Source organism: Myiozetetes cayanensis, unplaced genomic scaffold, assembly GCF_022539395.1.
Source record: "Myiozetetes cayanensis isolate MyiCay16 unplaced genomic scaffold, myiCay2020 scf17, whole genome shotgun sequence".
In the NCBI taxonomy this organism is placed as follows: domain Eukaryota; kingdom Metazoa; phylum Chordata; class Aves; order Passeriformes; family Tyrannidae; genus Myiozetetes; species Myiozetetes cayanensis.
The window spans coordinates 8,697,005-8,757,952 of record NW_026087378.1 but is presented as its reverse complement, the minus strand read 5'-3'; the positions used below and the strand labels follow the sequence as shown (position 1 = coordinate 8,757,952).

Below are 60,948 nucleotides of genomic sequence, written 5' to 3'. Positions count from 1 at the left end.
TCCAGAGGTGGTAAAAGTCTACCTCTTAGGACCAGACACAGAGTTAATTCATAAAATTATATATACAGAATTCTATGATTCTATATACATACAGTCAAAGGCTACACAGCACCCAGCCAGCCAAACCCAGAGATCACAAGAACAGTTGCACCTGGCTTTAAAAATTAAGAAAGGAGTTGTACTAAGTAACACAGAGGTGTGAGTTTGGTTATATTCAAATTTTATTAGGCAGCAGCTGATAAATGGTGCTATGTCTGTCCCCATTCCCACAGTAGCTCATTTCTTTTTTCACCTGGAAAGATAATTTCTAGTTTAAAGATATTATTTTGCTGTTTTGCTCATACCTGAAACATCAGACATGGAAATATTTTATGCTATTTATTTTAAATGAGTTCAATATTATTTTAAGCAAACACAACCCTTTTTACATTTGATCTTTGTCTGAAAATGTAAACTACATTCTGCTAAGCACCACTACCTGTGATACAAATGTCTGAACTGGGAGAGAGAATGGGACAAAACTTCCATGCCCCAGGCTGCCCCACTGCAGAAAAGATGCACAGGGATGCCCCTGGTCCATGTTCTGAAGGAAACTTTGTTTTTTGTTTTTGTTTTTTTTTTCTGATGTTTATTTTGGATCAAAGGACTTTGTTCTCATCCACCTGCAGATGAGCTGGCCGGCTGACAAAGCTGCTCTTCCCACTCCATACACCCTACTTTGTAATGAGGATATTGATCCACAGGATGAACAGGGATCAGTTCAGCACTGCAGCTGCTCCCTGAGCCTGGGCACCCCTGACTAAGGTCTAATTGGCACAGTCACAACGATCCCCTCCAAAGTGGCCACACGTTTTCCATTGGAGTCACTCTAACCGCCCACAAATCTGCTTCATTATCATTGTCTTGATTACAATCACTGGTTGCTCTGAAGAGATGTGAACAACCTGAACAGGAACATGATCCCTCAACTCAAAGCTGACTATTTCACCAGCCAAACCCACCTGAAAAGGACACCATGAGGAATACTCATCCTACTCATCCGAAAGCCTTCCAGAGAGGACTGAGCAGCACTGTAACCCTCCAGCACAACAGGAGAACACTGACTACAGGTTTAGTTTTCCTTCCCCCCCCATCTACCACCCCTGGAACCAGCTTTCCTCCCACCACAATTTTGCATAGATTGAACCAGTCTGAGTCTTGCCATCTGTTCCAGCTATTGGGTCTGAAGATGATTATTCTAAGTAAGTGTAAAGGTTTCAGAACAGGAACCAGAGCGATCTTTCCTACCCAGCCGCTGAAGCCTGCCTTGATTACTTTGATGTAACAACACTTGAAAGCTCCTATTCTTTGAAACTAATTTAAACACATTGAATTGTTGAAAGATTAAAAACCGCAGTCAGCTAATTACACTCACTCTCATCTCTTATTCAGCAAATGAATCACTTTTCATTACCACTTAGCTGAAGTACATGAATTTCTGCCTAATTAGAAATGTTGTAGATGGAGCATTAGCAAGGCTGGAGCGGGTCAGGATATCTTGCCTGCTTCATTTTTAATTCCTAACAGTAGAGCCAGATAGGAAAGGCTTCAGATAAGAAGTCATTAAACAATTTTAAATTATTTATAAAAATTACTTTGCCCAAATTATAATTATTTTTTTTCCCCAAATGCTCTCATAAACGTCAAATGGAATGAAAGGAAAAGCAGCCCAACATTGATTTTAATGAACATTTTAATGTTATGTATAACAGAACATTATGAATACAATGGAAACAAAGTTTTATCAATTTAATAATAAAAAAGAAATTCAACATAAGAAAAGGGAGGCAATAAATTTCATACCTATAGTATAGTGCTTATTCTTAACAATATTCCCAGCTTGTGAATAGAACAATGTCTTTGTGTTCCAGATTCTAAAATCTTGATTCATGTGAACTTAAATGCAGAATTACAGAAGGAAAAACAAAAACCCCAAAAACCTTAATTCATTCTTTTGCTTTCAGTAAATCAGTAAAATCTTTGACTGCTACAGGTCTCCTTTATTAATATATATATAATTTTTTTTTACTCCTCTATTGGATTCCACAGCTGCTAATGCCATATTTACACAAAAGAATCACCAGGTGTTGTATAAAAGCCAAGATCCAATGCCATTGGATTAGGCTGGGTTATCGATTTCCATCACTGAAGTGTGATTCACCTGCTGCTGATGCCTTAATCCAGTGGCTCCATAGGGACATTGGTGCTACAAAGGACACCAAGTGCCACTGGAAAAGAACTCCAAGAAAGAGCATTTTCTGGAGTTTTCTGAAAGGAAACCTTCCAGCAGTCTTGAATATAGATTCTCTCAGACTTCCATGGGATATCAGATATAACATTAGAAGCATGTTAAGACCCCAAAAATCTGTTGATTACCAAATTGCTGAGAGAGAATTCTTACAATAAAAATTTGGGTAATACAGCAGCGTGGCTGGAACATTAGCAAAAGTATATATACATTCCAGGTCCCTTTGAACTAGCCATAGTCACTTATGTAAGCCATTTTTGGACAAAAATATATATTCTTATAAAAAACTGATCATAGTACTTGAGTGACTTCACAATTGTGGACTCAGTGGTAGTAAAAGGAATGATCCAATTATGACAAAGCGATCAGGGAGAGGGGGAAAAGAAAGTCAAAGCTCTTCAAGAAAAAAGAAAAGTATAAAATTAGATTCAAACATTTTTACCCAGTCCCCAATCCAGTCTTCCATCAAGTCTCCAAGTTAAAATTGGTTCTTCTACATAGGAAAGGTTTTTTGATGGTCCTAATACAAATTATTTTGTAAAATCATCCAACACATTCCTCAGAAGAATCTTTCACCTCTCCAGAATTTGAACACTAGTTATTTCAACACTTAGAAAATAGCTTTTGGTTCTTTATGTAGACACTTTAACTGATAAAGAAAAAAAAAGTATTAATCAGTGTTTTCCGTCCCTTCCTCGGCTATATTTGTGCAGCTAAAAATCCTTCATTCAGCCTGCCCATTTATTTTATTTTAATTTCATTTTATTTATCTATCTTACAATCTTTATTTGCTAAAATTGGCAAAATTTGCAAAGGCATCTTGCTTGGGTTGTACAGTCCCAGGAGTCAGAGAGGTCATAGCCATATTGGATACCCCCATTCCTATTGTGGCCGTCAAACCCATTCCTGTAGCTGGCACTCCCATGTTCATGTTCATTCCCATCATTCCCTGGTTCATCATCGGTGTGGGTCCCATGGCAGTCATTCCCATCGTACCTGGCATCACATTGGGCATTCCCATCCCCACGGGCATGGGCCCTCCTCCCATCAGTGGGCTGCTCTGGGGTCGCACAGGCATCATGTTGGGCTGAGGACTGAGGTTCACGGCTGCAAAGTTTTGAGTCATGACATTCATGGGTTGTTGCATATCTGCAGAAAAGGGGAAGCACACAAAAGCCACTGATCAGATCTGATGGCACTGAAGGTGCTCAGGTGTTTTAAGAAACTTATGTGGAATTGCTGTGAGCATGGATACACGACGGCCAAACCCACAGCTACTTCCTGAGTTGGACATCAGGAAGAATTTCTTCACTGAAAAGGTTGTCAGGCATTGGAAGGGGCTACCCAGGGAGGTGGTGGAGTCCCCATCCCTGCAGGCTGTTCAAAAACAAGTGGACATGGCACTCAGTGCCATGGTCTAGTTGTCAAGGCCGTGGTTGGTTAAAGGTTGGACTTGATGATCTTAGAGGTCTTTTCCAACCTTAATGATTCTGTGATTTTATTTTTCTTGCTTTCTTATTTTCTGTGTGAAGACTCAGAAAAATTCTATAAAAATTTTAAATATCATTTTTTACCAATACATGCTGCTCTGCATATTCTACAGGAGTTCTAAGGATTAGGAAGCCTGAAATCAAGATACAGCAGTGGTGCAAGCTCTACAGTAGAACCTGTACAGATACAGCCTCCTGGCACTGCAATGTCCATGTGAAAAAACATCACTTCTGTCACAACACTGCAGTATTTTCAGGAAACAGTGTAACTAAAGGTAGAAAAACAGCAGGACAGAACACTTGGATCTCATGGCCAGCCTACTGAACACAGACAGGGCTCAGTGTGCACACAAAACACTGCAATGATCACTTACTCTGTTGCTGCATCATGGTATTAAGCGATGGCTGTTGGGGTTTTGAAGGCTGCATCCCAGGTACTAAATTGTCCAAACTGATATTTACACTGGGATCTGACCAAGTTGAGGGTAGAGTTTTGCTTGCATTTTTCTGGACCATCTCTGTCCTCGCATTATAAGGAGAGTTAGACTTCGACATCATCGTGTTCATGGTTAGCAGAGGCTAAAAAAAGACAAGTTTTTTGGGATTCACTTGAAAGAATTTACCAGCAGGAAACTGAGCTAAACAAGAAATGTTCATTTATCCACAGAAGACAATAAAGAAACCCCAAAACAGGCTGGAAACCTGTAACATGCTATGGAGAGTGGCTTTAAAATATCAACCTTAACTTCTCCAAAAAGCAGCAACACTTCCTAGATCAACGAAGACCATCTCTGAGAACACTGGCTTATAAAAGGACTTTTCTTCTTAGTAGGCTATTTAAACATTTTTGGACAAAACTTTCTTACAATATGCTGATCGCACATCTGAATGACCAGGTCTAGTGAATTCCAGAAGAGAGAATTTTCAATTCTGTGACCAAGGAGAAGGCAAAAGATTAATCCAGGTAGGTCGTCAGCAAACAGTACCAAGAGCAGCATACCTGTGACCTGGAGATGGGTAAACTGACACCCACAGCACTGGCATTCATCATGGTGAAATTCAAGTTTTGGGTGGAGGTCATGGTTGTCTGAGATGGACCCATCAAATCAAAAAGATCTGCAGAATTTGAAGCAGCTGGAGGCTGGCCCAAAGCTGGCTGTGGGCTACTGAACAGCTCTAGAGCTGGCTGCTGTGCAGTGGTGCTGAAGAGCTCTCCAGGCGAAGCACTGGGACAAGGAGAAGCTTGGTTGAAGGCACTCCAGTCACCAAAGTCTCCATTTCCAGTTGATGCTGTACCTGAAGGAAAGGCAACAGTGTGGGAGGAAGGAAGAGAGAGAGAAAGGCAGAACACTTAGAGAAAGGCACTGAGCAAATGCCATATTCCATGAACTGAAACAAATGAGAGCTGATCTGTGTCCGTCCAGATTAACATCTGCAGGTAGAACCTCCATCTGGACATCATTCCCTCTCATGAATATTCCAACAATTTTAACAAGGTAGGAAAGGAAATATGAAACACCCATACACAAAGTAGAGGGATGTTTGATAACATGTCACCTGTGGATGCAAGACAACCAGGGACAGGTTTTCTTCAGCTGAAGTAGAACTGCAAGATAACTTAGGGGTACACTGGAGGCTACAGTCAAAACAACACCTAGAACTTTGATAACATTTATCAACTTTTTATCTCAGCATTCTGGTATTTGCTGAGAGAGCAGCTGTCAGGAACAAGCCACTTGATAAAGCAAATTCTATCATGATAAAAAACAGACACTAAAATTTGGTTGTATACAACTAGTAAGCTCTTTGTATAAAACTATGCTGAGAGGAATAAAAAACAGAACTTTGAAAGCAGGTTGTCAGGGAATGCTTATTTGAGATAAGGAATAAGCACTTCCCATCCCATGAAATGCTCATGTAAAACACATTAGGTTTTCTAAATTTGATTCCTGAACTAAATGCCTTGGCTTGAAGGAGAATTTCAATCTTGGATCTAGCATTTCTCTCAACAGCATCTTTGCTGAATTCTTAGTTCATCACTTAAACATTGTTTCAGTTCAATATACGAAGTGTTTGAAGACCAGCATTTAAATAAAACCACAGAACTGAGAGCTCTCTCTGTATCCCACTGTGAGGACAGATCCAACAGTATGAGCTGTTTACAGACACCTGCAAGAGCACCTATTTCAGCATCACAGATGTTGAGACACAAACCAGTGAACTGAGAGCATGTCATAACCTTTGAGTCAAACAGGAGGAGATGTTACCTCCCTTAAAAACACATGTTTCTGTATTAACAAGAAAAGCGTTGCTTCACAAGAGCGATGGGGGAAGAAAAGCTTAAAAACAACATCTCCAGGACATGCTGGACAGCTCTCATGGCACACTGGCCAGGTCAGCTTTTTATTATCTCAGTGATACACTTTTGATACTTCAGCAGTCACAAGCAACATCGTTGCCATAAGCAATGAAGTTTAAGTGCTAATGAACATTTAAATCATCTGTTGAATTTCTTTAGCTCAGTGAATGAAGACTCAAACACACAGAGCTGGGATAGATTAACCTAGTGCCAGTTTCCATTTCCAGCTCTATCCAATGGGTGGTTCCATAAGGGTCACCCATAGTCATTTTCTGCATCAGTATTCCACCCACTCACTGCAGCAGCCTGTCACACCTCACGTAAATATTTATCAACACACACCTTGAACCTTTGGTCATCTCCATCTTTACCAACACATTACAATTTAAACAACAGTAGGAGAGTAAATTTGTTCACAAAATCCGAGTATTGCCAACAACTTCAGTGCATGAAGTGGGCTAATATTCATTAGCTTAGGGCCTTACTGGAACATTTGCTTTGATCTTCCTCACAAAGAGGGGCCTATATTAGAATGTTTCAATTAGTATTACATATTAAAAATTAAAATCTACTTTAAATATTCTTGATAGATAAGTAAATGCTGAGTGTGCTGCTTCTATGTTCAGACCTGTGCACTGAGCACCAATAATGGAAGTGGGGGTAAAAGGGAGAAGGTTTTGCCCCTTCAGTAGGACTTCAAAGATGATTAATCAAGAAGGAAAAGATTTCTAGAGGGGTTTACACTGTTCAGGAATGATTAATCATTTCACAGGACTCCTTGTCCCTTGCATAATGGTGATTGGAATAGATTAATCATGTTAATGCAGATAAAGGATTGTATCAATTTAGACTGTATTAACACAGGAGTTATTTGCATAGTAGGCGGCTTTGTGTTTGCAAAACAACTTGGGTTTGACTAAGAAAACCTGCAAAAAAATTAGAGCAGTTCTTTCCTACCAAGCAAATTAAAGGTGTGTGAACTAATCTATGCCCAGCACAGCTTTCCTAACACAGCAAAATAAAGGAAGAGATATAAACACACTGACTAAAAGCTGGCTTACAGGTAGATTTGCTGATCAACCTCTTTGCTATTAGTTTCTCATTTTGTACTTAATCCTACACTGCCTGAGAATCCCCAGTCACAAACACTCCTGCCCCAATTAACTTCACAGAAGACAGCCAGCCAGCTCTCTCCACTCCCTCTTTGTCTGCAGCCCTCTTCTGTCTGAGTAGCACTGCAGGCTCCCAGAAACATTCCACAAAAGGGAAGTTGATTGCTTTAGGTGGCTCCCCAGCATATTTTATTTTTTTCCAGTCCAATTTTAAGGGAAACCTTTTTCAGATGGTGGTCATGTCTATGTAACAGCTTGTATGTTTGCATGCAAAGTGACTGCACATGCACTGACCCAGCCCTGTGGATACTGGAGACACAAGCTGTGCCAGGCAGTGGGTGCTTTCCTTACTCCTGTAGCACTTGTGGTCCAGTGACACACACGGTTTACCAGGCAAAGGGAGGTGACTTTCAATTATGCCACGTGGCATCTCTTCCCCTCTTCTGACCCTTAAATCAATCTGTAAATTAATCCTACCTTGTGGTGATGGGAAACTTGCTGAAGCAGCAGGTGAACTAAAATCAGCAAATCCTCCAAATGGGTCAGATGGTCCACCTAGAAACAGAAGGAAGCCAAAAGCTTTTACAGGACTGTGCAAAAGATCCATTGAAACAACTGCATGTGGGATTTATGAAGAAAAGCTGTTCTGTACTTGACATGATGAATGTATTGATTCTGTTCCCTAAGTCAGCTCTGTTTTCCTGTTCATCCTTATACTGTATTTATACAACCCTGAGCAACAATAAACTGGATTATTTCCAACTACCTCGCAGATCCTGCACTTTGTTTTCCTAGGGAAGAACTAAAATATGCAAGTCTTTGTCACCTCTAAAAATAAATGTAGAGATATTAAAAAGATTAACAAGCTTTTAACTAGGGAGCGATGCTACTAGTTTGGCAGTTTGTAAAATTAAAACTTTGAGAGCATTATATAAAAAAGCCAAACATTTCTATTGTATAAAAGTTAATTTGTTATGCTTCTTATGAAAAATTACGTGTCACCTTATATTTAGTTTTTGTGTTACTTAAAGCATGAATGATTCTGCAATGTTCTTGAATTGGGATTTCAAGGACAGAGCTTTCATTTGTGTTCATTTTTTTATAAGTTTGCTCCCTTTCTACAAGAAGAACATTAAGTTTTCCAACTAGACATTTGTATACAGCATATAAATTATTAACTTCTGAATACAGCAGAGTAACAATTTTTCACTTAAAAGATACAGCAAAGGTATAAAATCAGAAGATTTAAACACCATAGTGTAAAACTGCTTTTTAAAAATAAACTGAAAAAAGTTTTAAAAAGAAAGTCACTCAGTTATTGTTGGTATTGCTTTTAAGCAGGGATTCCTGACCTGAGGAAGCCAAGAAGTTGACCTTATTTGTTTGTCCTCCAAGATTTCACCTCCAAGCAGTCCCACCCTTAGAAGAAGCTGCAGCAGTTCAGTTATTTTGCTTTTAGTGTTATGCCTACATTATATAGGTTACATCACAGCTGCTTAGCCTGCAGTGCTTAGGAACCAGCCAGGTGGGACTGGAACATCTGTGCTGCACTCAAACACCACCAGGGACAGCTTCCAACATCTGGTGCCATTTCGGAATTGTCTTATCGCTGCAAGACATTCTGCCCCATCTGCTACTCTCAACTGGGTTAATTAAACTAGAACCATCTCCTTTTTAATAAATGGTCAGCAGTAATAAAAGGAACCATTCACTTCCTAATACACGTGTACTTGTATTTCTTTATAATGTTATTCTACTGTAGACGTTGCCAGGAAGGCGACCGTTCTTCCAAGGGGAAATGTTCTTCTTGCTGAGGGTGTAGTATCAGATATAAAACATGAGCAGGGAATGCAAGGATGTTCTTTGAATTTTCACAAATACAGCATTACTGAAACCCTTCAACCACCTTTCAAGAGGGAGAAGATTTCACACAAAGTTAAAGAATTTCTTCAACAAATTCTGAAGTGATCTAATAAGCATCTTACCTATGTTTATATACAAGTTTTAGTCTGACTGAAACCTGAGAATGAAAAGGGGCTGGTAAAATATTAAAATATTAAGCTAAAAAAGCCTGTTCTGATCCTGTTTACTCTGCCTACTGCAATAAACATTTTCAAATCATTTTTTTCATCACCTATGTGCTTCCAGAGTTCACAACAGGTTAGTGGTTTGAGAGTTTATATGCCAAGTGAGCAACATAGATGACATACTCCTGACCACATGCTGAAAAAAAAATTAAAAAAATTCATGCTCTCATGCTATACCCATTATCCTTGGGCTGCCTGACTAAGTGTCTAGGGATTAATTTAATTTTAAAAACAGAATAAGGTTCAAACCCAAAATAACCCCTTAACATTTTCCGTCAAGTCAACTTTTCTTCTACCTCCACTGCCTGTTTTCAAATAAAATCGAGTTTCCAGATGACAGAGATTAAGCTGGATGCAGTAACTCTCTAAAGAAAGGTATCACAAGCTAAGCTTAAAGAACCTCAGTTCCAGTAACACCAAAGTTATTTCCAGCAGGTCTAACCATGGATTCTTTGCCTTCTCCTTTATGGCAACAAACCAACCCCCTTCACACACAAATTGTGTTGCTTCACTAATGTGTAACACTGAGCCCAACCAACGTTTTCCACATCTCTGCACCTGAAAACACACAGATAAGCAAATCCTGAGTTCCCTGAATTCACATCACTTCCCTGCCAGTTCCTTCACAGGACAGATCAAAGGCTGCATTTGACCCTTTCCCTGTGTCTTGCCTGACACTGGGAATGTTCCCACACCCTGTGCTGCAAGGAGCAGTGGTCATAACAAGTGACCTGCACGTGAAGGACAGTGCTAATCTTCTCAACATGAGCTGGCCTCAAAGATTCCCATGCGAGATCTGTCACTACAAATGAACCCTTTCCATCTGCCTGCTCAGGTCAGCAGAGGTTATTTAGCAGGACCAGCTGGTAATATGCCTCTTCTCAGCACCACTTCTAAATGCTGCTTTGGGAAAGAAGAAAAAAGGTAAAGAAAAAAAGGCTTACTACAGCAAAGAGCCAAACTGCTGAAAGATTTAAATACACTGTAATACGGAAGCTGCCATAGCTCTGTTTGAAATACAGGCAGGTTCACTTTGAAGGGGAAACATCTATTCTCAATGTGATTTTATTTTTATAAAAGTAAAAACATACACACGCATGTACATAAATAAAAAAAGGCTCCAATCCCTTCTGCCATAAGAACTGGATCGAAGTTGTTTCAGTATTGATTTTGGGGTAGTGGTTCTGCTCCAGGGTCTTAAAATTTCACGGGACTGTGGGAACTTCAATGTATAATGAACGTCTTTGTACATGAAGTTAATAAAGTAGGAAACAGCACAAAGTAAGTTGTTCCTTAAATTTAAGCATTTGTGCACAAAAACAAGGCACATGGAATGATTTTTATTTCTTAACCATCAGGAATTAGTATGTTTCAGAACAGACAAGAAACCTTTGTCTCCTTTCCCAAAAATAAGCATGAACAAAGTTTTAAAGATCTACTCAAAATAAGGACTAGGACAGATGTCTGATACTAAATAACTATGACGATTTCCCTCCCCTCCAGTAGAGTTTTGATATATTTTATAGTGCATTGAATACTTACAGATGTAGCATTTTGGTAGGATAGTGATGAAAGGAAGGTGTCTCTGAGTGGTCACAGTACTGTGCTCCTGTATTATAATATAAAATCAGGAGTTCCCCCTACAATAACCCCAGAATTGGTGTAACTTCAGCTAGAAGTGAGTAAGAGCAGTCTTTACAAATGCCTGAATGCAGCCACATGGTCACACACGTGGCCTCCAGCCCCTCTGGACTGTCATTTTTTGGTACAGCCTCTGTGATTTTACCTTGCCCTTAAAACAAGGAGACAGCAGACACTGAGGTCAGCCTAAGACACAAACATACACTTCTACAAACCATGCCAACAAGAACCCATATATCATGACACACTGCTTATTTGTAAAGGGGTGAAGTTCTGTGAAAGGTTCCTACCTGTGAAAAGGCACATGCTCATATTTTACTTGTTAATCAAAATGATCTTTAAACAAAAAAATTCTACCCCCAGTTAAGCCTCTCCCAACTGTGCCAGCAGACCACAAGTACACAAAGCCCTTTTTCTATTCCATGTCACAACCAAACCCCTTACTACAAAGAACTGGTAAGCACAATAACAGGCCTTTAAATTTAAAGTCTTAGGTTCTGAAAAGCAAACCACCAGTGCCCTGAACGCTTCTACCAATCCTGTATGCAATGCACTAAAATTTAACACACCTCTAAAAAGAAACTGCATTTTTAGAGCTTAAGGGTAAGTCCATATGAAGGTCAACATGCACATGCACAGAGTGAAGGGATGTGTTTTAAATACAGTAATTTTATTTTTAGGTAGTAAATTCTTTTTGATATTAGGGTTTGGATGAACTAAGTGCCAAGAGAAAAGATAAAGAAACAAGTTTGCCGTATACTTGAGCTGAAAGCTTCTGTGAAGATCATCCATCTCCAGCTGCCCAGCCTTTGCACTGCACTACGAGAAATGCCTGAATGTGAGTGAATTGCACTTGCTTTTAGAGTTAATTATAAATAACTGCATTACATACACAGTTTCTGACAGACTGATCTGGCAGTTAAATCTTTGTGCTGCTCACATTTATTAGTCCCATGCAATAGCACATGCAGTACCTTGCTACAAGAGGTTCTAGGCAGTTCTAAACTGGTTTTGAGTATTCATTTGTCCATTTATCTACTACTCTCTCTATACAGCAACAACTGAGGTCATCCTCAGAATTGGTTCCAAACATGCATTACTGAAATAAAACCAAAATGTGCCTACCTGTGGCTGGCTGGCTGGTTCCATCAAACAGGTCAACCAGGTCATTACATGACTTGCTGCCAGAGGGTACAGCAGCCTGAAGAAGAAATTACACAACAGATCTCATGATGTCATCAATCAAATGACACTGAGAAGTTTCCTTTTACTTTGAAGAGATGACAGATTTGTCTTTGAAGCCAACAATCAGTGGAACGTGGCTAAATGTAAAATCAAATACTGGAAAAACTCATGACTCAGGTTTGGGGTTTTTTATTGTAACTGAAGAATTTGGTGACTTTTCAATAAGTGTGCATGTTCAGTGAATCCTTTACACTTCAGGTCAAGATTTTCTCTTCACTCTTCTGAAGAGTGAAACACAGTAATGGTTATATCTAAAATATTCTACATCTTAAATCAATCACACAGATTAAACTGTTCCACAGACTTTGAAAACCCCAACTAAACATTTTTGATAAAATAATTCCCCAAACTAGAAATCATCTGAAGTCAGAAGAAAGCAGTTTCCAAAATCATGTTTTATTTTGCCTTCCTGCTGTCTCACCTTTGTTGTAGGCTGTGCAGGATGAGCAGCATTCTGTTCTGGGCTTGCTTTATCTCCTGTATAATGTGCTGCTGCTCCCAAGTCAATGGTTTTTGAAGGATTTGCTGAGCGTTTCTGTCTGATGGTTGTAATTTCTGTAGCTTGTGCAATATGAATGTGTTTCGTTGTCACAGTCTCCTCTTCGTCTTTAAATTCAGCTTTGGGAGATTTGCCTCTTCTTGATTTTTCCTCATCACTGTCACTAGAAAAACAAAAGTGATAGCACAGCATTCATGATGAACTTCTCAGTTCCTTGAGAGGACATTTGGCTTAAGCCACAAGCAGTTTTAGTTACTGCAGTTTTTTGTAGCAACAGTTCATAATAAAAATACTGCTTCTTCCTACATTTGAGAAAGGAAATGCTTCCCCCTTACATAACCCATCACATCACACAGCACCGCACCTGTTCTACAGATGTGACGAAGAAAAACAGGTTATTTTGTTAAACATGAACTGCAAGTCCACGGCAGAGGATAATAGGAAATCAGTGTTTAAATCCAGTACATGGAATTACCTTTTGACAGGAACTCCTCCACACATTATGTAACACTTCAGCAACAAAAAGTCAAGTTGGCAGGTCTGTTCAGTACTTACACCAAGAGACAGAAAGCAATGAACCAAATAGAGGCACTATCTTTCAGGTTTCAACAGCTCCATTGGTGTTTCAGTTCATTTCCTTTTCCAGAGAAACAGGCTTTTATATTCTTTAAAATGTTGTGGGAAATTACAGAATTATGCAATGCAATGATACTATTCATTTTCTATCAGAGCACACACAGTTATTCTTAAAATGTAAAAGAACAACAATGTCATCCTTTTAGGCAAAAACTTTAAATGCCACTGCATGCTATTTGTTTAATCTGTTACATTTTCCACTTTTATATTTTAAGTCTTTCACAAACAAACCAACTGGCCCCAGCCAACAGCCTGTTACAATCAAGATTTGTACACAGCAGGGAGAACTGCTATAAAGAACGCTTAAATACATTGAAACATTTGGAATAGTAATTCCCTTAGCAACAGAGTTGAAAGTGGAAGGGTTTTATATTTTAATAATGCATTAGAATACTAAAACTGCAAGATTTAAGAAAGGCTGTCCCTTTGTCAGTGGGAATGTGACAGTAACTGCAATATACTCTGGAGGGGAGCCTTTGTTCTCTGCTAACAATGGTGGGCTTTTTTGGAACACGTTGCCTGCTCACCACTGGGGATACCTCAGTTCAGTAACATCACTGAACACAAATGCTCCCTCCCTTTTTCAATTTTTTATTTTTAAAAAGACAAATATCACAGCTGCTGGCCAATCAGCAACTCCTGGGATTGGCTGGAGCACCCCTTACACAGACAAGGGAGCTCAGATGGCACCACCATAACCTTATTCTTCCAAGGCACTTCAACCCTGACATGTGACTGCAGTCCCACTGTCCCAGTTGTGGAGTTGTGCAGGTACCCACCTGTGTGCACAAACACAGAAGGGACCACTCACCACGTTTCCATTTGCAACATCAAGATTTTAACACAAGCCCCCAGAGAAGACAGGTCTGCACATTAGATGGTGCACATGGCACATCCATCCGAAAAGCCTCGGAGGAGTGTGGATGATGCTGCCTTTCAGATGTGTGCTTAAAGCCTCCAAGGGTAGGACAACATGAAGTAAGGCTTAGTCTCTTAAAACCTGCTGCAATATGTTTCTTGTCCTCACTACAGAGTCCACCAAGTCCACACACACATTCCCTGGGTTGAGGAAATGATTGACAATTGAAGTCTGATAGATACAGAACTGCTCTAGATCAATCTCAATAAACCAAGGATGAAAAAGTGAGTCTTTGGTGATCTAAGGCAAAATAAAGGACTAAAAGCTTCTGAGAAAAGAAATCAAGCATATATCCCAGAAAGGAGAATAAATATTAAAAGACTCAATTTTCTATGACAACCTCTACTGCTTCCAAACCCTCTCAGGAGACCCACTTTTTATTTTTCTTTCATGGTCACATTAACAAAAAAAAAAAAAATTACAGATTAATGTTCACTTTAAGTGTGTTTACTGTGCTCAGTAAAACTGCAGTGCTTCATATGAGAATTACAGAATTTACTTAAAAACAAAAATTCTAGCTAGCAGTGTACCAAATAATTAAAAAGACTTCTGAAAAGAAAGTACATGGTTACAATTTCTAGGAATCAAAGTATGGGCACAATTGTTTTCTTTGTCTGAAGTTTTTTGTGGTGTGGGGTTTCTTTTGAACATACTTTGAAGGCAACAAAAATAGTTTACTGAGACTTAAGCAGACTTAGCTTCTCCAGAGTTCGCTGTGTAGAGCAGTTCCACTAAAATTTACTGTAGACTCAACAGCCTGTACCACAGTTCTTAGCTCTTTGTTGAAGTTTTTCATTACTTTAAGCATTTTTTTCACCCCATCTACACAAAGTACTGGCTTTGCAAGTAAAGTCAGAAATCCAGAAGTTTGGCCAAATTCTTCTGGTACATAAGGACATGTCTTCCAAATTCCATTAACCACAGCGAAGATGCCCAAGTCCCATTCTTTGTGCTTCAAGGCCCTTATTGGCTTTACAGTACTCAAGTAATAATGTTTATAAAGTTATTAAGATAGAAACAATAGAACATAACAGCACATTTGCCAGTTGAGTGAGTATCACCATTTAGTCACTTTTCCAAGTGAAATGGCAACTTAATTGTTATTATATAGCAGCAGGCTATGAATAAGCCAGTACATTTTTTTTTTAAAAATTGCTGAAGTGTGAAAACACAGAAATGCCACTGATTTTGTGAGGCATTTACAAAAGTATGTTGTTATTCTGAGCTGAAGTTACATGATAATTAAAATTTCATGTTTCCTTCAGTTACAATATTTAGATACAGTATTTTGCTAATACAGCACCCACTAAGGTTTCTATTTACAGTATCCTTAAGTATAAATACAGACAGTCTATAACCTTGAGTTCAATCTTCTTGGATCCTTTGATGGCTTCTGTGGAAAGAAGCCCCTTCATTTGAACACTGATAAAATAGCTTCCATGGTATCTAATCACCATGCCAAGAGGAGCCAAAAGGAAATTCCAGGATAGGAGCTGAAGCAACCATACTGCTGCAACCTGGATTCCTTCTCAGGACAGGATAATGTGCAATCACCTAACTGGCTTTGCTTATGCATGTCCCAAAAAAACCTCCTTATATTTTGAGTCTTTTTATAAATTTCAAGACAAATTCCCCAACTGACATATATTAAAAAATAGAAGAAAAATAAAACGGAAGGGACAAGGGTTACAAGCGCAAAACAAAAATGAAAAATGTAATATTAGCCAGGGAAAAAGATCAGTGTTACTTGGGATAGAGATGTACAGTGAAGAAGTCATCAAAATAAGCTGCTTTTGATAAAGACTGGACTTCAGAAAGGCCTGCCTAGACCACTGAAAAGTACAAGAATTTATCCAATGTAAGAGACCAGGAGCCATTCAGAAATAAAGCAAAGGAAATAAGATTAAAAAAATGTGAGCTTTGCAGACATCATGGGACAAGTTGCTTTTGAAAGGTAAGAACAGAAAAGCACACAGCAATACACCATTGTTACATTTGAAATTGTTTACTTTCCTTCTGATCCCTTCTCTTTGTAGTCCATTGATAGTAAGTTCTAAGAGGAAACCCTGATGTGTGCAAAGAATACCAGTTTTATGATTTATTAATGCCCCAGCAAGAAGACCATGCCAGCTTTTCCCCCAGAAATGCTACCATTACAATTATTTCTCGTTTCTGTGCAAAATTGCCTTTTTTTTGCAACACAGACACGTGTGCATGTGTATTTTTATATTCACATATGCCCATATGTATGTATGTGTGTGACTGTATCTGAAGATATTCCCGTAAAAAATATTAATCAAATCTCAGTGTAAATTTGAATTTTAAGTTGTTTCCCAAAAGGGAATTATTTCAATATACTTGAGCACTTTCTCTACAGCAATTTCAGATTCTGTTAAGTACGAACTTGATCTCCAGATAATTAAATTCAATGCACCTGTTGAAGTGTGATGTATGTAAAAGTTCTTTCTGGAGGCAAAGTAGGGTAGGTTTTCTTCCTTATTGAAAAGATTTAATGACCAGATGTAAAATGCAAGAATTTTCTTGAAAAGGTTCAAATGAAATTGACTTTTTTTAGCAAGTCACCTGCAGCTTGTTCTTCCTGGGATCAGCTCAGGGAGGCAGACCCGTGTCAAGTTAAGTCTAAGCAATTTTCATCTTCCTCTTCCTTGGCACTTCAGCATTCAGAGCAAGTGTAGCATTAAGTGGCAGCCTTTGGTACACTGGCACAAGACCACAGAATTGCTGAGACAAGGAAAAGCTTACGAAATTTCAGCCAAATTCCCTGCTTTGCCAGCAGCTTTCTAAGCTGGGGCAATAATGGAAAGCAGCCAAGTGCAGTTAACTACTGCCAGAGCTACACTATTCCCTAAGGCCAGGAAGACCTGCACAAGAAGCCCAGGAAACAGGTACTGAACCCAAACATACTTCCATATGGACAAAAGGAATGGCAGAGTATCATAAGGAATATTCAGCCATGTCAAACAGCTCTATAATAGTGATTTCAAAGATAAATTTGTGTTAAAATAACTCCAGTTAGTACCTGCACCTCTCTGGAGAGTCTTCTCTATCTTTCCTTCGGAACTTGCTGATGGTATCATCAATCGTGCTGCCAATTTTGTCAGTCAGCTCACCTAACTTATCACTGAATGGGAAAGCTGGCTTTTTATCCCATTCTTCATCCCATTTGGACTTGGGCTCAGGATCGTATCTTTCACCTGTGTAAGACAAAAGATAAGAAATAATATATACAAGATTAATATTACACAAGAAAAAAATGCCTGTGGTCTTTCAGGAATCCCTCTCAAGCCCCCCTGCCCCACATACATAAAGCCTTACAAGTTTTCAAAGCAATCTGAAAGCTCCCACCGTGCTGAATCAACACTATTACAGCAAGGCACAGCATGCAATGCCAATCATTAAGTGGTAGAAATGCAGATTCAAAGACTTTTGTTTATGAGAATGACACAATCCTAATGCACAGAACATCAGGATCTTGTTGGACTCTGCTGGAGAAGCACAAGCAGCACCATCAACCCTGGCTGCATAAGCAGCTGATTAGAAAGGGGACATTCCAGTTCTGGAACAGTCACTTAATGCAGAATATTCCACTCCTGGCCAAGCTGTGTGCTCAGAGGTGTTATCACTGGTTTTTTTTATACACTGACATTCAGGAATACAGAAAAGCACAGTAAGAAAATATTCAAAGACATGTTCAATGCATGGTAACTTTCTGTTTGCTTTTCCATACTTAGCAGTTAAAGGAACCTTTTAAAGAGATGGGAAAGGAGAAAAAAAGGAGGCAGTAAAGCAATTCACCTTTTCACCAGCCACTGACTATCCTGAACATCTTTACTGAACACTATTATCAAGAAATCAAAAACTTTTTTTCTAATCAAGTACTGAAGACCTCCATACTGGTATCTTAGATTCCAAACAGCTGCCACTTTTACTTGAACTAAGCACATAAGTACAAGGAAGGTTGAAACACTTAAGTGTGGGTTAGTTATACATACACAGCTAACCTGAGTTTAATTCAAAAGGAAAAGACCCCAACATTTTAACAAAGACTTAACCATCAGAAGCACAGCACATTTTAACTTGTGTTGTGATCTCCTCAGACCTTCTGCCCAAAATACACATGTATAAAGCAAAGAAAACAGCTCAGTTTCTAGATGACATTTTTAGAGAAACATTTTACATTCCAGGCCATCACACACACGAAACCAGACACTTCTTGTACATTTTTCACTAGTGTTTCGCATTTTTAAAATTTTTTTTCTCAAGGAGAATGAAATTGAGTAGCAGAATGGAAGAACAGTGAAAAAAAATCATTCCTGCAAGTTACACAGAAATGACATTGCAGCTCAGCTGATGTTCAAGATGTATTCAATTAAGCCATTTTTAATAAATAGAAAATTATGGATTCCAGCACTACAAGGTGCAAAATTTAAGTTACACCTGTCTGATAATTTTGTATCATAGAGGATTTATTTGCTTAGTAAAGACAAAGAGTGCAAGTCTCCAATGATAGTTGTTCAGATCAATCGAAGTTTTTCAGTAGAGAATCTGTTACAAATCCGTGAGATACTCAGTGAGATCTTTATCACTGGAAAAGGAGACACTGCTAAGAAATGTACTGCTGTTAAATTTTGCAGGAGAATAAAATGGCCTTATTTCAGTTTATGCCAGGCTCTCAAGCACTTTAATGCAGATTCCTTTAGAAGGGTTTCCTTATGCAGTAGGAATTTTAAAATTAAAGAAGAAACCAACTCAGAGCTCAGTATCTTCAGGACAAAATGAACTAAGGCAACATGTGAATATACAAGCATTTATGTTTAAATATCTAGAATAATTTTGATTAGAAATCTCACCTGGGAAAAGGTTTGTTTTCTGCTGGTAGAAAGATTCTTTTGGGCTTTTTTTTTTTTTTCCATTTTTTACTTTACTCAACAAATGAAGGAATAATTAAAAATATCATAAAAATTAAATACAACACAAAGAAACTAGTCCTTCAAATTGAACAGCCTGAGTGATAACTAAGGAGCATATGGAGAAAGGCTTCTACCCAGCATACAAGGGTAGATCATGACTCTTTACAGAGCAAGTCAAAAGATAAGCTCAGGGAAAGAACAGAGGGACATGTACTCAAAGCACAAATACAGTGACTCATAAGTATTTCCTAAAAAGAGAATCACTGGAATTCCAAGCAGGTAGCAAAAGCCTAAAGGAATATAATAAAACAAGATATATCCTGCTACGGAGATAAAGATTTTCAACCACTCTTCATATGACAAAAAAAGGAGAACAGAGAAATAATCTGTCAAAACCAGAAGGGAGTAAATCTAAGCTTAAGTCTCCCAGTGAAGAAAAGTAAAAAAACTACACAGACAGCACCAGAGAGGGACAGGTGAAGTTTTAAGTCCTGCACAGTTACTGCTCAGCTCTTACACCAAACCCTTCTCAAAGAACTCCCCGATTCCAGCAACCCAGAGCCTTGTGCCATTGGGAATTTGGTACTCATCCCTTAATAAAAGTAGTCAAGGATTTACTTAGGCTAAGGAAAACACTGACTGACAGCTGGATCATGGATGGCATGCTGGGATATATCAGATGTAAAAGCCAGTTCAAGCTCAGATCCCTGCTACAAAATATGACAGGGACTAGGGAGCAAGGAGAAAGCAAGGTACTTAGTGCCTATATTTAAAGCCAGATCTGACAGACTCCAGAAAATCCACAGATGTTTTTCAAGTATTACTTGGAAAACCAAAATGTTTAGTGGCATCTATCTACCTATGCTGTGCCACCCAAACAGGATCACTACCCAGAAAGCCCTAACCCAAATTAATTAGTGGTGTTAAAGGAGGTTGGCAGAAGGAGGCAAAGCAAGTCTTGTGCCATGGTGGGTGCAAAGCATCATCACTTTCATTTTTCTAATTAAAAGACTGACTAAGAAACCCTAACTTACAAGGGCATTTCTTTATCTACTTCTGCTACAGCAGCATTCATTTCACAAGGAGACTGTGCCTATGGATAAAAACAAGACAGCTAAGTTGGAATTCAGCCAATGCATTAATGCTATTTGTGTAAATTTCTAATTAGTTATGACCAGAAAAGACTAACTTACGCTTTTCAAAGTAATTCATTTAAATTTATATGGGGGGAAATATCCAAGATTTCTTCTATAATAGTAACACTGACAGTTAAAGAAATATAAAGAAAAAGCATAAACAGGAGCATATTAGAAATTCCTTTAGTTACTCAGGTGATCTAAGCCAAGTGAGGATTGCCAACCCTTGGCCAAGGGAGCCCAGTACTCACTGTATCTGAACCCTACGACGTTCTCTGCGGAAACCCCAATGTATTTGTCTTTGTTCTTCTTCGCTTTCTTCCTCTCTTCCCGAAGCCGATCATCATCTTGAGCAAATTCAACCATTTCTTTTACCTTCTGGCGGATATTTATCCCCTGGTCTTTGCCATTCTCATCTGTACAGGTAATGCAGGATAGAGATGATGGATGGAAGATAGAGGAAAAAAGGAAAAAATAAGAGGCAGCAATACTGAACATCAAAATGATAAGAAAACTTGAATTACGAACAGAGCAATCAAAGATTTTATGGTTACTGAGGTCCACTGCATCTGTTTAAAAGGGACCAAACACTTTAACACCAATTTTCATCCTTAGATAAATGAGTTTTCACTGAATGGAGTACTTAGAAACACCTAACTGCTGCTGAAACACTGGACAGATTAATAAAGACTGAGACAGAACTTATATTCTCCACTTGAACAATTTTAACCCCTCAAAACATCCCCCTTTCCCCCTCAATCTTTTTAGCACAGCTTTGGGCAAGTTTCATTGCAAGAACTGTCTCATTGTAAAACTGGTTTTGTGAAAAACTGCATTCAGTTGGGAAGGAGTATAAGCTAAATGTGCTCCTTTCCAGCCTTTTTTCACATTCAAAACACACACTGGCCTTGCTGCCTTTGCACTGTAAATATTATTTGGTGGGAGGAAAAAAAAAACCCAGCTTCAAACAGATGTGTGTGTTTTGGAGCTCTAACCTTTTCTTCCCATATGATTAAAGCTATTCCTTTACGGACACCACAGGGGACCAGTCTCTAGTGCATATTTTAATATAAACCCGAACACTCATGTTGTGTTGGTTCTGTTGTTATTAGCCAGTCTTTTCTGCAAGTTCTTGTCTTCACTAATTAATACTCTAGGGCCCCACGTCTTGGATTCTGCACTCTTCACACAACTGGCAACAGTCACATTTTAATTAGACTGGGGAAGCTTCTAAGCTGGTTCAGGTGACTGACAACTCCAACTACTGTTTTAATTTGCTTATAAGATTTTTCTATTGCTCACCTACAAAGTGGTAATTTTCCAGGGATCGCAAATCATAAATGTGTTCTCTGGCACTTGTAACAACACGCTCTGATCCATTCCTTATGAGGTAAGCTAGGAGCAGCAAAGACTATAAAAATACAAAGCACCTTATGATTGCATGAACAAAAGCTCTATCTTTTTTTTTTTTTAAATAGGCAATAGAAACCCAAACCTACCCCCTCCCCAAATTAGTAAGTAATAAGACTTTCCCTTTTAAAATAAATGCTCATTATATGGTTCACAAAGAAAAAAACATGTTTTCCTCACATGAACCTTTTACTCTTTAGACTATCAAAACTGTATTTGTGAAACTCTAACTTGTTACTACTAAATCACAAGTTGTTACCTTTATCAGCTACTGCTTATTGAAAGAGAAAGCAGTAACAATTTAAGAGAAAAAGTTAACCCTGCAAAACAAAGCATTTTCTTTTGCCTCTTTTGATCACAATTTTCCAGTGGTTTTCACTGAGAAGTAACTCCTACAGGAATTTAAGAAGCCTTCTGCAGGATTCCATGGATACACAGAACTGCATTTCAGGACAATTTTAAGTAAGTGGCAAAACAAATGAAGTTTAAATAATACCTTCATTTCAATTCTATATATTAAGGATTTCTATCTAGAAAAAAAAAAAATGTACCTTATCTGAAGTAGTGCCTTTATCAGTTAAAACTATCATTACATTTCATCCAATCCAAACCTGATAAGAAATTCCAAGAAGTCTTTATAACATTAAGTAGCTATGTGTGATAACATTAAATATTAATTTCTATTGTACTTCAGGGAAAACAATTACTATGACTACAAAATATCAAGCACCTGTGAAAAGCACAAACCATGCTTTAGAATTAATTGTGTCTTGCTACAATCCTGGCATCAACAAAAACAGAATATAAGCTAGTCTGTTACATCAAACCTGAAAAATGAGGTTATATTTGCATAATTCAGTGAACACTGAACACCACTTCAAGTTCAGCATGATACAATCTCAAGCAAAAAGTTTCTATACCACGTTAATTCACCAAAGACAAGAAAAATGCAAATGACTCTTGCTCTTTTATGTCCTAATTGTGTTTTGGAAAAGTGTTATAAGATCTGCAAGGAAATTCAGTCCACTCAAAGTTAAACTACAATTTTTAAAGAATTACGAATTGCCAGAAAATTAAGATTAATTTGCATTTTATTGCAGATAGCCTTGAGTTCCTTCTAAAATGTTTTCCTGGTAGCACAGTAACTTACCTCCTTCTCACAGAGCTCTGTAACAACTCCTTTGGGTAGATTCAAACTGCAAATGCTACTCCAGCACTTGAATATCAGCAAAATGTAACTGCTCTGTTATGTTCATTAAGTAGGATCTTAAACACTCTTCTAAACCCAGAAATATTTGTGGGTTTTTTTCACATACAGCATTTGAAAGACACCTTTGACTTCACTAACAGAATTATAAAAGACAGTTAGGAAAGAAATTACAGGTTACTGGTGGAATCAGTGCTGTCGGAGCATCTAAACAAGGCACCGCACGGTACGAGCACCAAGATGAAGTCTCAAGACATACACACCTTATAAACCCTCCTCCAGTTCTTTTTATTATCTTTCAGCATTCGAGTCCAAAGCATGTTCATGAGTTCTGGGAACTGCTCATACATAAACGTAGCCCTAAAGAATCAAACAAAAGGAGTAAATGTTCTCCGTGGTTTGCCACAACCGCTTGTTCACACTCGGGGCTGGCAGTAGATGGCAGCGTGATCTAAGCCCAGGCACATCGGGTGACATTACAAGGGGAAAAAAAAATAGCTATCCCCGGTTTTACTTTATTTATGTTCCAGGACTACAAAAGAAAAAAACCAGAAATTCTAAAAGTCTGAGGTAGTAAAATAACCTTCACTAATTTGTAACGAAAATAATGCTGAATACGAATACCCTCATAACCACTGCGACTAGTCAAATTAATTTTAACAGTCAAAAAAGCTCAAGGAAGAATTTGACATGTTTTGCTCTGTTTGGAAAAGTCACAGAAAAGCACTTTGAAAATAAACACTCCAAAAAAGTCAGATATATTGAAATAATTTTGAGGCTACATAAAAGGAAGATCAAGAATTTAAAAAATAGTTAAGCTTCATTTTTTTACAGTTTTCAATACATTCTAAGATTATGCATTAAAAAAATAAAACTTGATTTACAGCAACTTTTCATTATTATCAGCCTGCATACAGCAGAGTTGATTTAGCAGCAAATTTCACATTCTTATATAAAATGCACCTTTCTTTTCTTCATCACTGAGTCAAATTATCACTTACTTGGCAATCTCTCCCATGAGTTGCCCTGAAGGTCCCCATGGATCATCATTGGTTGCTTCTCGAACCTTAGACTCTATTTCTGAATAATTCATAACCACATTGGTGCTGCAAAGGAAAAAAAAAATTCACACACATGAAGATTAGCATCAAAACTGAGAAACACATGAAAACTTAATAATGACACTGGTGCGTATCTCACTTAATGAGATACCTCTACAGAGCGGGAGAGAAAACAGCTTTAGTGCACAAGTTACCCTGAGGACACCATACCACACATTTAAGTTATCTTTAGGAAGGTTTTACTATTCTATTAGTCTTCAAGAATACAGATGAGAAACTAGGGATTACATTACAGCTGGATTTAGTCCAGTAAAAATGGCTTTTGGTCAAATTAAAATCCAAACCAAACCACTAGAGTCAAAGTTTCTGCAACTAGATATGGTTTGCAACGGTGCAGAGTTATTTGCAAGATGCTTTATAACTCAATCAGGAGTAGTTTGGGCTTTTTTTGAATGAGTGCTACAAGGGACACTCAAGAATATCAGTACCAAACAGGTGCTGGTGAAAAACTAACAAATAATAAAATCACAGTGAAGACTGAAGTAAGGGAGAGGAGGTTCACTAGAAGGTCTATTTCCTAGCTTCAATTTATTTAATTAAGGCAAAACAGCAAAAGAAAAGCTGCAGAACACTCAATTACAGTGAGGCAAATACTGTAAGGAGCTCAGGTTGTCTCTACAACAGGTCACAGAAAAGTCTCACTTGGAAAAAAGGAAGCAATTTTTCCATGCTGTTTACATTAAAATAGTAAATATGGGGTCTGGGGTTTTTTTAATTAATCTCTCAAAGGGGTAACCTGTAAGATCAGTAACCTCCTTTGTGCCTCAAAAGCATCCAGCTATATTTGATAAAACAACAAATTTCCTTATATATTTTAAGAGAGTGAACAGGCCCAAAGCCTCATTCATACAGAGAATGTTTGAAAACGAGCTCTCTGGTTCTGGAGCAAGAGTCCACAACAGGAATGAAACCACCACTGAAAGCAGACCTGGTGGCCTCTGCTGTCCCTACATACTTGGAATGTATTTGAAATAACATGTTTACACCTATCATGGTAGAAGTTTGCAAGTAAAGGTACATCACACAACTGGTTTCAGAAGCTAAAAACACCCCTGTAAGGTGATGACTTTCAACACAAACCACCCCATGAAGTCAAATGAATTAAACTCTAGAAAAGTTCTAATGATTTATAATGCAATGTGGAGAAGGCACTTGCTGCTTAAAAACCTCTTCTGAACCTGAAATATCTAAAAGAAGAAAAAACAACAAACATCAAGATGCTCAATAGTCATCCCTCTGTACATGTAGAAGTTGGCACAAAGCAGCATTCAAGCAATTCCTGTTCAATTTTATTTGGCATAAGGATAGCAAAGATCCTGGAACTGGGAGTTATAAACAGCAGAAACAAGAACGAGATCCCCTTAAGTCTGAAAGGGGACACAGAAGGTAATTGTTAAAACAGAATAAAATTCCTGGACTTATCCTGGATTCTCAGCATGAGAATTCCTGCTGTCAGATCCTGATGTATGATTTTATTCAACTTTGTGTCTAAAGAGAGCATAAGCTACATGACTGAATAAATAATCAGCAAGCTAACAGAGCCTATCTATATTAAAAAAAAAGCATGTAGGAACACAGCAGCAGTTTGGAACACCAGCAATTAAGGTTTTACAAATCCATTTATGCCAAACACATCTCAAGCTTCTGTTTCTGATATTTTCTTCACCAGATGTAAAATCGTGAACTAATACCATCTTTATTTCCCTTATGCATGGAAAAAAAACACAGCCCCAAAGCTACAGGCTTCAGGATTTGCAGCTTCCAGCACACTGGTTCCCTTGTCCAAAGCAAGGAAAGGCAGGGAGCTGAATGGAAAGGTTCTGTTTGTTTTTATAATCCCTCCTCAAGCGTTTGTTCGAGAGACTTGACGGAGGATTGGGAGGGGGAAGCACAAAACGAAGCATTTCCTTAATTTCTCAGAGCAAAGACTTTACGAGTGGAAAATGCATGAAAAGATGCAAACCTGCAGTAAGAAAGTAAATGGCAGCGTTAGCTGTGGAAGAGCTCAGAGCACATGGCTAAAGCAGCAGTGGGGCTGGAAGGGGGAGACGGAAGGAAAACAAGGGAAATTAAATAATGCCAAAAGAAAGAAGGTGCAGTTAAGCCTCTCTGAGTACAGGATCATGCTCTGTTTCTAAACTCCTCCTGCAGAAGAGTTATTGTTCTCAGCAACAAGGAGAAAGCTCTTTTATAAACGCCAAGCTGAGATCTAATGGCACAAAACGTTCCAAACCAAAGCATCTTTAAGCTGCATTTAATTCAGCAACAAAAGTAAACTTCAAGGAAAAAAAAAATCCACCACTGTTGTATAGTTTGGCATCATTCCAGGTCACTTAAAAATAACCATTTCTAAAAAGGTGGAAATACAGTTTTATTCTTCCTTTCCCATGTTTTCTATGGCCCTCATTCCATGCCCTACCCATGATTCCTGTGACCTTTGCAACAAAAAAATAATTTACGTCCAGATGTGAAGGGAAAAAGTGACTAGCTTGATTGCCAAGACTTCCTGTGATTGATATAAATTTAATATCCGAGGATACTTCCCGACACCAGGGGGGGCTCTCTGATTAGTTTATCCTGGGCAGCTTCCAGGGAATCGTGCTGGATTGCATGGACACGGTCTGCTCTGTAAACAAACCGACCACAACAGTCAAGGCTGACAGAAAGTAACTTCGCAGTCGGTGTTTAGAACAACCTTGTTATCTGCCAGACAAACTGGATTCACCCCAAATCGTTAACTGAAACCCTTGTGACAAGAACATTTACAGAAACTTTTGACATGGACAAAGACATTGAACTGGAAAGTGTATCGTGAAAGTTACATCCAAAATAAAGGCACAGCAATAACGGAGTAGACAAACACCACAAACTGTTGCATTCTTCTGTGTCTTACATTTATTTTAAGTTTAATAAATCAGACAAGTGTCAACAGAGGATTATTACTCTTTATTGTAAACCTAACGAATCACTTTATTTCAGTATAATTTGGGGTTTAAAAAAAAAAAAAAAAAACTGCTGGGAAAAGCCAAGAGAGGGCACTGTCAGATCTCTATGGAACAGGTAGCACGATGACAGCTTTTAACTTCTTGGAAGAGAAAGCTCAACTTCAAATGTTTGCATCTACAATTTATAGCAGCACTAAATAGGTAGCTCAGGTCTGAAACTAAATTCCTCTATGTGAATAAATGGACATTGCTAATGAAATGTCAGTGGGCAATAGTTGCAAATATGTGATCATCTCCAACTGCATCAGATAATAAGGCACACTTCCTCTTAAAAAAAGTTTTACATGCATTTTATAAACTATATTTTAACATGCTTTGAAAATTAATAGATGTATCATGTACCACAACAACACTAGTTTGTCCACAATTTTATCTGCATTTTTCAAAGAACTGAACCAACTGTAAATGGTTCAAATTTTGTTCTAAGCTACATTTTGTGATTTGTGCATTTGAGATAAAGGTGTCACCTGGATCCAGGTGTCACATCCAGCAGTGTGCTAAAAAAAAAAACCCAAAACAACAGAAAACTAAGCAAGACAGGGAGAGAAGGGGGGCGAGAGCAGCACTGCACATACCTCAATGTATTATTTGAGGTAAGAATGATGTTTAGCCAAGGTTAAGGAGAGCAAGAGGGAACAAGAAGTTCTGTACCTGCCCATATAAAACTCAGATCAGAGAAGCTATCAAGCTCCAGTCAAGAAGTTTAGCAAGTACCTTCCACTTCAACCTTTACAGTTTCAACAGCCTGAAAGCACTTGAACTTTTAGGCATAAGAGGATAAAAATCCTACAGGTCTGGGATTGTCCTCTTTAATACATGGAAATGAAAGGCAGCTTGTGGATGGTCTGCATGAAAATAAAACCTTCCACACTGCAGGAACACTTCACAGGTGAGATACAACAATGACAGATTTTAAGAGGAGTCCTGTCTTTCTCCTCCCTACCAGCAGATACTGAACATAAACCACATCGTGGACATAAATACACACAAACACCAGTAAGTGATAAAAATATCTGCAGAGAACTCCTATTTGTGTTTGATTTCAGCATACATCTCTCAGAACCTTACACTGGAGTATCTGGCTACTCTGCTCAGGCTTCTGATCTCACACAACACATGAATCAAGCCACTAATGATCAGAAGGACAATTAGTGAGCATGAGGTATATTCTGCTCTCAGTAACATCAGCACTTCAGTGGTTTTTCTACAGAATAGTCACAAAATAAGCACTGGAAAAGAATACTTTTCTAGACTAAGAAATTCTTTTTTAAAACTACTTTTATGCCAGCAAAGTCATTGTACTTCCACCCAACATTTTAATAAAAAAATTAAATAAACACAACATCCTGAATTGTTTTGTCTCACAGTGAAGATTTTTCACAGGTCAGGACCAAAAGGTGATCTCTACAGATTCATATGCTGTAAATGAAATCAGGTCAATTATCTGTTAGGAGATTACAATAACTTATATATAACTACAACTGTACTGCTTCTAGCAATAGCTTCCAATTGGTAACATTACAATCAGTTTTGTTGTGCCTGAACTAATTATCCACATCAATCACTGCAGGTTCCACACTGAAAAAAAATCCCACCCTAAATCTCTCTAAATCATAAACCTTGAACCAGAAACTCTTTGGAAATGTGGATGGGGAAACACAAGGCTCTGAGCACTGCACCAGAAATGGAGGAGTATTCTCTCAGCTAATCTCTGCTCTAAAATTAACCACCAAACTTGAAGGTTAACCCTTAAACAGCAGTGATTTAAATACAATGTCAGCAAACCTGCTAAAGAAGAAGATGCAACAATTTTTGTCTTTGTTCATGTGATTTAACACCTTGCTTAGAACCTTGGAGGCAGCCTCCAGCACTAGGAACTGTAAACAGTTCAGTGCCCATGGTCTTCCCAAAAGAACATCACACAGTTAGCTATTTCCACTTCATGCTTCCCAGCATCTCTTCTATTTTTCAGACTTTTTCCACGGTCAGTGGTGTTCTGTTCTCTCATCAGCCTGACAATACATTCAGGTATGAAATCTCAAGTATGAAATCACAACTTGTAAGGAAAATCACAGTTCATAGCTAAATTTTGGGAGCAACGAAGGAATAATTCCTAAGATAAGAATTCATTGGGAAAGGAATAAAGTGTTATATCTCAAAGTTTCAGACTTTCAAACACCACATACTCAGCACTTCGTATAAATGCTAAAATATCAGCAGTCTCTTAAACATGCAGCAACCTTTCAACAGAAAACCTGCACTAGCGAAAATAAGCACCATGAGAAAAGAAGGTATTTATACATTAAAGGTAATGAAAGAATAATAAACATCTATCCATCCATTCAATCAGAGTGGAACTTACTTGAAAAGCATATTAAGGAATCAGAAAGCCTAACAGATCTTAGTCAATGTTTCTGCACAAACTTAAAAGCCCTGAATAAGCCCTGGGGCAAGAGTCAGACCACTCCATTAAAAGCACCATCAGGATTAGCGCTGCTATTGATGTGGGTGGTGTCACCGAGGACACAAGTACATCTCTGGACATTAGATCCACAGAAGATTTGTGAAATGCCATGTCTAATTTTATGAAAACTAAAATAACCAGAAGCCACAGACAGGCTACATTACAGCAGTTTCTTTATAGTGATGATAAAGGTATTGGATTGGACAGGGGAAGCCTAATTAGAAACACTTCTCAAACCTCTGGGAAGCTGCCCACTGTGCTGAGGGACTCGGCAGCAGCCACAAGGAGCCTGGTTACACAGTCCAATTTTTTTCAATGTATATTTCAAACCAATTACAATATCATGTATACATGGGACTCCTATGTGCATAATATTATGCCTTTAACTATTACTCCAAGGACACCACTGGATTATGCACCTTCTGTTTTCCTTTTTTTAATTTTACTTCTGGGAACACTAAAATACTAAAAGCTGAGATGAGAAACTTTGTACGTTTTACCACCATTAAGAGTTTCCAATGAGACCCCATTCTGCAAATATCTGTTTAAGGACTAAGTGCAGAAGAAAAAAAAAGTTCAAGCTTTACTTACACTTTTAGTGTCATATATGCAGCATGAACATTAATGTTATTCAAACAAACAGCAACACTAAAGAAATTATTTTTTTTTAAAGAAAGAAATTAGTCTGTTACTGCAGGAGGGGTCTGGATGAACAGAGGACAAGAGAAGCTCTGTCATTCTACAGTATTCTGAAGTCTGGTGCCAAAGTTTTCTTACAATAAACAAATATTTTAACCTTTTGTTATTTAACATGCCAAAACAGACACAACATGATTTCATCTTCTGAATAAGGTATTTAACATTATCCTTTCAATAGGCAATTCTCACATAGTAATACTGTAATTTCATTCCTTCTGTAATTTTGGTAGCAGCTTCCTTAATTTTAGGAAGTCTTCACGTTTCCTGTGACTTTCACAGTGAATAAAAGCAAAGCACACTTTAAATTTGGTCCATGGCACTTGGAAGCTGAGCCAACTCCCTGCTCATGCACTTCAAGCCCTGGCTTTGTCTTCCAGCAGCTCATTTTCTCCAATCAGTTCAGCTGCCTGGTCCTTCTCGGCTGAGAAGTCAGCAGTCACCCACTAGGACAACACAAGGACCCACAAGTTATTGCTCATCCCATCCATGGTTTTAGGAATATTATCCAAACACAAAGCAGTAATTTGCTTTCACATTTCCCCAACAACTTAAGCAAAAAACCCAATGTATACTGTAGCTCTGCTTCTAGACATTTAAGATTGTATCCATAACTGATTTAAAAAAAATAGAAGAGTAAATGAATTAATTATTGCACTACAAAATGAGCCAACTGAACATTCAACATCTGGACAAGAGCTAAGGCAGACCCTGGCAATATTTTCACAATACAGTTATCTAGAAGACCTCCACCTACAGACACACATGCATTTAAGATGAAGTCCTTGGAGAGGAGTGAACACACCATCTCATCCTCACCATTCAACTCCTGTGAGTCATGCATCTAAACTATTTTTAGTATCTAGATTAAAAGGTTCCTGTGAAGCAGTGGAAATGAGGGAAAGCTTTCTGAGAATGCAAAAAAGTTGCTTTAATATTAAATGGTCTGTTTTTAAACCATGTGCAGAAGTTAGTTTCAACTACTGAGAGCATACAGAAAATAAAAAGCTAAACAACTTGTCTGAGTACAGGATATGTCTCCCCCACTCCCAGGTGTAGGAATCTTGGCATCTATTAAACTGTTAATTAGTTTCCAGAAACACTTTTGTCAATTAAAAAAAAAAAATCATTTAATACTTATCCATCTGGGCATGAAATACTTTCAACAGAGCATTTGAATTGGTGAGCTAAAAAAGAACCGACCCCAATCCACATAGTGCCACCTCCCAAACCACCAGAGGCAAGGACAGGGGGAAATCAGCACCCCATTGCCAGGGGCAGCATCTATTAACTCCACTTATTTCTGTGAGCATCCCTTCCATCAGGCTCTGATCACTGGGCCAAACAAGTGTTTCAGGAAACTGAAAGGATTTAAGAAAGTCAAATAGAAAGATGCACTTCGGGACCAGATTTTGTTGCCATGTGATGGTCTGTCGATAAGGCATCATTTATCTACCTGTTATCCCAAACAATATAATGGACATCCAGGAATTTTTGCACCTAATGCTACCAATAATTATTCAGAGAAAAAGACATTAATTGCCTTCAAAATAAAGATGGTGTGGTGCTGTTCTTGCCCTCAGTGAACTCGTCTATTCAGTCTCAACCAACGTCTCTCTCCTTGCTCAGCGAAGACAAACTAACTAAAAATCATGTAACAAAGTTAATGCATTTTCATTTTGCTCCTGTCAGTAATGTCACTTTTGTTATAAAACATGCAGCTTAGATTTAGAGCCTTACAGATGAAACATATGGATAGCAAAGATGAAGCCAGCAGTCCACATTGAACGGAGAAACAGATGGGGACCCATCTGCCAAAATGCCTGGTGAAATACCTCAGGTTACAGAGAGGTAACAGCACAACATTAGAGATGCTTGACCGTTTGAAGTTATTTATTTTTCAGCTGCTCCTCAGAACCATTACAAACATGACACCAGTCAATTCAGTCCATGAATACCAGGTATTATTACAGACCTTCCATGCAAGTAGCAGTCATGCTTTTTCTGACCAACAATACCATCTCCTTTATGTACAGCAGGATCTGAAATACACTTTCAGCTTTTCAAGTTCAGTTTCATAATTTATGTGGCAGATGTGCAAGGCAAACTGCACAGAAAGAGATAAGCCAAGAAAAACATCCTGATGGCCACAAATGAATTACAGTTTGTGGGAGGAAGGAACTATAAAGCTATTTCCTGCGCCTTACAACTTCTAATCACAAAAGACTACCAAGTAAACAAGATAACCCAAAATCCACCACACACACTTTCAAAAAGAACAGTGACTTTAAGAATTAAATTGCAGCCTGTTAGAGAACTCAGAAGCTCTCTCTCACTTAGAGAAACCACCACTGCACCTTACTGAAGTCTTCCCTTTCAAAATCTCGCCCTGTCAAAAGTGACCCAACTGCAGCAAGCTTTATTCTAAATGGCTTTGTAATTGCTTTCTACAGCTGAATTATTTTTTGCAGATGTTGGGAACATGAAGCTTGGGAACATGGCAGTTTTAAAGCATGTTTGTGCAAGGAACAAACACTTCCTCCCCCGCTTGATTTAAGACTGATTTCACCTCTCCTACTGCAGATTCCCTGCAGTACGTCAGTGTTAATATTTTCATATTCTTATATAAAACAATCCCTTGTGGTTTACACCAACAGATACAGGGCTGTTTTATATATCTTAATAGGTGGCAGTAAATAACTTCTCAAACTCACCAAGGATTTTGCCATGTTAATACTAGTGATTGTGGGTTTGCACCACCTCTATATAAAGCATACCTCCATCTAAAGCCCAGACCCATTTCTTTATTTCCCCATTTTTTATGGGAAGTTTTAATTCCAAGTACCCACCCTCACCTTACTGTTAGCATCCTCTAATCTTCACCAATTAGCCTATCTTTCCTTCAAATACACATTTTTGCAGTTTCATTTTTAAAGGCTTAGTATGTGTTGCCATTTTGTTTTGTATATGGAATTCAAAAAACATTCCTTGAAAGGTGACTTACCAAAACAAACGTTACACTACAGCAAGTAGAATGAATCAAAATATTTCCTTTTAACTTACATAGTAACAACACAATAGTATTTCCATTGTTTTCCAGTAATAGTTTTTAGGTCATATTTTAGGTTCAAATTTTAGCTGAAATTAGAGGACAATTCCACTTAAGCCATTCTTGTGACAAATCCGATTAAACTTAACATAAATGCCAATTTCACAAACAAGTGGAAAAAAGCTGCCTTTTAGGCAGCACTTGACATTCTGGTGGGGCAGTTACACCCTAAAACAGCAACTCTGTTTCTGATTCAGACATAAAGGCAACACTGTTACTGCCCTGTGCAAGTTTTTAGTCTCTGCCTCATGTGAGTTTACATCTGGCACATCGGGTTGGAGTCATCGCTTTGCAGCTCCTATTCCTGTGGAATTAATTGCTTTCAAAGTTCAACACGCTATGTTCAAACAATAGTGGCTATACAGTCAAAAAAAGAAGTGGAATTATAAAATTTGGGTAACCTTTTGTAACTGCAGAACTTAAGAGATGTCCTTATGTATGCTGTTATCACATGACTCAGTTTACTGTTGCTCAATCCTCAGACTCATTTGGCTACTCCGCTCCTTACACTTCACATTTTTTTTCTTCTGTAACAGACAAGCTTCAACAATTTTAAAAATATTTATTTTAGAATTAACTGCATCTGTTTACAGAATTCAGATTGCACTCCATCCTTCAAGAGTCCGCAAGAGCCACACCACGTATTGGCCGTCACAAGCTTTACCTTTAATTTTTCCATATTTGTGACCCAATCAGGTAACAGGACTTGTACTGGAAACAAATGTTTAACCAAGCAGGACAAATGGAAAGTGAAATCTAATTAAAGACACGCTTCTCTAGAGTGCTTTTTATATGAATAAAATAGCACCACAAAATGTCAATCCCAATAAACACTGGTAGACAATTATAACACAAAACTAAAATTTAAATACATTATTTTAGGAGAGAGACTGAAGTACTCCTCACTACAGCTTACATCCTCCAATCAACTGTGTTTCTTTGCCCTTTGTTTCATTCATATAACTTAAAGAGTAACTTTCTCTGAAGATAAAAAGCTGGTTTCAGGTGTTCATAATGTGCTGCATAAGCTGTTTTACAAATAAGCACCTGGTGCTACTTCCTTCCTTGTATGCACATAGAATTAAAAGACCACATTCAAGCCCACAGCTCAAGTATTTTAACTCTTCAACAGATAAAGAAACTCTCAAGTACTGCCAGTCACTGAGTTTTCAGGATTAGGGCAAAGTATCTTAATGCTGAGTGAGAAGTATTTACAAGAAGAATAAGGTCTTATACTTCTTTCAAAACAACAAATAAAAGGGGTAAAAGTTTTCAGAGGACAAGGAAGTTGTAGCTACGCTCAGCATGAAGCAACAGTAAGCTTTGAAGCCGTGAAACTTCAACCCACATGTGCACCTCAGACTTCCTATTTTTAACCATAAAAAATGTTGAGAGTGACCTTAAATGGAGGAGGAAGACAGGGAGGGAAAAAGAAACAAAAAAACCTGACCTCACAGTAAACATAATACTCTAACAGTAGACAGGATACTCCAAACCCTCCAGAATGCACTGTAGTGACCTCTGTATTTAAGATGTATCTTCTACTCCCAGAACAAACCTCACGTTTTCAGAGTGTCAGAAAACCTGGCATCAGTGCTTTAGGACTATCCCCAAAAAGTACCGCTCCTTTGATAAGCCTCACTCACCTCTGAGGCTTCCGGAATTCTGTGCTCTTTGTAACTGTTCACTCACTGTTCATGTGAAATATGTTCACCACAAAACTTCACACCGGGGTTTTCTAACACCATGAAGAGCTTGTAACAGTTCTAAGTTTATAGTAGTGCACCAGCTGGTCAAGGAAAGCTCCTGATGCTATATATGCTTCAGGTGTATTAGCCAAATAGTTACAGGTAAGAGATTTTGCTTGGAAAAGCAGAACACTGCCTGGTAGTCAGTGCACCTCGAACAGCACAGACCTATTCAGTGCTACTAATCACACTGAATTCTAAATAATCCAAACTTTATATACTCAAAGAACTGTTTCAATTACTTGTCAACTGGCTGAGTATTTGGTGAGGACAGAAGAATGCACGTGCAGTAATGTGGAATTTTATATTGCCAAAAACACACAAACACCCCCCCCCAACATTAATGGGCCATGCTTAACAATCCTTGTAGTTCCAGCTATCCCTTCCTTGCAAGCTGAGTACCATTAAAACATTGCCCTAATTCCAAATTTATTACAAATCAAGCATTACTCTAAACACATGTTTGCTGTTCCACCAGGGAGGGTTGATTAAAGTTTAAACAATGCAGGCACTGAAGCTTTTAACACACAAACTGATCATTCTCTGTTACTATATAATCACTTTGGCACTGTGACATCCCATGCACCCTCTCCCCCCCCCAACCCCCAATATCAATCCTCTTCTGCAAACATTTTGAGGAATAAACCTGAGCACAGATAACTTCTCTAAGCCAGCAGTGAACACCTGTTAGAAGCTCTTTTCTGATCAGATTCATGGGCAGAGTACAGGTAAGGGTAACAGATTTGTCTGGAGTCCCGCTCAAAGTGCCCCCCTTGTTGTCTCCAGCCTGTTCGAGGGCTCCAATTCCAACCAGCTCCTCTCCCTGTCCCTTTAGGCTCAAGGCAAACAGAGACAGGACAGCAGCATCTCAACTCCACCTAAATCATACACATGAAACTTGATTTCGTTTACAAAAAAACAAGTTGCTCTCTCTCCTCAGCACCCACACCGCCTTTGAAGGGCTTGCATATTCCTCCTGCCTTCAACTCCAGAGCTGTGACTCTGCACAGCTTCACATTTCGTCTGTGTGGTACCAAAGTATTACCACCATATTACCTGAGAAAACCTGAGACATGCATATCATCAACAGAAGTATGGTCCAAGTAGCAGGTGAAGCAACTAAACAAGAAAACCTTCAGCTGCACTTTTAATATGGCCTTGTGCCCTGGAAAATGTCCTAAGGGTGAGGCAGAAGCTGTACTGCACTTCTCAGAGTAGAAGAAAGGAAGAGGAAACAACAGTTTAGACAAAGTTATCAAATTGCAGGTTCACAACCAGTTATTTTCCTTCATTTATTCAAGTGTCTTGCAGTGGAATTGCTCAGCAGGATGTATTCAAGAAGACAGAGAAACACTTGAGGCCACTATCTTCATCTTGGCTTCTATAAAGCAAACCACATTATCATTTAACTATCTCATTCTCTAAACTACAAGGTGCTCATGCAATGTGCATCTAACCTACATAGGACACAAAGTCACCCACTGCCATCACATTTCCTGCCCACATCACCTCTCTGCCATCCCCATGGAGCAGGAGGACATCAAGCAATACAGTCCTCTTGCTGATCTGGCTCTGCCCTCACACCTTTAATCTTGAAGTGCCAGTTCCTATGAGTGGCACAATTATTTACTTTGCAGCTTATTATACTGCAGCCAGGAAATTAACAAAGAAGCCTGTTTAACAAAAAAAACTCCTAATATTTTGCTACTTCAGACCATTCATCCGTTAATAAGCCTGAATTACCATGGTTTTTTCCTGCTACAAGTCTATCCAAGAATAAAAAGTAGTCACTATAATCCTAAATAGCTTAATGCCCATTGTCTTTAGTCATTCAATTTTCTATGAAGGCAAGTGACAACCTAGAAATCCTTCTGCTGCTGAATAAAGAACTGGACAAAGTAACTTTGGTTTACAGTTAATGGCAGTGTCCTTCCACAGCTATTCACAGCAGAGTATCCCCAAATGGGCACGAGCAGTGAGAACACACCACTCAGAATAAGTATTACAAGAGCGATGTTATATTAATGTTATTTGTTTAAACTTTTCAAGTTGCTATCTCACGTTACAGAAAAAGTGTAGCTTGACAAACTAAAACCCCTCAGGTTCACAAACACGCATTTTGACTCAAAGCAAGTGTTCTGTTGTGAAATGAGTCTGGCAAATTACATACAAATTAACTTTCCAAATGCCAAGCCATGTTTATTTGTGGAGGATAATGATGTTTCCTCTCCTTTCATAGGTATCATTTGTAAAACTGGTTCCTCCAGGAGCTCAAGTGACTCTTATGTCCTAAAAAGGTAACAAGAGCCGTTTCATTTGCCTCGGAGCCCGTTTCCAGTTCCTGTCCACACACAGATGATAAATTTCCAATGACACCGTGTGTATTTGCAACAAACCAATTTCACTACAGTTCAATACAGGCACTATTTATTTATTTACTCATTAATGGTAAGATTACTGGATTTTTCTGAGCTAATGTGTGCAGCTACATGAGTTACAGTTACCGTGTAATTAACAAAAACACGACACTGGCAGTTTAAAGCTGAGAGACTCCACTTGCCAATTAGGAGTCTGTTAGCATGAAGTTTTCAAGCTGTCTCAAGAAATGCAATCATCTGTTTGGTAGCAAGGAGAGATAAGCCACTCTGATAAAAGTTAACTCATTTAGACAATAAATACCTTTGAACAGAGGGCTTTTTCCACCCCCCACCTCTCTTCGCATGATCATACAGAGAATCAGTTTAAATAATTAAATAATTGTCAAAACAACAAATAATTAAAAGTGACAGCAATCATTAAGATATCAGCTCTATTTGCAGACCTAAGTTACCCAGACTGTAATATATTTTTCAGAAGATGCATCCACCCACTGCAACTCCAATAAAATTATCCTAAGTTATCAAAAGCCTTTTTCTTCTCTTTACAGTCAAAGCGGTCTTAGAGAAATCTTGAACTGAGTAGTCTCACAGCACACAAAACACACCCCTCCCAAGAATCACACAGGGAGGTATTTGTTTACTAAAGTAATGTCTTGAGAGGAAACACTGAGCAGTCTGTAACCTACATTAGGGTGATTCTAAACAGCTTGACAGGATGGGGAGAGTAACCACCGAGGAAAACATTTACTGCTCTGACTCAGAATGGAGTAGAGAAAAGACTACTCCCTAACTCCCAATAGGTCTCATTATTATTAAAAGAGATTAAAAAAAAATGCAGGTCAGTCCCATTAAACACGTTGAATATACACTAATATTTCTAATTGTATCCCAAATGAACCAGTTAATATCTATTAAGCATGCAGTCAATATTTAACTGGTCAAGATAATACTATCTGGATGCAGGGAGGGGAAAGTACAACAGCTCTGTAGTGGTTTCCTTAAAACACATAAATAGACACTGACATTACAGGTGTTGTCACAGAAGTTTTATTTTTAGTGGCAAACCAAGCACCTCCAAAAAGATTTACTCTATTTAAAGTAACAGTCTACATAGAATACCAGTCTCACCACTCTGGACTAAGCATAATATACACCACCAATATTTCCAATATAATAACAGGCACTTTCAAGTTGAATTGAAAGCTTCTCAGATGAAGATCTGTTGGATCAATTCCAGCCTGAATCACTCAAAGTAGTGCCATATGAGACAAAATTTTATTTCAATCCACATAATTTCTCCAAAGTTTGGGACCCAAGAGTGGAACCAAAATACTGATGCTTACCCTCCCCATTACAACACTGACACAAACACAGAAAGCTTAGCTTAGGAGCTTCAAGTAGTGATATACAAGATAGAAAACTAACCTAAAAAAAATTAAACTTGCAGCTAACGAACCACTGACAGTGCAGTTTCAAATAATAAGAACATGTAAAAATGTATTATCACCTAAAAAGTTTCCCACATCTCATCTTCCTGTCCTTTCCCCATCAACACAAGTGCTTGTGGTGCCATGAGCAGCTGCTTACGCAGCACCCACCTCTGAACCCTAAAACCTTGGGGTTTTTTTAAGATACATCAGCAAGAGAGCACATCAAATACTGAACCACACAACGGCAGCATAAGGAAGGCCAAGACAGTAAATGGCCAGGTATAAGAGTGGGACATCCTCTTTTAGTGGAAGAATAATATTAGAATTCTTCAACCTGCTTGTGACACCACATGCTAAGAGTGTACTTCAAGCACTGAACTTGTACTTTGCCCCCAGCCACTTATTCCTATCCAAATACCATTGAATCCCTTATGCCAGAACAAATATTTGTGTGACCATGGAGTTAACTATACCAGGGAACCAATCCAGTGGAGAACTGAATTGGCAAAAACAACTGGTTAGTCAGAGAGACATCAAGCAGAAAGTCTGCTGGTGCCAGCAAAAGGGAGAGAAGTCTGCAGTCTGTGGCAGACGGGAGGCTGTGAAACCTCTTTTACCATCAGCCCACGCTTACACTGCCTGTGAAACTACAACCCCAGATTTCATGGCTTAGGTTATGTTTTCATATTTGTGATAGTGCTGATGGAGTTACAGACTTCAGGGCAACTACAAGAGGAGTTCTGTGTTCCTGTGTCCTCCACTAGAGCACTGCAGGTCCTTCTTCTCTCCCCACCCATCCCAACGCTGCTTCCTCACATGGGCAACACAAACACACAGCTGTATGGCAAACAAGGAACTAATCTAGCCTCAAACCAGATAACCCACAAAGTCCTCTGGGGAGAGAAACAACTCCCAGTTGGATCTGTTCCCCCACCATGTTCACTGCACAGCAACCCAAACCACCATTAGAGCACACAGTGGCAATTTGGAACTCGAGGTTTTTCATCAAAGCACATGCCAATGAAGTATTTGAAACATGCTGGAAGCAACAGGTCACGATCTGCATGTTGGAGATGAGTTTAAATGGGACTTCTTGTACTATGACTTGGGACAAGCTGTATCCCAAACTTGAGAACAAAGCAATGAGAGAAATTCCAGAAGTTCCAAAATGAAGCACACCACTCATTTTTGTGTTCTTAACCTGTGAGACAATGCTCCACTCACTCACCAACATCTAGTCTGGTTTTGTAAATACTTTTTATTTTCACGTAAATACAGAAATTTATTTAATACATGAAATGAACAGAGACAAGTATGAGAAAGCAGAATCAGACTGGAATTTCAAGATTGTATTTTAGGACAACTGCAATGCTTACACAGCTGCACCCTGAAACAGCAAAGCCTGAGGAGAGAAAGCAGTAGTGTGTTCCACATTTGCACAATGCTTTGGAAGTAATTATATCTTGTATATGAAATAATTATGCAAATCAGCTAATATTTTGTAATGCACTAACTGTCAACACAACCAAGAGGAAGTAGCACAGAACTGAGCTAAGCACCTTGATCCTTCTGATGACAGCTGCAGTGATGTAGGTAAGGCTCTTATCTTTGACCAGCTTCGTGCACTTCCCAAGCAGAAGCCCAGTTTTATTTCTGGCAGGGCAATGCCAAGCTATGACTTAGAAACACCTGAAGGACACAGAAGTTGCCACACACACACACATCACGTAGGTTCCCTGGAAGTTCATAAAGCCAAGTCCTCAGCCAGTCTCACGCAATGAAATACAGACTATTGTCAGCTTCCACAGGGCGTAAAATGGCAATAACACATTTGAAAGAGCACTGACAAAAGCACCACTTGGAGTGTGTTGATGAAACCTGTGTGCTTGGCCACAGCTGCCTCATGCCAACCCTTAATATATACTGTAGCTTGTAATATTTGCCTACCTTTGATTACTCCACCAGATGAATATTCAAACAAGAGAACGACACATCTATGTATGTGAGATAACAGAGCATAATACTTTCAAAGATGCTTATCACCCATACTAAATTACATGGCCCAAGGACTATGAGCCTTTCTATTCTTTATTAACTTATAAACTTTCTGTAAGTTTTTTAAGGGAAGGAGGAAAGTCTTAAGACATAAGTGCTGTTACAAGTGCTTGGCAGACCCAGCCTTGCAGGGCTGCAGAGCCAAATGCCATGTTCAAATGCAGCCTTCCTTTGTATTGCCAGGACTGTTTCTTCTCTCACTCTCTGGTAACCAGGGAGAGGACAAGTCCTTCGAGGGCTGAAGATAATAATCATCACCTTGCTTGTAATAATGATACAAAATGCTGTTCTTAAAGCAGTTATCAGCAGGACATCTCTTAAGCAGCAATGGTAGGGTAACTCATGCAGTGAGGGTTAACTGTCCCTTACATAAAATAATGGAAGTGTTCACTGCTCTGAAGATCTTGTTTATGCAAAGCAAGATAAATCTTAAATATAAAGAAAACTAAATGATCCTGGAAATCAAGTAAAGGAGTTTACAGGAAGGTCAGACAGCAATGGACAAGGGTTGGACAGTTATCTACCCCTTTGCTGGACACATCATATGATGCATCATTTACCATAATACCTGCTATTACTAAAACCAGCAAACAGCATTTCATTAAAGAGCTCAATAGTCTGGGTGGACAAATCCATGAAGCACAAGAAAATCATCTGTAAACAAGAACAATTACACACATTAAAAGGCACATTAAAAAAAGAAAGCAGTTAGGCTAAAAGACTTTAAAACCTCCAGCTGAGGTTTATGTGCTGGTCAAACACGAGGATACTACAGGCAGTGAACAACTGAAAGCTGACTGTAAGGTATGTAATTGTAGGGTAAATGACCGGTATACATTTCCCACATTAGTAAATATCTTGCAGACACAGCATGAGGTAGCACACAACAACATGAGACTGGAAGTCAGAGAATCCAGTTTTAACTGTTATCAGCTCAATGTGACTTGGTTTATTTGATACAATTATCTTATTAGTTTTCCTCATCTGTGAAGTGGGAGTGAAGTGCAAGGTCTAATTTAGATGCTTTAGGCTACAACAGCGAGAAATTGCAGTCAAAGCAGTAATTCACTCTATTTTACCAATAATTTACCCTTCTCTCTACAGATTGTACAATTAGAAGCACTAAAGAAAACACGCTGTTTATTCACTACAAGAACTTCTCCCCTACCTAGTTGTATTAGAGCTGATGACAACAGCTCCTTTAATCCTTCCTTTTCCACTAACACTAAAACCCCTTTCTCCTTTCAAAGATGTAGCATCAGAATAAATAATAGAGGACCCAAGTGCCTACTCTGCAAATAAATTCTGAAGTGTTATAACTGCTCCAAGCATTTATTAACCATATAAGTATTCAATCAGTTCTAAACAAGACTATTTACTCTCCATTTAAAAACAGATTAAAATATTACATACTGGGGCAATTCATCAAGCTTGCAAAGTGTGTGAAAACAGCTTCAAGTCCCACTTTACAACACGAGGGAGTGCAAATACATTCCTGCTGGGTCACTAGAAAGGTGTGGCTAAGAGCAGTACAAGCAAAGCAGCTGGGCTAAGTTAGGTGGACAAAACTGAACTGGGAGGGGCATGGAATAAACAGGAGGTGGCAGCTGTCATATTCCTAATACTGGCAAGCAATTCACAGGCTCTCTCCTCTTCTTTTTAAGTACACATCCAAGAAGTTAAACTCAGTGACAGCTACCTTAGCTAACACAAATTAACATCTGGATGATACTGTCCTTACTACACACAGACCTGTCACCTTCACCAAATCTTTAATTAGACTGTTTCTGACCCTTTGATATATGGAAGGTGCTTAAAAGGAGCTCTCTCACGTCATGCATGTAGAAGATCACAAAAGAATGGCAATGGAATTTCAAAGAAAGTGGGCAGGAAGTCTTATTACACTGACACAGGCAGCAATCTGACGTCAATGGGTCCAAAGATCTTCCATCTGTGCTTATTGCATGTCCTACATGTCTGTGACAGAAACTAGTAAGCAAAAACGTTAAGTTACTATCATATCTTATATTAAGAGAGGAATTATTGCTATGAGGAGTCCAACTACCCTTGCTAACTACATACACACACACACACACACACACAAATGCTGTCCTTTGCTTGGAGCAGAACCACCTCATGCAGGTTAACATGCAGGAACACCTCAGTAAAATATCAGCAGATTCTGCTCCAAAAAGAGAGAATTCAACAGAACTAGGGAGAGATGATGGCCTGACTTTTGAACTTGGTCACAAGGCCAAGCTAACTCCTTCCTGTTTCTGTCAAGCTAGAAACTGTTTTAACAGAGTTTCTTAATATACCTTGATTTCTTTTGAAAAAGCCATGGGGTTTTCTTTGTAGAACTCCCCTAAAAGTTTCACAGGGAACACAAAGCACAATATATACTTGTCTGAAAAGATTTAAAAATGAAGTTACCAAGTTGCATAACACTCTAGATTTCCACAGCCAGGACTCCCAAACTATCTCAGCGACTAAAATAACTTTTGCCAGTTCTGTTATCACACAGTAGGGAGATACCTGTTTAGGGCCTTTGGTGGTTTGATTATCCATGTACACCTACACCAATAAAAATATGATATTTCTTGTATAAGCTGCTTCGACACAGTACCAGAGAGCCTGCAGATCCTTAGTCTCATGCAGCTCACAAGCAGTTCTAATCAACGCTTGGCCTCAAGTTTCATCACAACTCCAGGGCTGTGTCAGAGCAGGCAAGGGGTAACCCGAACCCTCTGCCACGGGAGCCACGGAATATCCAGGACTCCTGTCACCAGATCATCCAGAGACAAAGCTGCAAACCCCATCGTGCAGCAGAGCAGCGTGAGAGCAGGAGACCAGAACACTTCCCACCTGCCAAATGTTCCTGGAGCTCACACACCCACCAGGCAGCTCCAGTGTGCACCGTGTGCCTCCAAGCTGTGTCACGGTAACGTGTTTGCAGCTCAGCAGGTCACAGGAACTGTCCTGTAATGCTGAGGCGACACATTTACACTGCAGCCCCAACCCCGGTCTGTGACAGAACACAAGCGAACAAGAAATCTATTGCATTGCCTCAGGAGTGACTCAGAACTGCCACCTGACTCACCAACTTTGCACCAAGCACCACCCTGGACTTGAGCCATCAGAAACCTCTGCCATTTACACCGAGTTTACTGTTCTAGAGCCAACAAGCTCAGCACAGAGGGCTGCATTTATTTTCCAACTGTTTTGTTTACTTTCCAATTCAGTTTTGAATTACTGGGGAGAAAGAACCCATACAAGTGAACATCAAAAAAATAAGTGAAAAGCTGCCTTCTGAAGTCTATGCACATAATAACATGAAATAGAATTTACTCCAGAAGAAATAAAAAACGTAGACCTGCACCTTCTAAACTAACTAGAAGCTAACCAGAAATTCAATATAATTCCACACATGAAGAACTCTTAAACACATTGCAATACCCAGGAAGAAATTGGAGGGTGGAAAAAGTTCTATGTATATTTAGAAACTGTAAGAGTAAATCTTATGACAAGCAAGTTTTACTAAGCCCAGACAGGTTTTATTAGTTATTTGATTTAAACTGCAAACATATATACAATGCCCAGTCAGAAACAAGATGTTGCTGTTCAATCAAAACTAATCAAGGCATTTTAAATTTAAGGGGGGAGAGTTGTATCAGCACCTAAAAAGAATTAAGTTAACAAAGGGGAAAACAAGACACATAAAAAAGTCTCTTGTTACATATTGGAACAGTAAATCTAATACTCTACACAGTCTTCCTCCTAAATTTCATATATAATAGGACCACCACTCATATCCAAAATAACTGGTGCATGCACAACAGGATGTATATCAAGCCTTCAGAGTTAGTACCATAAAAAGAAGAGGTGATTCTCGTGTGAAGAAACATAAAAACAAAATACTCCAATTATACTAAATACAAACCTGAATTTTTTCCTGTGCATTTTGCCGTTGTTAACTTTTAGGTTCTAAAACTAAGATGAATTTTAATAGGTTACCATTTTTACTTGGGTTTTTATGCACCATCGCTCAAACTTTCACACACCAGAAAATGTGAAAATTGTTTAACAGAAGTCCTCTACATTGAAACATCTCTGACCTAACCAAGCTCTCAGCCACCTGAAGTACAAATAAGGATAAAAAACCCCCAGATGAGTAAGCTGAAATTCTAAGATAAGTATCAGCTGAATATGGAGCCAGGATGCAGAGCTCACAACCACTACAAACCTATCAGAGTTGGAACTAGAAAAATTTCAAGCTATTTGCACATTTTCAAAATCCTCATATAATTATATTCCTTTTTTAAGGAAAGAAAGGCAGTTTCTTGTTAAAGTTCAGTATATTGCTGCCACAGCATCAGCTGCTATTTATGAGGCAGATTATATCACTTAGCTTCTTCTGCAGAGAATTTTGTAAGTCATGGCCTTAAAACAGAAGACATTATGACAAATCTGCACCACACACAATGGGACTATTGATCTTGATGTCTCTAAATACTATTTACTCTCCACTTTCCTCCTGCCCCCCCTTCCTTTTTTTTTTTTTAAATAAACAATCTGCTTATTATTTGGATAATGTTATTCCCACAAACTGAAGTCTATACAAAAAAATAAATATTTTTATTATTTAAAATGTTCACTACTTGAACCTGCTTTGGAAATGGACTGTCTTTTCCAAACCAGATTTTCATGTACTGTTTGAATTAGTAACTTATGAAATATGCTTAAAAATAAACATTTGAAAGACAGTGACATTGCTATAATGTTACATCATCATTAAACCCACCCACAAAAAAGTACACAAGCAAAACTTTGAAAAACCCGATTTCCCTGAAGGTGTCCTTTTAGGTCCCAGAAGTCAAGACAGGCCTATTTGGGGATTACTATTAAATACCTCATTTGTCACATTGTTAAAGCTACTTTAGCAAGGGCTGACTTTGCATGCAAGAAGCTGTAAGAAGTAAGGACAAGTTTTATTCGCAGTGGGTTTTAAATATCATCCAATTCTTGGCCTAGAAAAGTTTCAGTCTGGTATTCAGTACCATCAGCAAAACAGTTGATTATCTTAAATAAGCTGCCATTACTCTCCAGTTTGCCATCTTTAAACCTATACACCAAGCAGACCAGTTTAAGTTTGTTTGGAGAAACAAAAATCAAAATATTGTTAAAACAGAACCACAGTTTTGAAGGACTTTTGACTTTTAAACCCAGGTACAACTGTCAGGTAATATAATTTGGTATATACTAACCTACAGACCTCCAACCAGTTATTCCTCTAAGCTCTCCACAGTTCATGGAATGGTTTGGGTTGGGAGAGACCTTTAAAGATCCTCTAGTCCAACCCCCCTGCCATGAGAAGGGACATCTTCAGCTAGATCACAGAATAATGGAATGGCTGGGGTTGGAAGGGACCTCTGGAGATCATCCCATCCAACCCCCTGTTCCATCAGGTTCACCTGGAGCAGGTTGCACAGGATCACATCCAGGCAGGTTTTGAATATCTCCAGGGAAGGAGACTCCACAACCTCTCTGGGCAGCCTGTTCCAGTATTATGTCACCCTAAAAGTAAAGGAGCTTTTCCTCATATTCAGGCACAACTTCCTGTGTTTCAGTCTGTTTCTGTTGCCCCTGGTCCTGTCGCTGGGCACCACTGTAAAGAGTGATGGAAAAGTGCTCCAACTCTGCCCCTAAAGATTTCTTATGTAAAGAGGTAAAACAATCACTGTTAAGTTTTCCACCGTGGCAAATTTTTCTCCTGCCAAGAACGAAGGAGTGGCTTACACGTAACAACGTCATGTTCTCAAGCTGCAAACGCAGCGATACCACAACCAAGACCACAGCCAAGTTCTCAGTGGGAGGAGGTTCTAGTCAAGGAAATAAACTTGCAAATATCTGAGCTATTTAAATGTTTAAGGGGTGGGAATGAGCATCTCACTCTTCTACTATGCCCCACCTCTGAAAGGCCCGGGGTGGAAAGCCCATGGCAATTGCAGTAGGGAACTTGTCCTTAGGGAGCAGGGATACACTTGGGACAGCATGTGGTGACTTTAGGAGCACTCTGAAAACGCACAGGTGGTTCTTTACTCCCCTCCTTCTCTGAGTGACTTGTCTCTTTGCTCCTAAGGGACCTAAGGGCCACGTTGGGAGCAAAACCAAGAGAGACAGATTCCAAGGGCTCACATACCAAAATATGCACAGACCCTCCGGAGCCCTGGCAGTGGAGGAGGCACACAAAGCAGAAGCGCTGCTCGCCAAGAGCTGGAAGGTCCCAGATACGCCCGAGAGGGGCGGGAAAGCAGCCAGCCATAATGGAAAGGCCACAGAGCACCTGAAAAGCAGCCCCTGCCCGCCTGCAGCCCCCGAGGGGCCAAACAGCCACGCCGGGAGGACACGCGGGGGCCACCGCGGGCAGTCACCGGGGGACGGGGACGGCGGCGGGCAGGGGCAGCGGGGCAGGGGTCAGCCGGGCACCGGGTAGGGGGGAGAGACCGCCACCTCAGCAGGGGAGGGGCCGCGGCCATGTTGGGGGGGGCGAGGGGGGGAGCGCGGGCCCGGCTGAGGGGCCACGGCCGAGCCGCCTCCCCCACCCCACCGGGCGCCCCGTCCGCGCCCTGCCGTACTCACGCCTTGTCCACCAGCTCCCGCACTTTCCACATGTTCAGCATGGTGCCGACCGCCCGGAGACCCGCCCGGCCCCGCTCCCTCCGCCGCCGGCCCCAGGAGGCCCCGCTCGCCGCGCTCCGGCCGCCGCCTCCGCCGAGCCAGGGACGCGGCGCCGCTCCCGGAAATGAAGGGTCCGGCGGCCGCGCGGGCTGCTGGGAGCTGTAGTCCCGGGAGGGGAGAAGGGCCGGGCGCGGGGCCTGCGGGGAGCCGCGGGAGCTGCCGGGAGTCGTAGTTCGCGGCCGCGCGCGCGGGGCCCGCCGGGAGCGGGGGGGCGGGGCCGCGTCCTGAGGGGGCGGAGGGACGGGACGGGACGGGATGGGATGGGATGGGATGGGAGAGGGCGGAGTGAGATCGAATGGGGTGGGATGGGAGGGGATAGGGCGGGGTGGGATTCAATGGGGTGGGATTGATTGGGGTGGGGCTCGCCCGGCTCCTGAGGGCTCCGCGGTGTCTGTCGCACGGCGATGGCACCGGGGCGTCGTGTCCGTCCGAGCCCGGCTCGGACCCGCCCTCACACCCCTGTAAAATCCAACCTTGACCCACCGCCTGGCGAGGCACGGGAGGGAAAAAACGTCTGTGAAATAGGTGGTTAAAGTCAACACACTGGTGTAAAACGCATGTCGGGCCAGAATGTGGTTTTATACCCTGCTTTTAGTGCGAGGGACTCGTTACGAGCAGCGTTCTGTCTCTGTGGCTGCCCCTTTGCTGCTCACTGTGTAAGGACTGGAGTGAATTTCCAGCGGACCTCCCGGATTCCTCCTGCATCCAAGACCCTGATTTGTGCCAGCAGGGGCACACAGGAAAGGAGATGGAAGCGATGCAGCATGTGGGCTGCCCCACAGTCCATGCAGGAACTTTGCACTTCTCCAGAAAGACCAAGTTGATTGACAAAAACAAGAAACAATCACATACGTTACAGCTGCCTCAGGAGAATATTGTCTGTTTTAATATAACTTGCCAACAGGCACTGCAAGACCATCTTCAAATATTGCTGATGCAGAGCATTGGGCAATCACAGAAATCACAGCTCCCTGGCTATAAACAGGAAACTGAAAATATGTAAAGTCATCAGCATGATTTTAGAATTGGGATTGTCAGAGAGTTTCATTATATACATTTACTTCTGTTTTCTAGCAACTTGTATTTGATGTGATGTGTGTATTTGATTTGAATGACCAGTCACAATAGGGAGTGGAAGAGAAGTGAAAGTCTGTCGTCTGTGTCTTTGTACATGACAGGACATGAACAGAGTGCCCAGATATTATGGTTAACCTGTAATGTAGAATCATGGAATAAAATCACAGAATGGTTTGGGTTGCAAGGGACATTAAAGATCATCTCATTCCAACCTCCTGCCATGGTTCTGGAGTATTCATGCTAAAGCTTCCTGTTTAGGAGCACTTTTGTTTTATGAGTTTAACTGATTGCTTTTTGAGTCCTTTTAGATGAGCTTACACAATACCTCATGGCAATGAATTCAGTATTATAACTGCCACATGACAAAATAGTTCCTTTTGTATGTTTTAAATTGTCTGCTTAATAGCATTGCTAGTTCAAGTATTATGAGAATTAGGACATAACAATTCCCTAGTGCTCCTTTCCCTGTCAGTTGCAAATTTAGGAATCTGTAGATTTCTCACTACACTGTTTTCTTCACTGCCAAAGACTTGAAATATACTTAATTTCTGCATGTTCTGAAATGGTGCTTCACTTTTCCAATTCTGCTGCATTGAATCTGAATGTGAAGGGGAGGAGCTGACCCTGCAGGAGTGAAGACACTGCCCGGCCTAATGATGCATTATGAGTTTTTTTCTCAGTTCCCTTTATAAGAGTTCTTAACAGGGTTTGCCTTTTTGAATGCTACCAAACACTGAGGTGATATTTTAATCTTCAGCACAACCCCTAGGATGACTGGTTGTGGTTGGTGTGTAACTGAACTCAGCACTAGTTTTGCTGCCTCAATATATCCATGTGCCATTACATTGTGAACTGGGAGAAGGGAGATCCTTAATTTCATATTGTAACACCTGGCAAAGCAAGCTGGGTGAGGACTCTTGCCATTTAATATCTGCCCTTTGTTTTCTGCTGTGAAAAAATTGAGGACATTGATCTTCAGGAGTAGAAGATGGTGTGTGTAGTCTCTATATAATGAAGGACTAATATAGATTATAATAATTGGAGCTTGCAGAAGCCCACTTTTCTGATTGGCTGGAAACGTTGTTATTTTAGTGTTTGGCTTTGGTCCATATTGGATCAAAATCAAATTTCTAAACACATTTCTGATGAACTGCAAGTTCCCCGGATTCTGCTGTGGTACAATGGAATTGATGTTGTTATTAGTGCTGGTTTCCTTGAGCAGCTGCAGAGTTCTGGGTGCTGGAGCAGACCTGCCAACTCCTGATGGGCTGCCAGAGGCATTTTCCAGGGTCCAGACTCAGCCACACCTCAAGTGCACATACCCACAAAGCCAAACACACCCATTCCTCATTATTTTTCCATCAGGGATGACATTTTAACTGAAACAGTTACGGGTTGAAAAGCCACCAGGGTTTGGTTTATTTGTTTGTTTTTTGGAAATTGTTGCTTGCATGTGAAAAAAAAAAAAGTGCTGTAATTGCACATTTCAGGGAAAAAAAAGAGAATAGTGCAGAGTATTTTTGGTCTAGGCATAGGAGAATTACAGTATATGTAGAAGAAAGGAAGACTGAAGCTGGAATTTAAAAGCAATTCAGATGAAGGTGGGTATCTTTCAAGCATTGCTCACTGTGTCTGGATGCAGTAATGGGGCAAGGAGAGATGACTGGCATTTATTGTCAGTTTTAAGGTATAGTAAAAAGCAGGTCTTTATGTGACATTGAATGCAACATGACTGACAGTAATTTTGCCATCCCCATTCTGTCAGCTACTGATATAAAGTGCATGAGCATATGTATAATTTCTGAATGATGTGAAGACACTTTCTGGTTCATAAGTAATTCCTTTAAAAAAAAAAAAAAGATCTGATCAGTGTAGGGAGAGGGTAATGCAGTTTCAAAGCAATGCAATATTCAACATAACAGGTAGTAGTTGTAACATATATCATGTAGAGGAACTGTACTTTATTATAATTTGAGCCATCAATTACAGGAGAAGCAGTTAGAGAAATTGAACTAATTTGAACACTGCAATAGAGTTTGCACCTGGCTATTCCAGAAGTTAATATGGGCCATTTGGTGCACAAAAAGTCTTGCACATTCCAAATGCCTGGAGAGCAATATTGTTGTTAATATCAACCATATTAATGCACAGTAGAGACATGTCCAAGTCAGTGGTTAATTTAAAATTAAAATGCAGGGGGGGAAAGAGGAATGTTAAGGAAAATCACATTGTGGCAGGGAAGGGAGGCAATGGCACAGACTGAGAAAAACTTTTCATTTAAAGCAGTGTTTGTTTTCATGATTTCATAAGCTCCACTTTTTACCCACTTGCACAGCTGAAATCTGAATTTCGTAAAGTTTGTTTATTCTAAGAATTAGTCAGTAGGGCAGAAGTAACACTGGAGTAATGTTCTCTGTTCGTAGACTGGGGAGTATCCAGGCTTTTCTGAAAAATTGCAGCTTCTCCGAATCCAACTCTGTCTTTCTGTATCACATCCCATACACACACATATCATGCTCCAAACAGAAGGTCCTTAGGTGGGCTGGTTCAGAAACTGTTTTCCTGCTCTGCCACGGAATTGTTCTGCCTTTGGTAAAACCCTCCAGTCACTTCCATGGACGTAGAACTGCCTATAAAGCTTCTACCACCCAGCACCTGAGCCCATATCACACTCATTTCAGGAGAGAATCTTGTGGGGCTCAGGCAGTAACAGGGAATATTGGCAGGGAATACCCCCTGTAGAATGTGTGGGAGAAGTGAAAAGGAGACTGGCAGTGATGTTCCAACGTTATCCCCCCTAATGCTGCCCCCTCTGAGAGATACACCCATTTACTACCAGCATTTGCATGTCTAGAACCTGTCTGACTCACTATAAAGGAATGTAGGTAGCAAACTTCAAACTTTGGGGTTTTTTTAAGAAGTGAAAATTATTCTATTTTAAGCTTTAGAGCCAAGGCTACAACTACCCATGTTGTGCTTGAGGAAGACTGGGAATGCCAGGAAGAACTGATGACTTATCTCCGGAGCTGGGAGGACAACTCTGCCCCTCAGACAGCTCCTTCCGCCAGCATAACACGGGCAGCTTTTTGCAGAAAGTCCCTTTAGAGAGGGATTGAATGTTGATATCAGGTTACATCCACCCCAGCGCTGCTTTATTTTCTAGCCTGAAGAAATGAAGGTTGATTTCACACTGTGGATTTCACTCCGTCTCCTCACAATCTTTTGAAACAGTTGAACCACTTCACTTAGATGAGGCAAAGGTGGTTTGTTCTCCAAGTGAATTACAAAGTTATGCAAAATTCTAACAAGTTTCCTGAAAATGAATGACGAACTGAGAGAGGCCTTATTGTCACTGCTCCTGAAAAAGAAGTGCAAGATGTGCTCAGCCTTTAATGAAAAGCATTTAAGGTCAAGGTTCTTCTCTTGGTGTTCTCCATTGCCCAGCAAGCAGTAAATTCTGGCTTTTCCTGTGCCTGGGGCATTCACAGTATTGCTTTTTGTTGTGGTGCCCCTGATGTCTAGAGAGGGATGAATTCCCACTGCCAAAATATTACCATTTAATTATCAAACCAATCAACTGTGAGACAAATGTCCCCAGGGAAACAGTCTTCATTAGTTCCACTTTTTACAGAGCTACTTGGGGTTTTTTTGGTTTCTCATTTTCTCCCACATTAGTAACTGGCAGTGTGTGCATGTCTCCAAATTAGGATAGAAATTTGGGAGTTTGGGGATTGCCAATAAATGAATGATATTAGATGTTCCAGGCTTTCCTTCAGGCTGATGATGTGCCATTATCTGACACCGTTCTTAGGGAGGCTTTGGAGATACAGTTTGTAAAATGTTCCCACTGTTAGAAGTGTAAAATATAGGGAAAGCCCCTCTGAATTATGTCCTGATGTCACAGCTATCTCTGTCATACCCTCAGACATCTCCTTAAAGTGGATGTGATACTTTCCATGGGATATTTGAGAACTGATCCTCAGAATAGAATTCTCTCAAAAAAACCACACGTGATCTTTATTCTTCTCACAGAAACTCATCTCCAGATTTATCAGTCTTTTGTTATAGCTCCAATATATTCTAAGAATCTAGAGCTTGGATTGTTGCTGATCTTTGCTGTTATGCAGTGTTCCAGTAAGACCTTTTGTCCAGCGACAACAATTCACCTCTCTCTGGCATTTAAACTATACAGGAGGAGGGGAAAAGGACAGGCAACCGTCTGCTTTTTGTAGCAGTCAGCCCTTGACAGATTTGTCTTGGTTAGCAGTCTGGGTTTCAAGTTCCAAAATGCCTGTGACAGTGGCCAGAGTTAGAAAACTGGTAGCAGAACAGGGCTGAACCAGCAGCACATGCCAGACTAGTGAGGTCAGAATTCTTGGGGATGGTTGCAGCCTGTAAGTGTTCCCATTTGTTACGTTGTCAGTTTGACTGTAGTCCAAGTCACTCAGCTTTGTGCCAGATCCCAAGCCAGAAAGGTCTTGTTTGCCTGATTTCCTAAGGATATGAAGCTTATGAGATCTTACTGTCTCTGTATTTGTGTCTCTCAGTCCCCTTGCAATTACTGTTGGGCCAATTTCAATCAAATGAGATACCAGGATGGCAGCCTTAAGGATTTGAAGTTATGTTTTGTGAAAATGCACAGCTGTGTGGAGAGAGATACAAATGATTGCCCCTGTAAGTGTGTGGTAGGAGTAGAAAGGCTGTAGTAGGAGTTCAATTGGATAACAAAGAATCCCCTTGGAGACCATTCTTACCAGTGCTGCTTCTGTGGGATGTTGTTCATTCTTACACACAGGAGGGTCTAACCACAAAAACTATAGGAAAACAGGTCTCCCTTATTGCTCTCTGAAGACCTTGTTTCCTTTTTGTCTGGCTATTCTCATACAGATTAACTATTGCTAAAAATGTCTTACATATCCTATCAGATAAAGCCCTTCTATGGCTTTCCATCAGCTGTGAACATGGAGAGGACGGAGTTGTGGTCATGCTTCCCTCTTGATGCATCTAAAAAGGTCCCAAAACAGCTGAAGGAAATGGCAAATCAGAATCATCTTCAAGTTGCGGTCCAGGGCAGGCAACTGCTGCTTGGTAAGGTGGTGAAACACGGTTAATGGAACCCCTGCAGCTTTTTCTCTTACAGGTCATTTGTACATATTTTCATGGATGCAAGCTAACAAACAAAATATGGGGAGATCTGAAAGCAGCATTTGAGCAATCAAAAATTGGTCTTATTTTATTCTGGCTGGAAATTAAAACTGCTGGGGTAACACATCACAAGATGGTGTCCAAATTCCTTTTTAAGAATGTTTAGCTGGATTTGGATCAAAACACAGTAGATAGAGATATTTTCGCAGACTGGCAGACTGGGACTCTCTGGGCTGGAATTATCCAGCCAGTTTTAGTCAGAGAAACTGGTTTTCTATCTCAAAGTGGGAGACAATGCCTTAAAATGCTGCCTTTTTTTTCCCCCATCACAATTTTTAATTAGGTCATGCTTCAAAGAAAAGAATGGAAGAAAGTGCTGCTGATTTTTCTACATTGAAATAATAATTTTAAAAAGCTCTATTTAATGAGTTTGTTCTCTTTGTATCAGTTCACATAATAAACTTATATGATGAACAGGAAAACAGTACAAATGCAAACCCTGTCATGAAGAGTTCCCACCTGAATAACTTCTGTTAGAGTGGGGAAAAAAATGGTGTTTTAAGTGACTTTTCCTCTTGTGCTTACCTCATGCTTTCTTTTCTATTTCCATTGCTTGCATGGAATCTGGTTGTTTTGCTTAATTTTTTTTTTTTTTACAAAAACAGAGCTTTAAAAGCTGCTGTTGACTATTAGTGTTCTACAAAAGCAAACTGCAAACACTATCAACAGCAAAAAAGTTACTGAGGTTTTAATGAAATAAAAGGAAAGTTGAAAGAACAAACTCAGTCTCAAAGGGGAAACTGATGAGATTTGTTGTCAAGTTGAGAGAAATGTCAGATGGATAAAATATCATAAACTAACAATGTGTATTTCTTGTGCTGTCTAAAAGAACCAAATTTGATCCACTAGGATTCAAGTGGACATTTTTTTGCAGCATTGAGTAGCTTTATCCATAGTCATTTACTACAGCTTCTTCTTTAGGATTATTTGGCCCCCATCAGGTAAAAGACAGTGCCTTGAAGATGTTGATCATCTCCATTTCCAAAGTTCTTCTGTGAGGTTCATTCAGTATTGAATTTACTGTGTCTGGACCTTCACTTAGATCATGTCAAAGAAAGAGAGAACTACCATTACTCTTCGTCTGATCTTGAGGAGAGCTTTGGGAGCAAAGTGATGCTCATTTCCAACTGCTTATCTCCTCCTTCCAGAATAATTGCCAGACAAATCTAAAAATTTTGCCTTCCATGCAGTACCACCCAGTAAAATAGGTATGTTGCACAAGACCTTAACAGAGCGGCTTGGTTAATTTTGTACTAGTTCTACTTCTTTTTTCATTTACAATAGTTTCGATTCCTCTCTTGTTCTCATTGGTGTGACTTTTACTTACTGTCTCCCCCTGTGTCATGAACCTAATGCTTACCTTTGGATGGAGGCTGAGGGCTGAACTGAGAGAAGATAGCAGCAGCCCTTAAGCTTTGAGGTGCTTGTTCATTAGAATTCATCAGTTTGGGGAATCCTTGGTGTTTTGGAAGACAGGAACAGAAGAAGAGAGTATAAATGCTGCTGGACTGAATAAAAGGTTCTGTTATGGGGAAAAGGAAAAAAAAAAACCACACAAGCTACAACAGAAACAAAGAGGTAAGAGCTCTAGAGAGGCAGGAGTTGTCAAAAAGCCTTCCCCATCAAACAGACTTCAGAGAACCATAGCAGACGGATTTTCAGTACCAGTCAAATGTAAGAGTGTAGGAAGTTGACATGCTGTCCCTTGGAGAGCCGAGGTATTGACAAAAGACATGCAAACTTGAAAAATGTACATTTGTGGAAAAATCCATCCTGACAAGTGACTGCACTTAAGTCGCCAAATGGACTTCACCCATGGGATGAAACTCAATTATTGTTGCACATCCAATGAATCCATCCATGGAGAAAGCACATGGCCAATAAAAGGGAACCGTTCAGTAATCAGATCTTTCAAAAACTATTTAGCTCTTTGCCACTGAGTCCCCACTGTAAGTGACGTGTATGTACTTCCCTGCAAACCTGCTTGACTCTTCGACTGGCAGCTTAGGAGTGCTGAGCCAATCTGGAGCACAAACCCATCCTGCACAAGCCATTCAAAAGAATTTCTCAAATCCTTTTGAGTTTTCTGACATCACAGTTTTTTCGATTGCTATCTGTTTTTAGCACGTATGAAGGATGCTTTTGTGTTTAGAGATGTTTGTGTGATGCTGGGAATAGAAGCTATTTATTGCCTAAAGGATTGTGTTAAATGGTTTAACCCAGTCAAGGCTCCATTAAATAAGGAGCTTGCAAGCTGCAAGTCATTAAGAAGGTCTTTCATTTTGAGTGAGGGAGTGTCTAGTGTGCATCTGCTGCTCAGAGTTTATCTTTCTGTACCAATATTAACTAGGTGCAATCTCTCTTCTTTTGAGATTACATTATACCTTGTGCAATATGTGTACTTTTTATTTGCCTTCTTCTTGATTTCAGCAGGTCCACAGTTATCATCTGAATAAATCCCTCTTAGTAAAAGATCTATTTTGGGTAATTATTATTTTCTGCTTTACAAATGAAAGCCAGCTCCACTAATGGCATCGAAGCCATTTGTTTTAGGATGCACCTGCATTTGTTTCGTAACAAAAACATCTTTGTGAAACTGAAACACTGTAACTGTTGTTTGCAGAAAAACAGCCAACAGTATCTGACAACTGATGCTTTTAAGAACATGGATATTATGTGCAAGTGTTTCATAAGGCTACTTAGTTGCTATGGCCAGATTTGAAACCTTTGCCTCTGTTACCAGCCATCCAAAACACTGCTGTGTCTGTTTTCATAGATCTGTTGTGGTGCTTTTTAGAGGATGTCGTTCTCTAGAACGAGTTGAATATCCAGTTTTTCATGACAATTCAGAATGCAGTTTCCCTCAGATATGTGAAATTCCAGTACCAGCACTGTGTACACAAACATATGTGGACATGCACGGACATCTGCTCTTCCACCCATCAATAAAAGGAAAAATATCCTCTCAACTAAGCTACACAGATTTTTTGTCTGTCTTTCTTTCTTACTCCCATTGTTTCAACCAAGTTTTTTTCATAATGTGTCTGCCTTTCTCTTTCTCTTTACAAGCTGGCAATTTGGTCTTGAAACATTCTTTGGGCTGCCAAGCAACAAGCTTCTCCTTATTCAGATTTTAGGGGAAAAATGTAACACATCTGTTTACACTGTCACCCTGACGTAAGTTTGAGCTCTCTCTCAAGATGAGAGTTATCAGGTTCTATCAAGTCAAGCAACAGCGATGAAGGATCATCAACCATCAAGTCTTGCATAATCCCAGCCCCAGAGCTGAGAGCTGGAGGAAACTGTTTAGCACAGCTTTATTCATGTGCTGGAGGTGGGTATGAACAGGGTACTGGAATTAGCTCCTGTTTCAGCCAAAGACTGGTTAACATTTCTAGTGATGACATTAGTAATTTTATCCCAAAAAAGTAAAAAAATCCACATTCTTGGAAGAATCTCCTCGTGGAACTGAGAAAAACTGCCTTTCAACCCAGTAACACATTTCCATAAAGACATCCCATATTTGCTTCATATTTATGACAAGTCTGCATCACACTCAAAGTCTATCTAGCAAAGTTTTTTCTCTATCTAAACCTTCTTTTCAGCATTTGTCTTCACTGATACAGTGACTCAGCACAACATGAACCTAGTATGCAAGTCTACCATTAAGGAAATATTTTCCATTGTTTGTAGAATCCCTAGAATTCAGCAGAGGAATAGACTGGTATTTGAGCCAAGAAAACATCTGAATGTCATGTAAAGTTCAGTTAATTATTTTCTAAATAGTCATCAGCACTACTCTATCTCAGAGTAGAGTTCAACCGGTATTGTGATCACACAGGAGTCTTTCAGAGGGGGGGAATGTTTGCTTTCATTTTGGCCTCCTTAGTTTCACATTGTGACAAAACCATTTCAGTAAAGGATGCATTCGCAGAGACTTAGAAAAACCATGGCTGTGGTCTTTTAAAAATTGCACCACTGTGCTTCCAGGGAATCAACTTAATCTGATAAGCACTATGCACATATTCTAATGTGCCCTTCAGACAGGAGCACACAAAACAGTTGTGGCAAAATTCATTGTAATCTCCTGATTATGGTAGCATGAACAAAAGAGGAAGCATTTTTGAGCGTTTAGGTTCAACTCCACAGGGTTCGAGTTTTTTGGCTCCACTCTGAGCTCCCTGAACTGTTCTGGCAGAGTTGAGCTGGGCAGTTGATCATGAAAGAGTTGCTCTAGCAGCAATGAGTCAACACTAGCGAGCAACCTCTGAACACACCTCAGCAGGACTGCTCTAATATCAGAGGTTCCAAAGGTAGCAAAAATATCACCTGATTTGTAGTTCATACTCCAAATCCTGACATCTACAAGAAAAGCTAGAAGGTCAGACTTTGTTCTGTTACCAAAACCCTGAAAAACTACCTAAGGAGCATGGGAGCACAGCCTTGCTCAGGTTTACAAAGGTATTTAAACATACAAAGATGCAGACAGGCACCTAATAGGATTTATAAAAGTGCCTAAGGGAGTTTGGGACCTAATTCCCATTGGCTGTCAATGGGAATTAGATGTGTAATCTACTTAGGCAATTTGAAAATCCCACTGGCTGCATCTTTTCATGGCTAAGTACCATTACAAGCTTTAGCCTTAATGAATAGAATTATTATTATACTTGGTTTCATTTCCTAAAACTCTGATCTTGGTATGAAGATTGGAAGGGAAAAACTGCCTGAATCCAAGCATAGATGTGTGCCACTGATATGATATGAAGTGTCAGGAAGGAATAACTGAGTTTCAGTCTTCATATTGCTGCTGTGTCTGCAACCAGCCCAGAGAGCTCCCAGGGGCTTGTGTGTTGGTCAGCTTTGCTTTCATGTGTGTCATGTAAAAAATGCAAGTGACGTGGTGAAGGAAAATTCTGGTCACTCACAGCAAAGTAGTAAAGAAAACAAAATCATAAGTGCCCAGAGGCTGTGACCAGCCATTTGAAAGGGTTTCATTTTTCCTGCAAAGAACAGCATTGGAATCTTCTCACCACTCCATGGACTGAATTAAGTCCCATCTGGTGCTGGAGAGAATTTACAGCTTTGGGCAGTACAAGGACTCTTTGGTTACTCTCTTTTGCTCAGGCTACAGTGCAGAGTTTAACCAAACAACAGTCTACTCCTTTCCCTTTTTCTTGTCAGGCTGGGTTTCAAACAATAACCAACATTTCCCTACCCATACAACTTTGCAAAAGCTGTGAAATCTTGATTTCCCTGGATTTCTACATGAGTGATTTTCCTTAAACCCAACTTGAACTTCTCAAAATTGTTTATCCACCTAACTTTCCACGCTTAGAGTTGTGTTGTCAGCACACACAAAGGAGTCTGAATGAGAAAAGGCTGGGATTGGTTTCTACATGGTCCTGTGTTCAGTTCCGGGCCCCTCAGCTGGAGAACTTTCAGAGCAGGGCAAGGATGCTGTGTAGGGTGTGGAGAACAGGTCTGATGAGGAGTGGCTGAGGGAGCTCAGGGTGTTTAGCCTGGAGAAAAGGAGGCTCAGGGGAGACCTTATTGCTCTCTGCAGCTCCCTGACAGGAGGTTGTAGCCAGGTAGGGATTGGCTTTTTCTCCCAGAGAACAGGATAAGAGGAAATGGCCTCAGGCTGTGCCAGGGGAGGTTCAGGTTGGACATCAGGAAGAATTTCTTCACTGAAAGGGATGTTAAGCATTGGAATGGTCTGCCTGGAGAAGTGATGGAGTCACTATCCCCAGAGGTGTTCAAGAAATGACTTGACTTGGCACTCAGTGCTCTGGTCTGGTTGACAAGGTGGTGATTGGTCAAAAGTTGGACTCCAATCTTGGAGGTCTTTTCCAACCTTAATGATTTTATGATTCTTAGGAGAGTTTCTTGATCTCCTGGCGAGAACTCTTACCATTTCAGCACATCTGCACATGCACAGAGCTGAACACAGTCACTCTGCTTTATAGCATTTTCTCACTTGAGGTTCAGTATAGTTTTTTTAATCATCCAGAAAAGGTTACACACTGAATGTGGCTGTAATGCCCACTGACAGACCTCGAGACCAAGAAAGAGCTGAATGTCCTGTGAAAACAGGCAAGTTCTGAGGTGCAGTGAGCACTGGGGACAGTGATTGTCTGAACAGTCACCGGGAACCCACACAGGGCTTGGCTGTAGCCAACTGAATTTCAGTTTTACTGCAGACTGCAACTGCCTGCTGAAATCTTGCCACAGCTAGAATTTCTTCCCAGCACACCCATTGCTGAGCAACAATGTGTGTCCTTTTCCAGAGAATGGGATCAGCCCAGACTGGCTCTTGAGAAACACACCAGCTGCACTTGAGAGAGCACTGGGATGAATGTTCAAGGGGCTCTGCAGCCCCAGCAGAAGGCTGGGTTTCCATAGCTCACAGCACTTAGACAGTGCAATCCCTCGTGTGAAAGAGACACCCTGGCCAGAGGCAATGGCATTTAGGTGCAAGGGGGATACAGCATTCCAGGGGGAGAAGGGACATGTTTGTACAGGAACCAATTGATCAGGAATAAGGACAGCCAGCTTCTTTTTTTTTTCTTCTTTTTTTTTCCTTTTTAATTTTTTTTTTATTTTGTCTTTTTTTTTCCTTGTAAGTCGATTTGTTGCTAATGAACTGGAGGGGCATTAGGACTAACTGCTTCCTGGCACGAAGTACCCAGATGTTGTGCAAGATTCCTTTCAGCTCAGCTTTGCTGACATGTTTGGTTCTGACCTCAAATATCTCAAGTTTTTCCAGTTCTGAGTTCCTCTGCCAGTGAAAAGGCCTGTGTCAGTGAACTTGTGCCAAAATACCTGGGGAGCCGGGGCAGACTGGAAAGACTGGGTTGTTCTGCCTGTGATCTCAGGCAGGGAGTTGAGTTGCTCTGCAGCTCTGGGAGGCCAGCTTGCAGCAGAGGGAAGAGGCATCAGGTGGGATGTGGAGAGTTAGTTCCA

At 39.9% G+C, this 60,948-nt stretch overlaps 1 protein-coding gene across 1 annotated transcript; it reads right to left on the bottom strand.

Annotated features, from left to right (window-relative positions):
• Nucleotides 1-1,714: 1,714 nt before the first annotated feature.
• Nucleotides 1,715-47,747, bottom strand: CLINT1 (clathrin interactor 1). The gene is made up of 12 exons (XM_050311918.1): nt 47,605-47,747; nt 23,961-24,065; nt 23,223-23,319; nt 21,645-21,753; nt 20,594-20,758; nt 17,316-17,490; nt 12,643-12,883; nt 12,102-12,177; nt 7,726-7,803; nt 4,778-5,073; nt 4,152-4,356; nt 1,715-3,436 (listed from the first exon to the last, which is right to left on the bottom strand). The coding sequence occupies exons 1-12, from the start codon at nt 47,643-47,645 to the stop codon at nt 3,072-3,074; spliced, it is 1,953 nt and encodes a 650-aa protein (XP_050167875.1). The 5' UTR covers nt 47,646-47,747; the 3' UTR covers nt 1,715-3,071.
• Between the last annotated feature and the right edge of the window lie 13,201 nt (nt 47,748-60,948).

Coding starts and splice junctions, on each gene's coding strand:
- CLINT1 (XM_050311918.1), bottom strand. CDS start 47,645: ATGCTGAACATGTGGAAAGTGCGGGAGCTGGTGGACAAGGC. Junction 21,754..23,222: donor ACTGGAGGAGGGTTTATAAG/GTGTGTATGTCT, acceptor GTATTTTTATAG/TCTTTGCTGCTCCTAGCTTA. Junction 5,074..7,725: donor AAGTTTCCCATCACCACAAG/GTAGGATTAATT, acceptor CCTTTCCTTCAG/GTACAGCATCAACTGGAAAT.